The sequence below is a fragment of the Myiozetetes cayanensis genome, unplaced genomic scaffold (genome assembly GCF_022539395.1).
Source record: "Myiozetetes cayanensis isolate MyiCay16 unplaced genomic scaffold, myiCay2020 scf12, whole genome shotgun sequence".
NCBI classification, from domain to species: Eukaryota; Metazoa; Chordata; class Aves; order Passeriformes; family Tyrannidae; genus Myiozetetes; species Myiozetetes cayanensis.
Genome location: NW_026086826.1, coordinates 29,442,365 through 29,514,453, shown reverse-complemented (window position 1 = coordinate 29,514,453; position 72,089 = coordinate 29,442,365).

The following is a 72,089-nucleotide window of genomic DNA, read 5'->3' as shown; positions in this document are numbered from 1 at the left end:
AATTACACCAATAAATCCTACTTGCTTATTTAATTGGGGGTAATAACTTTTAATATATCCTAGTTGAAAAGTAATATTCTGAGTTTATTTGCTGGAATGCTATTTAAGTTCTCCCCTAGTGGGTGCTTTTATGTGTGACATGAACATCTCATCTGCAAAAAAGGTGGATCTACTGCAACTTGGAGCAGCTCATCATCCTGTTTATAAGATGCTGTTTCCTACAGAAAACCTTGTTTTCCCAAATTAGGCAGTTCCCTGAAAGTTTTCTTACAGGAATTAAAAATCTCGAACATGTTTTTAAAAGCTTTCCACAGCAAATTTTTCCTTTTACTGTGAATTCGACTGCAATGTGGAATTAGAAAGGAAACAATGTATTTTTTTATGCATATAGGCACTAAATGTTTCCTGCTTTCCTGGTTTTCCAGGAGAATAGAAATTCTGTTTAAAATTTGGACAGAGTGTAATAATCTTTTATTCATTCTATAAGCCAAGCAGTGATATTTCATACCAGTTTTATGAACTAACAAGCACGTGGGAGAGTGTAAAAAAAAACCCAAACCAACAAGTTGTATTGACAGGTCCTAAAATAACAATTAGTCACGGAGAACCATTCCCAATCCCTTTATAATGGCACAAGGTTTGGTGGGAGCTGAAAACTGCACTTCTTTCAGAAAAAAATATGTTTTATCCACTGATGGGTAACAGTTTGGATAGAAAAGCAATTCCAGCTTGCAGGTCACAGATATATAGAATTAGGGAAACGTGCTGGGGTAGAAAAAGACAAAGAAAACAAATGTGAGAGCATATTAAAATAAATTTGGGTTTAAGGCTACAATGGCTGTTTTCTGAGTTTTCATCGAAATTGCATTTATTTGTTTTTATTAAATGGTAATCCCTTGGATGTGACAATGTCTGGAGCTGCAATCTAGTAATGGGAAATTAAAATGTGCAGTTTCAGCTACAGGGGCTTATCTTCAATAATGGAACTACCCAAGCAAAACTTGCCTTTATTGAGAGTTTCACCAGCAGATGGGCTCTGGCCAGAATGGAAACCTACTGAAGTAAGAAACTTTTTGGCTCTTAATCAGCACAATTTTTTTTTTTCTATTCATGCCCCACCTTCAAGTCTCATTAAATTTCTGGAGGTGCTTTTTCCTCTCTGGTCACCATGAAAGACAATGAATATATAACACATTTTATGCCTGACCATATTTTATGCAACTTTTTTTCATGCTCTTTTCTTGGCTATTAAACAACTGTACAGGTTATACATAGATTCAAACTCAGGTTTAATCTGAGTGTTGATTTAAGACAATGTTTTCATGTGCTTAAATTAATGGGGCCATCAAATAAAACCTTCTGCTTGAAGGTGGTGACTTGGTCACAGTCACGGTGTGTTTGGAATAAAGTGTGACTGAGATTTTGGAAAGAATAATGATTTCCTGGCAAATTAGGGGGGAAAATTGCTCCTGTTACATGCATTTAACAGGAAAAGCTATGAACTCGATGCACCAGCGTTTGAAGGGCTGGAGAAACAGAGGAACACTGAGAAACACTGGAATGAAAATGGCATTTTTTTTTTAATTAAAAAAAAAGAGTGTTTTAATAAACAACATTGATGTGGAGTGAAATTCTCAGGGCTGATGAACTCCTGCAGTGTTGCCTTCAAGGTCCCTGTTGTTCGTGGCGGGCGCTGGAATCAAACCCAGCTCCTGCTTCCCTCAGATCCACGTGGAATGGGAGCAGAAGCTTCCAGTCACACCCACACACATCTTCATCCCCAGGGGAGCAGCACCAGGTCAAAGAAAAATCCTTCACATGCCATTTACTGTTAGGTTTTTTTTATTTTTTTTTCTTTCCTCAAAGAAATAGCATTTATTTACATGAACTTCATTTACTGTCGATGGAAATTTGGTGCCAGCACTCGAGGCTAAACAGTTGATCTGGAGCTTGCAATAAAACTTGGGAGTAAAACTGTGTAATTAAAGCTAAAGTGAGAGCATGAAACAAATGCATGCATAGATCTCCATGCATGTGATTAGACACCGTGGCCGTTGCTGCCTCGTGGCCGTGTGAGCTCCCAAAACGAAATGGAAATGGGATAGGAGTGAAACAGGAGCTCTGTCTCGCCCAATGAGGGAGAGAATTAAATCTTCGTAGCCAGGGTTTACTCGAGGAGCATTGAAATCAATCTCTTTAAAAGACATTTTTAAGGACATAAACAAGTGTTGTATATACCCACAGCAAAAATTAAATGTAAAAATAGTATTGCCTCTGAGGCAGAACAAAATAGTTCCTCGCAGTGAGCAATATTGCAGAGTCGCAGCATGGGCTTGGAATTCCATTTCACTGAAGAAGCTCTGAAAAAGAAAAACACATTAATAATAAGCTTCTGTCTGTGATAATGGAAGTTCTGAAATCCTTGATTTTAGAGTGCCATGTAAGTGAGGAAAATCTTTATGGGCTTTTTTTTTATTTTATTTTCCTTCTCCTTTATTTTTTTATTTCCCTTTGTAGACAGCAACAACAACAACAACAACAAAAAGATACAGGTTTGCTTATCAGGAAATGTTTCTCTCTTCCTCTCTTCTACTTTTTCTCATCCAACCCCTTATGCTGCAGCAGGAAATTTGGGACTTCACTGAATCAAATTGAGAGAGAGGAGCAGCAAATTCTTTTTAATATGAATCCCATATGGACAATCGGAGTCTGTGTCAGATGAAAGCACAATAAGCAACATGACAGCACAGAACTACAGCAGATTTCCATAAAACCTGGTCATCATTTGCCTTTTGGTTTATATTTGGGTGTATCTGCCTGGTGTAACCCTTTCCCCACCCGTGCTCTTCCATGGGAAGGGGTGAGCAGGTTCTCCCCCTCAGACTGGGCACGATCATCAGCACTGGGATCAACTGAAAGCCAGGATTTATTTTATTTATTTCCTAATGGCAGTTTTTCTGGTGTGCAAGGCAACGAAGAGGAGGAATTGGAAGGCAGAGAAGAAGGGACAAATGCACAGAATCATCCTGCAGCTTCACCCTGAGACAGATTATCTTTGTCTGTGCAGCAGATGTCCTATATTGACTTTAATATCTTGCAAACAGCATGGGTGCAGTGCTGTGCATTCTGGGGTGCCCAGAGGAAATCGCTGCCATTTTCCATAATTTCTGCATTTTTTTAAAATCTTGGAAGAGTCTCTTTTAAGAATATAAAAAATGGATGTTCTTGAGAATATCCATTTCTCCACCACTTCTCCATCACTTTGTCCTTTTTTTTTTTGGGTCACTGTAAGTCCTTATCCCCTGTTCTTCCACTGATGAAAACTTTGGACTTTTGGTCCTTATGGAGCCTTCTAGGATGGATCCAACAAGGAGAATAATAAATATTGTTTGACTAAGGTTGTTTTCCTCCCCCAAAAATAAATTGTCAATGACCTAATTTCCACTCTTTTTTGTATGTTTGTTCATTTATTTGGTTGGTTGGTTTTGTTGTTTGTTTTGTTTGTTTTTTGTTTTTTGTTTTTTTTTCTTTTACAAGTTCTCTTTTCCACAATTTGAGTCTTATTTTGTCCAACTTGGCTGGATGAAAAGCTTTTAATCCTCACACGCTCCTCCTGCTTGCTGTACACATTTCCCCCAGGAATACTAATATCTGCCAGTGGGAAATAAGTGCTGAACAGCAGCTGCCTTTGTGCTGAGCTAATTTAGGAAGGCATTCACCTTGCCCTCCACTGTGTTAAACCAACTAGTGGTTGGAGGTTTTGACCTTTCCTTTCTAAATATAAAAAATAAAAATGTCAATGCAGCCGTAGGGAACCGATTAGAAAATTGCCCTTCCTGGGAGACAGGAGAGAATGACAAAGACCAAGCAGAGAAGGTGCATGTTAATTGTCCCTTTTCTTCCTCTGTCCATCAATGGCTGGGCAGGGAGAATTATCCACTCATTGCATTGTCACAGAGAACAAGCAGTGGCTGACCAGGGGCACGCAAGGAATGATTTCCTGGGCTCAGCCTCAGAGATCACCGAAAAAATAATAGAGACTGTCAACATCTGCACTAAGATGAGCACTAATAATCTGTACATTTGCACCTTTTCTGTGTCCCAGTTTCGTTGCTGGGTTGTACAGGCAGACCCCTCAGGTTGGTGAGACTGACTTCAGTCCAATGCCAGATTAGGATGAATTTTACACAAAGTATTTGAAGCTCATCTTTTCATTACCACTCCTTTTTTTTTTTGTTTTGTTTTTTTTCCTAATATAGAAGATTCACATCTTCAGAACTGTGTTTTTAATTAGTGAATCCATTTGCTGCTTGGTGAAATCTTGGCTGGAGGCTCTTGGAGTGCAAGATGAACCAGCTGCACTCCAGAAGGACAAGATGTGATTTCTGACAGAGTGTGAAGGGTCTGTTTGCCCCACCAAAATCCTGCCACGCTTCATCCACGCTCTGCTCTCAAGGACCAGAAGGCCCCAGTGTTTTCCACCAGACAAAGAACCCCTGATCAGTTGGGTTCCTCATTTATTTGTGTGCTCCTCCTTGGACATCTGTAAAACAAGCAGGAGGCAGGAGCTTCATGGCATTTAATAATAAACTACTTGTATCCCAGAACAAAAACTACTTTACCAACTTTCTGCTGCCTCCTCATAAGTATTTTGCTCCACGAGTTCGGGTGGAAGTTCAGCTGTTCTCAGGGTTTGGTTTTTTTTTTTTTTTGAGCTTTCATTCATTGCCACTATAACAAAAACTTGCACAGTTCATTAGGCCTGTGTGATAAATTCAGGCAGGGAGTTCATTTGTCTAGGCAGGAATATCTGAAATAGATGAACCAGGGACCAGTTGGACCGTAGTTCATGAGACAAGGTCTGTACACACCAGAAAACACTCAATATTTAAAAAAAAAAAAAAAAGAAGAAATATTTTATGTTTACAAATCATTTAAAAAGGCTGCAGATTTGACAGCACATCAATAGATCACACCCATGCATGGCTGGGCTGGACAGGTATAGATTTTCCAGTTCAATACTTTGTCGTCCAACATGAGAAGTATTTTAAACACATTACAAGGTTTCCTCAATAAACCTGAAGCCATTCTCTGCATCAGCTTAAAAACTGAGTTGTTTTTTCCTCAAATTTATTAAAATAAAGCCTTGTTCCAAGTCATTGGGTTCACTTAGACTCTCAATATTCCTTCTGTGTAAAAGCCATGAGTCATGTGCTGGACTCTCACCCTTTGCAAGAACCTCTGACACTGCCAATGTAAACAAAACTCCCCCCAAAAGATCATCCTTTCTCATTCTGTGTGGGTTATGCTGTCTCTGCACCACTTCTTCAACCAAATCTTTCCCCACCCTTGTTCAAATTCAAGATTCAGAAAAAACCAACCTTGCTCCTTGCTCTTAGATTGGGAGTGGGGTTGTAGGATCCCAACAACACGCTGGAAAGTTATTATTGTGTGGGTAAGAATGTCCTTCAGGGTTGTAGCTATTTAATCTCATGGTTATTCCCAGATTGAGGCCATCCTGGAGACCAACCAAGGGCCTCAATCCACCCAAGAAAGGCAAGAATTGGTGCTTTCGGTTTTCCAAGTGGTCTCCAAATCCTAAAAGACTGAAAGTCCCAGGTAAATCCCTTCTATTCTCTCCAAGAGCAAAGAATATCCTGCTGAGGAGAGGCTGGCTGGGCAAGAAAAAGAAGGGAGATTTATTTCTGCATGTGCTGGGAAAGAAACATATAAGAGATAAATCCTCAAGTGAATCTGAGACAGGGATGCTTCTCCAGACAAGGAATTCTCTCATCTGCTGTGCCTGGCCAGGTAGATGTAAATCAGCATTCCCTAAATTATTAAATGGTTTATTAAAGTATTTCTTAGCAGAGGCATGAGATAAAAAAAAGGTTGAATTAGTGTGTAGCTGGTGTTGGTGTTTCACGAAGGAGGTGTTAATTTATACATTTATTTTAATTTTCACTTCATTTGGGGAGGAGGGGTAAAAAAAAAAAAAAATCCAGATATTAGTCCAAACTGTATTTAAAATATCAGCTATGTCCCACTCATATTTGCTGCTCCTGCATTTCCTCCTTGCTGCCAGCTAACATCCTGAAGCATAGATTTAGAAGTGCAGCTACACCAGTTATAATGTGCTATGGACAGAGGATTAATTAGACTGTTGATAAAAGACCTATTTGAAACCCACTGAGTTCTTAAAATTATTGCTCTTACAGACCTCAGTGGACTTAAAAAAAACTCTGACTTGCTGTCTGGGGAGAACAAAAACCCCCTCCCTGGTGTATGTGGTGTCTGTGATTAGGGCAGGGAGGAGCAGTTCTTTCTGGGCTTTCTCCCACTTCAGGTGGGAGCATTAACAGGAACTTCACCAAACACAGATACCAACCCTCCTTAATCTAAAGCCTTAATAAACATAAATCAAGGAATTGTCAGCCTGTGAAAAATTGTGTCTTCACAGGTCCTGTGAATAAAACCCTGTCAGTGTACCCTCAAAAATACAGGCTAATTTAAGCAGCAGGTCTGCAGAGAATGCCAATCCCAGGGCTGCAACATAATTTTATTAAAATAATGCTTTTTAGGCAGCAGACTAATATTCCTTAACTTCCAGGTTCATTAAGTTCTGATCTTTTGATAGAACTCCCTATTAAAATTCCAAAGAGGCAGTGAAAAATTGGAGAAAGGTGTGAAGAGCACAAAATAATACTTTGGAGTCACAGGATTCAAAACAGAGCATTCAGGAAGGATTTTTATAAAAAAACCAGAATTTTGCAGTGAGAAATTTTATTTTAATGATGTTGTTGTTCCAAATTTTGGGCTGGTGTTTCCTTTTTGGGGGTTGCACCAGGCACAAGATGAGTTTCTGCTTGTTAACAGGAGAGCTCCCAGCAGGACTGTGAGCTGTGCCACCCAAGGGCTGTGGTTCAGGCAGTGCCAGCTCCTGCATTATTCAGAGCTGGTGCCCTGCTCTCACTGCTGCCTCTCTCTGTTCACTGAAGTCCATCAAAAACTGGGTTACAAAGGGGAGCAAATCCTGGAGACAGTTTCCAGTTCTTTCAGTCTGGCACAGCAATTTCAGGTCATCCCAGCTGGCAGAGAAAGAAGGGTTTGGGAAGGGAATGGTGGGGAAACAGCTGGGTGGGACCAAAAGTGATGACTGAACTCAAGCTCCTGTTCAGAGCGGGATTTCTCTGTCTCTGCAGCTCCAGGCACATTTCCATCCTGATTGACTTCAGACCATGTTATTTGGAGGAGGTGTGAGTATGAACATTGGAGGGGAACACCAACATTCACTACAGGGATGGGTAAGGGAAGAAAAGGGGGGGGGGGGATTCTGCCCCTCTGCCCCCCCCAGGTGAGACCCCCCTGCAGAGCTGCCCCAGCCCTTGGAACAGCACAGCAAGGACAGGGAGCTGCTGCAGAGAGTCCAGAGGAGGCTCCAGGATGAGCAGAGGATGGAGCAGCTCTGCTGGGAGGAAAGGGGAGAGAGCTGGGATTGTTCAGCCTGGAGAGGAGAAGCTTTGGGGTGACCTCACTGTGGCCCTGCAGGACCTGAAGGGGATCCAAGAAATATGGAGAGAGACCATTGACAAGGGATGGAGGGACAGGACAAGGGAAATGGCTTCCCACTGAAAAATAGGTTTAGATGGGATAGTGGGAAGGAATTGTTGGCTGTGAGGGTGGGCAGGCCCTGGCACAGGGTGCCCAGAGAAGCTGTGGCTGCCCCTGGATCCCTGGAAGTGTCCCAGGCCAGGTTGGATGGGGCTTGGAGCAGCCTGGGGCAGTGGAAGTTGTCCCTGCCCAGGGCAGGGGGTGGCACTGGATGATCTTAAAGGTCCCTTCCAACTCCAACCATTCCACAATTAACTCTGTGATTCATTTTGTGATATGATGAAATCTTGATCAGTTTTGAAATTACTGGGGTTATTGCAGCTCTTTAAGGGGTCAAAAGGGCAGCAGTGAAAGAAAAGCCCTTTCCCCGTGCATGGAGGAATGGGGTGAGTGGAGCCAGGGAGGGCTCTGAAATTTATGTGCATTTTTACTGGAATGAGCTGGGTTTATAGCAGGATTTTGGAAGTCTAATGAGCAAGGCTATGGCTGTCAGATGATCAATAAAAGATGAGAAAGATTTTAGGATTAGCATCAGAAAACTCTTAAAAGGCAGCAGGAGAGAAAGGAAAAATATAACTTTCATATGAATGTAAAATGGACAAATACCCAGAGGAGCCATTGCTCAGCTGTTGCTTTGCCTTCACTTCCTTCATGTTCCCTCTCTGCATTGTTTTCCCCCTGCTCTAAACATTCCACATCAGATGAGTTCCCATTTCCTCACCAGTACCATTCCTTGTCCCGCCTTGCTGCAGGTGCTGGGTAATTCCATGGAGCTGAGCAACACTTGCCATGGAATTATTGTCCAAAAAAACCCCACAACAAAACATGGAGGAGAAGAGGAAAAGAACATTCTGACTGGGAACAAATTCCACCCAACTCCTCTTTGTGCCATCTAGAAAATATTCTGATTTTAAGAAGGCACTGAAAGCTATGAAATACATACAGTGTCACTGTTCAAGCCTTGAAGGTACCACTTAACTTTCCACTTAGCAAACTGTGTTGAACTACTGTGAAAAGGGGCTCAGAAAGCAGAACAAATTTGCTAAATAAATCCACCTACATGAATTTATTGTGAGTGTGATCTAGCTGGGGTTGTCCACACCGCAGTGCAGCAGGTTGAGGACACAGATTTCAACCCACGAGGAATAATAAATGATTAATGAATTCTGATATCAAGCCAGAACCTCTCAAGTCAAATAAATCTTCGTTGACTGATATGATCTTAGAATGCAGTTTGATTTGCACTGATGTAAATACAAATTAGCAGCACAGAAGTCTGTGTTTGCACTGAATACAATGCTTGAAATGGTTTTATTTGAATTGCTCTGTTTCTGTGAGGAAACAGAAACACAACATGCTGCACACAACATGCATCTTAAAAATAAAAAGAAGCCATCATCTGAAGAAAGAAAATAGTGTTTTGTTTGTTTTTAAAAGTGTTCCAAAATGTTATTGGCCTTTATTTTGTTGTTTGTTTGGTTTTTTGAGGGTGATGCAAATATTAAGGAAGTTGGGATAGTGCCTTTCAAGGATTTGAGTTTTCTTTCCTTTATTTTTCTTGTTTGTCTAGGATTTCATCAGGTATAATGAGTGTGAGTCCAAAATATCTGTCACCTCCAGCACTTCCCTGAGAGCTGATCCCAATGGTGAGAAAAAGCCAGGCTCCTGCTGCTGCTGGTCCTGTTCCATGGAGGATGCTCAGGAATAAATGAATTTAGCAATGGAAGTGAAGGAGAGTCTATTGAAGGAAAATGTAAAGCATCAATAAATGCTTTAGAGGGCATTAATTGGTATTTAATCCCCCAGGAGAGGCAGGAATTGCTGATCATCCCTGGGTTGGCTGGAGTGTTCGGTTCCCACCTCCTGGAATGGGTCTGGCTGAGATCATCCAGTTAAATATGAAATTAATATCAAAGTGAAGCTGCTCCCTTCTGGGGGTGAAAATGGAGCACTGATAATGTGGAAGCCCAGACCTCTCCAAAGCTCCAGTTCTTTGTGGGCTCCAGTTCTGGAACAAATGGCAATTTAAGGGTTAAATATCACCAGGAAGACCTTGCAGATGCCTCAGAACACCTGTGGGAGATGCTGCCCTTTGGACAAGTCAAATATGAAAGAAATGAAAGGTAAAACCACAGAAAATAAAGTTAATTGAGCTCCAGGGGTCAACCAGGAAACCTGGGAAGGTGACAGTGCAGTAAATACAGACCCAACAGATCTCTGAAACACTTCTATAAATTAAAATGTTTTCTTTTATACTTTGTTTTAATTAAGGCTGAGAATGATATCCAACAGCAAGAAACTGGGAATATTGATTGGTGGGAGGAAAAAAAATCCTTTGGTGTTCCCTGCTGATGCAGTTCCCTCTCTGATACTCATAATAAGGGAAGTGAAATAATCCATGGGAACTTTATAAATTGGTAAATCTCCTTACAGATGTACATCTATTTCCATGTCCTGCTGCCAGTATATCCTGTCATGGATTAAATGGGTTGTTGCACAGTGATTAAGAAACTTCTGCCTATTCTATTCTGATGCAGCCATAACATTATTTATTTGGGCAATGAGTTTCGTTTGTACTGCACATAATAACATTATACAAAAGCTAAATCTAACACTAGGGAAACACCCCATTGTTAATAATAATCATATCTAGGAATACCATCATGCTGTCTTCAGGAAGAAGATATGGAGTAATTCTCCTGTTGCTTTATTCATTTCCCTTACTTGTTTCATTATTTTAGATTTATTCTAACTGCTCTGGATCCTTCTCCTAAGCTCTGCTTTCTTTCCCTGCCACCTGTGTGTCTTTTAAACTTTCCTTTTCTAATAAAGAAATCTGAGTAAGCAGTTTGGTGAGCCTGATAACACAACAGCTTTCACAACCTGGAATATAAATCTGAAAGTGTCTTTGCCATCACTGGGGATGGAAAGGCAGAGTCTGTCAGAGGAGTGAAAGTCCTGAAGGTGTATATTTTATCTCATTTATATCACTTTATTCCTTTGCACACTTGGGATATTGCTCTTTAATTGTATTTCAGGTACCAAATGGAGGGTTAAGGCTTGGAGAAAATTGAATGGAAGGCAAATAAAATTCATGTTTCGACTGAAAAAGCGAGATGAGAAAGAGAGAGAAAACATTTTCTTCTCAGCAACACTTGGATGCTTGAAGGTCTTTCTCATCCTGCAGATGAAAACCTTTCAGAAAAAACTCTTTCAAAGCAGTCCTTTCTCCCTACCCCAGTGAGCTGGGAGCACAATATTCTGTGGTGGGTTGGGTTTGATGTTGTTGAGTCTGGAAGGTGGAAGAGGAGATGCCTTCCCATCCAAGCAGGGTGGGGGGTTGTTTGGAGCTGGGAAAAGAGAAGCAACTCTCCAAATGTATCAGTGTCTCTATATTTCATATATATATATATACACAGAGAGAAAGAGAGAGAGATATTTTTTTTTACCCCAAATGAACACTGTAGTGGTCTAAAACCTCAGAAAAATATTTTATTGGACTATGAATTATTCAGGTCAATTATTCAGCGAATATCTAACCAGACCCCTTTGTATTTATGAATTCTGGGAATGACCTCACCTTACATTGCTAGAACATTGCATGAAGTTGCTCTGTCATTAAATAAACATTTTTATTCATAACCTGCGGTCAGATATAAGGCGTGAAATCAATATAATGGAAAATATATATTTCAGAATTATCTGGATGAAATGTAATACTCTTAGAGTAAAACTGAGGGAGTTCTGTGAATGCTGCAGATGTCAGGGAGTGGAACATGCTGAACTCTTGGTGAATCATAAAGGTTGGAAAAGACCTCTCCTCCTGTCCCTGTTCCCTGGGAGCAGAGCCCAACCTGGCTCCCCCCTATTGTCAGGGATTGCAGAGCCAGAAGGTCCCCCCTGAGCCTCCTTTTCTCCAGGCTGAGCCCCCCCAGCTCCCTCAGCCCCTCCTGCTGCTCCAACCCCTTCCCAGAAAAATATTCATTTTCTTCTTCACTGAGATTTGTTCTTCATTATGAGTTACTTTTGTCAGAATGAAAGTGAAGGGAATGTCTGGAAAATAAATCAAAGTTTTCCAAGCGATAAGCTCTGGGCACCAGGTATAAAAATATTCCCTGCTTACATCTAACCAATGATGCCATTAGAAACAGATTTGCCTCGAGGATAAATCCATCAATAGAATAAATTTGCCCACTTTTAAAAAATGTGAGGATGAAGGAGATGGAAGGCCCAGCTGGAGATTTTTCTGGAAGGAGGGAATGTGAGCTGTGAGATCCAGGATCCAGCAGCACTAATGAGGAGGGAAGCATTGCAGAGTGTTCCGAGCCCTGCAACTTGAAAGGCTCTGAGTACGCAGCGAGTTTATTTGAGGCTCTGTTAAGTGAAGTCTCAGCCAAGGCTCTGACAGATCACTCGTGGGAAATAGCAGGGATATGCAGCCTTTTCAGGAATACAGGCATTTCAAAGAGATTTATTTGGGGAGCTCTCCAAAGGCTTGAAAAACTCCTCAGTCAGATGAAAGTTGGTAACAGGAGTAAAAAAAAAAAAAACAACTCTACAAACATTAGAAGAAATTCTTCTTTAACTTTCCTTTTCTTTTTCTTTTTTTTTTTTTTGTTTTCTTCTGTCCTTGCCCATTGCATGGGGATGCTCTGGCTGGGGTGAACAACTCAGCAGATCTGAACCAGCCTCTTGCTCCTGTCTATGGCGTGGGATTGACTCTGGAACCAGGAGAGCCTGAGAAATGGGGTTTGGGGGTAAACAAACGTTTGCTGTCATTTACTTGCTGAAGTAAAAGACTTATCCCTGGTAAAAGGGAATATTAGTGCTTTTTTTGGAAGGAATGAGAGCTGGCTGGAGAAGGATTTCAATTGGAATGAAATGTATGGTCTTGTCTTCCCTAGGGGATGGATTTCCTAGGTGGGGAGATATCGTGGCAAGGACACTGTATCCCCAACCCAATCCATTTTTATTGCTAAAGGAGCACTGCCACTTATCTCCATATACCCCAAGGAAGATTGATCTGTCCAAAGAAATCCTTGTTTGGAGCTGGTGGGGTTTCTCTGTCATGTAAAGAAAGTGGTTAAAGGTAAAGGAAGTGGTTAAAGTGAGTGCTGGTGAAATATTAACTCCCAGATTTCACTTCAAGCAGATCTTCTTTGTATCACTTTACATCAAACCTTAAATGCAGCACAACATTCTTTTAGTAAGCAGACCACAGTAATAAACTTTAGAAATTCAAATGAAAAATGAAAAAGAAAGGTTAACTCATAAAACTGCAGCTTTCCTAATTCTTTTCCTCCAGGAGCAGTTGGTGTGGAATGATCCTGAGCTGGAGGAAATGTGAGCTTTCTCTCCTGTTCCTCATAACAACCCTTGCTCATATCTTGCAAGCCCTTCAGTTAATTATCTCTGAGAAAACCTCATTTGAGGCTTGTCTTTATTTTTCTCGATCCTCTGGCTTTGTCAAAGAAGTGCATGTTGGCTAAATAACCCCCAGATGAAGCCTCCTTTATCAGGAACCAATATGATATATTCACACTTCACTACATTTTTTTTTAGCCTTGCTTTCTTTTGACTGAGAGATAAACAGGGTAACAAATTGCAGAACAAAAATAAATAAATATAAAACCCCGCTTATCTGCACTAGCCAATAATTATACACAAAAACCTTTCAAGTGGAATGAGAAATGAGCTGAAGTGAGAAATATTTTGATCTGGATGGAGTTTAAATAAACAGGGGGGAAAAAAAAGAGCAGTGCATATTGAGAATGTTTCCTCATCTATCACAGCCTAATGACAACATTTAAATGACAGAACTGGGTGAACTCCACTGCTACAGCAAGTTTTAGAAGCTGGAGCAGAGCTGAGATTGCAAGATTAGGTTATTTCTGAAGCAGTGTCCTGACAAGGAAACATTTTGAACTCAATTTATTTCTCACCTAGAACAGACTATTAAAACCACACCAATTTAATAGGACTCTCTGGTGTCTACAGGGATCTGCAGCCTTATTCTCTGGGAGAATAAACTGCCCACGAGCTGAAAAGGCCTGAAAACTTAAATTACACTGACTAAGAGATCAAAACCAGCCTGTTGTAATTGTGTGCCTGGCTAAGGACAACAGTTCTGAGGGGTTTTTATAGCCCCCACTTCCCAGCAATTCGTGTTTGCAGCCAGGTCAGGAAGCTCAGGGGGAAATCAGAAGGGAAAGGCATTTTGATTTTAAACAGAACTGGTTTCACTCACCAAAACAACCTCATGGTACAAGACCCAAGAGAACCAAAGAGCTGTGGGGGGAGGGATTTGGGATCAGGGCAGGTGCACAAGGGACAGGTGATGGTGGATGTAGAGTTATCACTCCATCTCTTCCCTCCTCCTTGAAAAAGTGTGTGTGTGGGGGTTTTGGATGTACCTTTTTGTATGGTTCAGGACAGGATGAGTTTTAAGGTCCCTTTCCACCCAAACCCTCCTGTTATTCTATGAATAAATATAACTATATCAATATGCATCTGTATTAATAAATATAGAAATAAAAAATTATTAATAAATATAGAAATAAATATACATTAATTAATATATCTATATGAACCTAAACCACACACACATATATATATATATATATAAAATCAAGATCCAATCAAGACATTTCTAGGCTTTCTATGAGAAAACCTATTTTGCCATCTTTCATTCAAATTGAACTGTTTTAACATGTATGTGTATGTATATAGTATATATGCATATATATATATGAGAGTTAATTTGGAAATGGCAGAGCTGTGCCATTGCAGCCAGAGGACACAGAACCAGCAAATAAAGAAGCACTATTTTATATTGTTTATTGCATTTTATATTGTGTCTGTGGACTGTGAGACGCTCCAGAGCCAAGGGGCAAAAGCAATCTGAAATAAAATGCCAAGGCAGCATCTTCTTGGATAAACAATGTCGTGGAGGTGACCAAGCAGCAACAAAAGCAAAGGGAATATCAGGAATTTTTATTCAAGGGTGCTGATTCAAGAGTGCTGTGAGGGAGGTCAGCACTGCTGGGCACCCCAGCCCTGCTCACCCACCCTGCCTGGCTGCTCAGCTGGGGGCACACGGACAGGTATTAAACCCTGAAATCTCCCTGACCCCAAAAAGTTGGTGTAGAAGCCCAGACTCCACAGCCAGGCTGGGTTTTGTCATTCCTTGCTTTCTGGCTTGACCTCTGCCATCACCTTAGAGAAGAGTTTTTGGGTGGGGTGGTTGTTCCTCTCCAGGTGTGTGGTCAAAGTCAGAGCAGGGAGTGGAAGTGATGACCTCCCCCTTTGTACCTGTTAGAAATTTTGGAGGCAAAGGAGATCCAGATATGGACATGAGGAAGCCTTTCTTTGCTGAGAGGGTAGGCAAAGCCTGGCACAGGCTCCCAGAGAGGTGGGCAGTGTTTACAGCCACTTGGGCAATGCCCTCAAGAACAGGTTTTGAATTTGGGTCACTCTGAGGTGCTGGGGAGGTTGGATAAGACGGTCATTGTAGCTCCCTTCCAACCAAGTTAAACAAACCCTTCCCTTCCCTATCCTTGGTTCTTTCCAGTTTGTGCCACAAGAGGAGCACAAACCCCGTGTGTTTGAGCACAGAGTTCCCCCATCCACGGAAGATGAACAGCCTGGGAAGTGCACACTGAGACATCAAGGACCAACCTGCCACCAGCATTTCCATTTGTTCTCATCTTTAACTGAAATCCGAGCTGCTGCAAGAGGGCTTCCTTTGATTTCTGACTTTCAGCAGCTCGAGGTGGTGTGACATGGTCTGTAGTCAGAGCCCAGCGAGGGAGAGTCCATCAAACTGCAAAGTTCTGGTTCCTTCCTCTTTGTCAGCCCGAGAGGACAAGAGAGAAACGCGATGAGCGCTCGTGTGCTGCTCCAACAGCAGCGGAGCAGGCGGCCACCCGTGAATTGGCTGTCCAAACACGTCACCATCACACAACACAAACACCAGGCTCCAATTCCCAGCCTCCCTGGCACAGGGAGAGGCGCTGGAGTGATAATGAAAAGTGATTTGTAAACAGGGGTTTGGGGGTGGGAAATGCATCAGCACGGAAGGCCCAGCCCACCGAGCTCTGCGAAATATTCCGGGACCTTTCTGTTATCCCTTTCATTCTCAGAGTTTGGTGGGGCTAAAATCCACAGGAACACAAAAGAATTCCGTTTTCGGCAGGAGGTCAACACAAAATGAAAAGTTAGACAATTATAGGATTAAAAAAAAAAAAAAAATCTCGAGCCTATCAAGAGTTTTCTGCAGGACAAATATTGATTGAGGCAGAAGATAAATATGCAGCCACGGGAAGAGCTCTGGAGAGTTCATTCGGGCTGGAAATTAGGACATTGATCATGTCCTGAGATCTTCTACCCCTTTTCTCCCTTCTACAAACACTTGTTGCAGCCATTCCTGAATTCTGAAGGATGGAGATGCATTTTCTTTTATCAGCTGGAGATTTTCCAGTGACATTCCCCTTGCAAAGCCCACACCTGGCTCCAGAGCCTCTGGAAACATCAGAGCTGTGTGATGGACGACTCTGCAGTTGTGAATATTCATATTTGAACTCATATACATATGAGAAAAGAAATAGTTTTTAAAAATAAAGTTGCATTAGAGCTCTAAAGCGAGAAGGGGGAAGGAACAGCTTTAGGTGCATTTAATAAAAGCTGCTCTGAACACAAAAGATGAGCCCATTTTCCCTCCAGTCCTTTGCCACAAAGCAGGAATGAAGTGCCTGGCCCAACACAGACACCACCAAAGTGCTGACAGGAGACCCCAGATGGCCCTGAAAATGCTTATTAGGTGGTTGCTCCACAAAAAAACATTAATTACCTAAATATATTAATAATAAATAAGCTCACATGGCTGCAGGAAAGAGCCAGTCATCAACAGGCTCCAAAGGCAGGAAAGGGAGCGAGGTGGGGACACCTGGAAAGGGAAATCCGAATTTTTTGACAGAATTTCTCATTTAGATCTGGAATTTCTTGAGCAGGGCTTTGTGTAACTAAACCTGAGGCAGGATTTGGGACTGAAAAAAAACAGGGTAAGGAAAATATTTATATTTAAGTCGGTTAAAAACTCAACCGTGAGTTGATAAACCAAAAGTGTTACCTTTGCCCCACACAAATACAGGATTTCTCCTAACGTTCATTCAGGAAAAGAAAATAAACAATATCATAAAAATGGGTGGAAAATATTTCAGTAAGTGGTTAGTTTGAAAGAGCAATTATTAGTTAGTTTGAAGCATTTGGTTAGTTTGAAGCATTTGGATATTAAAATAACTCTGGGATTTTTTTATTTGGGATGAATTGAGCAGCACTTTGTGTGACAATAATACTGTATATTGTGTATAATGTTATAATATCTAATATATAATAATAGACTTAATATTATGGAATATAATAATATTGTATATGATATTATAAACTCTACACAACCCCAGGCCATCACACCAATACAGAATTTCTCCTAAAGCTCATTCTGTAAAACCCCCCAATATTATAAAAATGAATGGAAAATATTTCAATAAAAATCAATTAAACAATACATACATATTGATTTGAAAAGTAAAGGTAAGTCTGAAACATTTGGATTTTAAAATAAGTTTGAGATTCATAGCAAAAATAATGTTTATTTTTATTTTTATTTGTAATGCGTTATTCATTATTTCATTATTTTAAATTTTTAATTAATGGACACGTGCCATTTAATAAATGGACACTTTTACAACCGTGTTTTTAAGACCCTTAAGGAATATTTCACTGTTTTATTCAGTGCCATTGTATTTATGAGGCAAAGATCAAGTGAGGAAACAGTTTCTCTGCAGCCGAATTTCGAGGTGGAATCTCAGAGCTATCCATTTCCAAGTGCATTTCGAGCTGTGTTTAAATCACTATTTTATGTCCCTGACAGAGAGCACGAGTGCAGTGCGCTGAAGGAGCTGGGGAAGATGAGATGGATCATGTCCAACACGGAAAAATCCGAATAAAAACCCTTCTGATGTGATCTGAGAGGCTTGCAAACGGTGCTGCTTCCTCACAAAGGCCATTTTTATTAGTTTTTATTATTCTTTATTATTCTTATCTCTTGTGCTTCTGCTGGTGCTCCTTCCCTCCTGATTTATGCTGGGGCTGCTGGTGAGGATCTGTTTAAGTTTATAACCGGATAACAAGAGACATCCATTGCCCCCAAGATAAACAGAGCAGGGGGAAAAGATGGCAGGTGATGTCATTACAGGAATTTCACTGCTACAAACAAACTCCCCAGGGAGAGGAAACGCCATTTATCAGAATAGGAGGGAATTTCTACAGCAAAAAAAAAATAAAAAAGAAATAATAAATGGGCTCAGAATGCTCAAACAGCTTTGATTTGCTCTCATCACCAGACTAGTGAATTTTTTTTTTAATAGGTAAGAAATGGGCTGAATATTATTGGTGTAAAAGTAGGAAATTTCCCAGGAGCTGAGTTTAGAAGATGGGAGTAAGATTATAATTATAAATGGTGATCATTGATACTGGGGGGTTGTAAAATAGTCATGAAATTTATTATCAAATAAAGAATTTCTTGGGTTTAGCTTGGCAATTCTTGTGTTCTTAATTGTTATTCATAGGCTCTGTGGGCTTTCTCAGATAAATCCCGAGAACAAAGAACAAAGCAGTTCCTGGCCTCAAATTTAGGTGGTTTTTCAGTTACTTGTTTTCTCCTTAATACATATTCTTTAACATATATTCATATTTTTCCCTTTTGCAGCCCTATTAAACATTTTAAGGCAGGTTTCCAAGTAATTTCTATGCAACCACAACATCTTCCAAACCAGAAATTCATCAATATTCTTCACTTTATTGGCAGAAGGAAGGCACAAAAATGTAATATTAACTGACATTTGGTCGTGTTTGTTTGTTTGGAGTTCTCCAGGACATCAGGGAATAAATGAAGAGTTTCTAATGGGAATTAAAAAAAATTTTTTTAAAGTGTGTTTTCTTTGGTGGCATCATTTTCTCTTCATAAACCAAGCAGCAGAACAGCATCAATTAGCAGTGAGCAATAAAAGGTTTAATTTAAAATTAAATCAGTGAAAACTGTTGAAGCTACAAATTCATCCTTTCTGAGGTTTACAAAAATCAGTGCATAATAAAAACAACAACTGTCAATACCCCCTCATTTCTGAAGCCCTTTTCACCTCTGTGCCTCAGAGGGCTTGATAAACCACAAATAATTACAGAGTAGGTGTCAATAAAAGGGCTTGGGAGGGAGGGGAGAAGTCAAAGAACCTCTCTGAGCTCTGATCTCTCCTTCACCACTGGAGGAGGTGTCAAGTCTAAGTTAAGTAACAATCCTAAAGTTCAAACTGACCCCCAAAATCCAACTCCAAAGCTCTTAAAAATATTCTTGATTCTCTTGTCTGTCTTCAGCCAAAGGAAATTAAAACTTGTCCAGAAGTTCCAGCTCTGAATCAAGGCAAAAGTCAGCAGGAATCCTCAGTGTCTGAAGGAATTTGATGGTGCCCAGGACTTTTGGGCAAAGTCTGGTGTGGAACCAGGCAAATATTTTATGGTAATTGCAGCTAATTTTGATGTGAAAAATAAGAAAAAGCCTGACATCTCTCTTTTGTTCTATTTTTTAAGCTGACTGTATAATTTACATTTTAAGTGCTCATTAAGGTGAAAAATGTCAGTACTGGGGAAAGAGCAAATAAATTACCTTCATGTCTTTTCTTCCTCCCCCCTTTCTTATTATTAATCTGGAGACCACCAAAAAAAAAAAAAAAATTCTCAATTAATCGACTGTATAATCTGTCAAATCACATGCTGGTGAAACACCATTACAGTTCATTTTAATTAGGCCTTTTCCAGCGCCTGCAGACAGGAGTATTTGTAGCAGACTTTAAAATACTGCCATTATATAGTTACCAGTGTTTAAAATCAATTAGATTTTATGGAATGTGATTGCTTGGAATTTTATTGCCCGTGTGGGAGACTCAGCGTCACCCAGAGCAGCCTTGCAGCCCTCGAGACCTCTGACTTCAGCCTTCCCAAAAGACATTCCAAAAGCTCTTTTAGCATGGTGTGGATTCACCATGGGTGGTTCAGAAACCCACGTTTTTATTCTGCAATAAAGTTTGAGAACCTTCATTTGTCAGCCAAGATGCGAAAGTTGTTTGTTCCAACGAATGAACGCGTGGATGAAGCTCCAAATCTTACAAACTCACCCCTTGCTGGTGGTGATTCCTTGTGTTCTTGTGCATGAATTACTGCACACATTTCCTGCTGCCCTAAACTCTTAAGTGGAGGGATCACATTTCTCACACAATTTTGTGCAAGCTTGAAAATGCAGAACTATCTCAAGTAAAGAAATCGGGCCTAATTCAACAATTTTCCCTGCAATTTGTGCTCACAGGGCTCCAAATGCACTTACCTTTGGATAACCCCACTTATAAATGTCTTGTTTGAATACAATGGTCGAAATTTACTCAGTAAATTTGTATCTGATTTAACTTGTTGAGAGGCTTTTACCTTTCTCCTGTGCTCTGCAGCTGGGTTCAGTTATTCAGAATAAATGCAGCTTCTCACCCAGCTGTCTGTGTTTTCTACATTTGTTATTATTTTAAATAAAAGAGGGTTTTATGTGAACGTGTAGATAATTATTTTAGAGAGTTTATGGAGGGGAAACTCATCAAGCATTAATTTCAATGAATTTGAGCTCTTATTTGGAATTTTTTTTCTTCATTTCCACACGATCTCTTTTCTACTTTCTAATGACCCTTTGCTGCAATAAGAAAGCCTGACATTACTGTTAATCACAGAGAGTATTTCACAGCTAATATGATGTTCAAGAAAGAAATGACCATAATTACATCTTCAGATTGGGAAACATGGCAATTAGTCTGGGTGCTGTTCCTGACTGAGGATGTTTCCCAGTTCCACAGAATAAATGGCTTTTCTTACACATAAATGTGTGATGACGTAGCAATAAAAAATACCCAGGGTGGGAACAAAGCAATGAATAAACTTGTGACACAAAGACAATGAAATTCTGCCTCTCTCTTCATTTACTTGTCAAAAATTACTATTTATTAAGCAGAGAACAAAGATGTTCAGCATGAAACTCATGATATTTGGCATTTCTTCCAGATAATGCTCTCTGAAATATTCCAAGAAGATATTTCCAAAGGAAACAGGTGTGTTGGGTTTTTTTTCTCTCAAACACTACTGTTAACTACTTTTTATTAAAATGAAAGGATTAAAAAAAAAAAGTCCAACCAGCTCTATTGCTTAATTAAAATTAAAAAAAATATATGGAGAAATTCAGTGTATTGCAGTAATTGATTGTGAAGCTTCTGAAGGAGTGATGCTGGAAAAGCCAAGGGTCTCATAGAGTTTGTGTTTTTTCAGCAGTGCTGAATCTCAACCCAAACTCTGGTGTGTGTGAAGTTAACACTGACAATAATTGTTCCTGTCACCCTGTTTGATACTGGAGCCTGTTTTTAAAGAAAATAACCCCGTCTGACTTCAGACTGAAATGCTGCTGGGAGGAGGGGAGATGTGATCATTTATTTATCAGCATTTACACCACTATCATTACACGGATATTTTAGGCAAAACAGAGCTAGAGAGAAATTATCCTTCATAACAGTTGCAAGACAAGTGGCATTTATGTGTTGTTTAAGCTTTAAGGCACCCCAGGAGGGGGTGAGGAAGCCCAATATTACAATTTTCATCATAACTGAAGGCACTCAGCTGTCAAGTTTTCTTCATTTCACTGCCAGCAGTTTATAAGACCTGGTAGGCAGGAAAATCCCACACCTGGTGGTGAGTGCAGTGGTGTCCCCACAGAACTCTGTGAAGAGCTGGGGAGGGAAAAGCCCTCAAGAAGAAACCTCCTGGCTGTTGGACACACCAGGGGAGGTGTGGGGGCCTGGGGAGGAAGGATGGAGTCAGTCTTTGGTCATCAGGGCTGGGCTGCAGAGAGTTAAATCCCTGGGAGGAGGGGGGGGCTGCAAATTCAAACTGATCCTTGGAGGAAATCCCTGTCTGGATCTGGAGGCATTGGAGGGGTGGAACTGGATAATCCTTAGGGTCCCTTAAAAATATTCCCCAGGGTGAAATGTGTCATGGCAAATTTACACGGAGGAAGAGACGATGTCATCCTTCCTTCTGTGTCCTGTGAACTTCCAAGGTCTGAAAATAGCTTTGGATAGAGCAGTGATTTTAATGGGTCAAAATAAGGATGGATGAGGGATTTTTGCTTCTCTCACCTCCTTTTTTTTTTTTTTTTAGTGAGTCTTGAATTATCAGGGGTAGAGGCTGTGATGTTGTATCCTATGTCTGCTGAGATTGTTTATAAGTAATAATAATTATATGATTTCTTCCATCTTATCAGGCTACCCAGAGAAGCTGTGGCTGCCTCTGGATCCCTGGAAGTGTCCCAGGTCAGGTTGGAGCAACCTGGGCCAGTGGAAGTTGTCCCTGCCCGTGATGAATGTGACCCTAACCCTAACCCAAAGCAGTCTGTGATTCCATGATTAACCACATTTTAAAGAACTTGCTAAAAAGCTGCTGGATGTTCAGATCTGTTCACGTCCAGACACAGCAGACCATTTTACATCGTTTGCAAAGCCCTCAAAGGAGGTTTGCAGGGGCTTATTTGGGAAGTTCTCCCCTCAGAACAGATCCCTGCTACTCACTTGGCTGTTGAAATAAACTCCTTTATGTTTATAAATCTTCCATACTGAAGATGAAGCTCTTTCTGGAGGCAAACTCTTCCATTCAGCCCTGTAAACTGATTTCAGATCCACACAGACACAGCAAAGCCCTGCACTAACAAACAACCACTAAAACAGATTGTGGGGCTGATGTAGCCACTGGCAGGACACAGCTGGAGTTTATTATTCCTGCATTCAGAAAGCAACTTTGCCCTCAAATCTTCCTGTTTTGATGTACTGCTGTCGTGTTCCGTGGTGTCAGCGCTGATTGAAGCTGATTGACTTCACTCCTGCTGCAGGACACAAAATGCAGATAAAAAAAGGGAAAACCTGTTTCTAGAGACGCTCAGGCTGGAACAGCACCAGGCACAGGGATTAATAAATGATGGGGTTTGGAACAGACCAACATATTTCTGAATTTCCCCTGTCTTGCCTGTGGAAGACACCAATCTCACACCTGAGAAGAAGCAAAGGAGAAACCACCAAACTAAGATATTCACGTGAAGAAAAGAGGCTTGAGGATTTCCTAAGAGTTTGCATGTTTGAACAGATGCTTCAGGAAGAGATTTTTGGGATAATGAAAACCTTTCTGAGCTGCGTGTGTTGTAAATGTGCTGCTTTTCATACTCAGGGAAGGCAGGTGCCAGGCCAGCTTCAAAAAAGTCTATTAGAGACTGACTGATAGAGAGCAGGTAAACAGTCTGGAAGGAGTTAGAAAAGTGCTCCCTGCCTTTTTAAGACAATAATTGAGGTTCAGAATGATCCCTCCAGGTAATGCCTTGGTGTGCACCAAGAGCCATGAGGTGAGAGCCATGAGGTGAGAGCTCTCCAGCTGAGGGATGCTCACTTGAAAACAGAATGTGAAGGGGAGCACAGGGGAAAAAAACAGATATTCAGCTGTTTACCCAAGTCATTACAGCCTAGAAAAGACCTGGAAAACCTGAAACCAGCTGTTTCTTGAAAGAATTCTTGTCCTCGAGGAGTGCAGCCGTGTGGTTCTTCCTGAGGGACAGGAGTGAAAGGAAGCAGGTGACAATCACCTGAATGGAAAGGCAGGGGGTGGAGGCTGAAAAAGGAACGGCAGGGAAACTACCTGGGGATCTGGGGATGAGGTTTTGCTGCCCTGCCAGAGAGACTGTGCAGAACACTCTCCAAAAAGGGACTGAAGGTTTGCTAAACGTGGGTTTAGTGCACATTTGGCTGTAGGACAGATTGTTTGCTTTATTTCAATATGATTTTCCTCCTTTCTTTTGCCTGCTAAGCTCACGTTTGTTGGAGTGGCAGCAATTTTTCTGTGCACAGTCCAGTGAAGAAAAAGCCCTTCATTGTACATGTGGTGGTGTTGAAATGACACAGCAGTGTCATGAAACTTGGGCTGAGTTTTTGTCGTTAGCTCTCGGCCCAAAAAGGTGGAGTTTGTCTCCTCAGGGAGGAAAGGAGGTTTGGGGTCACCTGCAAGGAGGTGAAGGGTCTGGAGGGGGTATAAAAGGAGTGGTTGAGGGTGCTTGGAATGTTCAGATGGAGAAGAGGAGGCTGAGGGCAGAGCTCCTCAGGCTGCCAGAGCCCAAGGAGCTCTCAGGGACAAGGAGAGGATTTTTGGGATATCTGTGCAGGGTCAGGGGTTGCACTGGATGGTCCTTGTGGGTCCCTTCCTACTCTGGACACTCTGTGATTCTGTGATTAATATCTCAGTGCCTGTGCTCAGTGACTCCACTGAACCAGGATCTAAAAAAACCATGTAACTTCTGTTAAAAAAAAAAAAAAAAACAAACCAGACAACCTTTCCCCAACCTCTGGAAAATGACAATAAAATCCATTAAAAAAAAAAAAGCTCCTGGCAGCAGATGATTTTGCAGAACCATCCATCAATGTAACACAGAGTGAAGGAGACCCTTAGGAGGGACAATGGGGTGTGAATAAACATCAGTGTCTCTGCTTGGCATCAGTTCTCTTCAGTCAGTCACAGATGTGATGCACCGCTCAGGAACTCTGCACAAGTGCACAGGACGGGTAATTTTTGGCTAGGAATGTCTGTGGGAGGGGGTAGGTGGCACTGGGGACATGTCCCTCAGCAGAGCTCCAAGTGGGTCACTCCTGGAAGTTCGGAAATCAGCCTGAACCTTTCTCTGCCATCCCACTCCTGGTGCCACCCAGAGGGAAAATATTCCCTCTGCTGTGGGAAACGAGGGCTGCCACCTAAAATATCTGAATAATCAGTGGTGTTCCCAGGGGATATTTGCTTTCCTTTGGAGCCTGCTCCAAGCAGTGCCTGACCGTGGCATTGAAGAGCCTTTGTCAGCTTTCCTGGGAAGGATTAAATTGAACCCGTGCCTGTGTTTCTGGAGGGACAATTTAGTGCACTCTTTTATTTGGGTATTATTGCCAGCTTCTCTACCAGAAAATGATATTCTCTCCCCTCACAATTCTGGGTTAGAATCACGAAATAGGAGAACGGTAAAAAGCTTTTCTTTTCGTCTGCAAGTGATAAAAAGCCAGGTAAAAATGTCAATACTCCTCTCTCCCCGGTTCAGGGGCTGTTTGCTTTGAAGCTCCATAAACTGGTGGAATAAGGATCAGTGGAGAACTCTTGGAAAAGGGAGGAGTGCATTAAACGGCAGAAACAGGAAGTTTGGGGTGTTTTATGGAGCAGTGACTCACGTTTCCAATCGGATCAGCAAACACAACAATCTCAAGATCTGCTCAGAAAAAAAACGGGATTCTAAAAAGAGACATAAAAGCTGTTTTAATGGAACAGTGTGGCAGCAAACTCTACCTGCTGAACTGGATGGGAGCCAAAAGAAAGAGAGCAAAACCTGGGAAGACATAAATCCACTGCCATCATTTTTGCAATAACTTCTGAAATTGTTTCTGCCATTGAATAGTCACACTTAAAAAGCCATCATACATCTTGAGTGTCAGTAATTAACTTTTTCTTTCTTTTTTTTTATGATTCCAGGAAGAGATGATTTAAGAGGTTTTGTCTCTGGCTGACAATGTTCACACCTGAGGAACAGGGGGGATGCATTAGAATTATAAAGCTGGCTTACTTTCCTGTGGAAAACTTTGGGCTTTAACACTGCAGACTTTGCTTGGGTTGTTTTGATGTCCCACTGAAATAGCTGATCATTCTGCACTGGCTCAGCTGAGCTGCCTGGTGTTTATACAAATCCAACAAGAGCAGTTATGTGATTTACTAATTTACTGTGCAATGAACTGAAACCAAAAAATTAGATAATTTCACAGAGTATGGGACGTTTTGCAGCTCAAAAAGTTACAGCTGCATTTTTTGGTTGGTTGTGTGGTTTCTTTGGTTTTCAAAGCAAGATTTCCAAACATTCACGGAATCATTAAGGTTGGAAAAGGTCTCCAAGGTCATCAAGTCCAACCTTCGACCCAATCCCACCTTGTCAAATATTGTGGATATTGAAGCAGTAACCTGGTCCCCGTCTGGAACTGAGCTGGGAAAGGAAAGGCAGGAGTATTTCCCACCTGTTTGGGGCACAAGTAATCACAGAGTGCCAGACTGCTTTGGGTTGGAGGGGACCTTAAGGATCATCCCATTCCACCCCCTGCCACGGGCAGTGACACCTTCCACCAGTCCAGGATGACAACAGTGGAATTAATGGGAAATCTTTGAAAGACCAGTGGGCTTGGATTTAATTAAGAAACTCCTGAACCACAGCAGTGTAGTGCACAGTGTGAAATATAATCATTAGTGGAAAGGTTAATGAGTTAATTAGCCACATTTAAATGTTTAATTCGAATAAATGTCCATCTATTCTCTGGGATTAGGGGCCATTTTGCCTCCTCTCTTTACACAGCCTGGGGTTTCCTATCCCCAGTATTCTCTAGGAAATCCAATATATGACAGGCTGGCTTTGGTTAAACAACAACAACAACCAAAAAAAGGAATTATGGCCTTGACTCTAAACCTCACCTTTTATTTCCATCTCTAATACAGTGGACTTGAGTGAGGTGTGAGACACATCCTGGAGCAAACCACAATAATTAATCTGCAGGACTGGATTTAGCACAAATCAGACACATTGCAGTTCTCCTCCTTGCTCCTGGCCAACCTGTGCCAGGGTCTCCCCACCCTCACAGCCAACAATTCCTTCCCAATATCCCATCTAAATCTGCCCTCTTTCAGTTTTAAGCTGTCCCCCCTCTTCTATCACTGTTTGCCCTTGAAAAGGTCCTCTCCCCTTTATTTTGTGAGCCCCTTTAGGCCCTGCAAGGGGCTCTCAGGTCTCCCTGGAGCCTTCCCTTCTCCAGGTGACCCCCCAAGCTCTCCCAGCCTGGTTCTAGAGCAGAGGGGCTCCAGCCTTGGAGCATCTCTGTGGCCTCCTCTGGACCTGCTCCAAAAGGTCCTTCTTGTGCAAAATCAAAGTCTGGCTTCCAGCTCTAAACCACAACCGAGTCCTACTGCCCTATGACTGCAGATCCCAGGAGCCACCTGATCCTGATTCTGCTTTGCCATCATCTTTGGGAGGTCTCTGCCCACCCCTTTGTCACCACTGGCATTGTGAGTCCATCTCTGATCTGTGCTGCTCTGCATGAACCCATCCCACCCTTCCCCAGTTCCATCCCATCAATTCCCAGCCCAGTCACACAAAGTGACTCCTGTTACTCCCTGAACACCAATATTCTCCTGCTGAGGGTGTGTGTGGGGGAACAAGTACTTGATTTCCCTTCAGAGCTGTCCTCTGCTCCTTGGCTCAAAGGGGAATCAAGCCACACATCCCTCTGAGCTGCTGCAGCTTCACAATAGGACTTTACACACTTAACAGGCCTTTGAGTCCCCTTTTTACTCCACTTTAAAGCAAACCAGCATCAAAGACACTGAGGGAAGATGACAGGAAACATCACTTGAATCTTTCATAACTCTGACATGACACGGCCAAGGACCAGCTGCTACTCAACCTTTCGGACAATAAGTGTGTAGATTTTGGAGGGAGGCTTTCCAAGCTGAAAGGTCTCTTTCTTTTTTCACCCTCCACCCTCTCTCCCTCCCTCCAGCAGCCCAAGTGCTCAGTGACTCAGTCCTGCTTGCTTTGGGGAATGTCTCACTCTGCCATTCCTTCAGTGACAAAAGTTTTGATCTTCCACCAGCCTTGTTCCCAAACTGCAACAGAGTGGATCCAGAACTCTGCCAGACCTTCACCTCCTGGAAACTTGGTTAGAAATTCAGATAAGCCTAAACTAGATTAAAAATTAGAGGAGTCAGACGTACTCTCCTGCAGTTTTCATTTCCTGAGTCGATCTTGTTCTAAGCAAATTCCTCCCCATTAATTGGTGAGATCAGATATCTGCCATCAGTGGTGAATGACATGCTTTGCATGAATAATGTTCCTGCAGAAGCTGTTCAATCTAAACAAGACTATTAACGTGCCATTCCCAAAGGATGAACGCCCCAGCACCAAATTACTCACTTATTACTCAAGATATTGCTTTCAGAGCACTGTATTAACTGAGGAGTGTGTGTGTATTAATGGAAACTCCCTTGGAACAGATTTCCTCTTGAACTGCAATGCATGTTTGATTTGAGTGGATTGCTGAGGTATTGGAAAGTGGACTGGGAAGCGACTGAATATTAAGGATTCATTTCCTTGGTGTTACAAGACAAAGATTGTTTTCTTCTTGCTGACAGCTCACCAGCAGAAAGCTCAGCTCACGTGCAGGCTTCCAGTTCCCAGGGTTTGGTTATGGAAGGAGGAGATATTACACAGCACAAGGGTGGGAGAGGGAAAATGTCTCTGAAGTTAAGAACACAATGAAAATTGGGAATATTTCTGGTTGGCCGATTCTGTACAAAAACCTGGGAGCAGCTGGTCATTTTTCACTCAAATTTGGCAGGAGGACAAACACCTCAGACACTGAAATTAATAAAAGGCTTATAAAATATATAGAGATGACTAAAAGAATAATTGTGTTAATATTTCTCCCTGAATCACCACTTCATAGCCTCGTTCCATGAGAGGCAGGATATGCCCAGGGAAGATTTTTGGAGTGTCTGCAGCTCAGGAACCACCTGCTTCTGCATTTTTGAGTCCTGTTCACCCAAAGTTAACCACATCACAACCTCAGAAGCCCTCAGACATTGCAAACCCACCTTTGCAGAGCTCTGTCCCTCCCCAGACACCCGAGAGAGGAGCAATAATTGCAGGAAGAGCGACTTGTTTGCACAACATCACATCTGGCAAGTTTTTGCCAGGAAACACTTTCGTGCCACCCGCCATCTATCCCTGCCAACTTTTTTTGTTGCTCCCTGTGACAGTTACATTTGCAGTTTGATTAATGACTTCATTGCAGTGCTTGGAGTATGTTTTATGCTCCCAGTTCCAGAAAAGAAAGGCAGGTAATTAGACAAATAGAGTGCAGTCGCTGAAAGGACTTTTTAAAGCTGTTAATGCAGTAATAAAATAACGTGAATAAATATGACAGAATGAGGGACCTCTAAAAATACCCCCTTTAAATTGAAGGTTTCTTTTGCTTTTTTTTTTTTTTTCATTTTGCATTTTTCCTGGAACAAGACAGCCAGGTCTTTGCTAAATGCACAAAGGGGCATGGTGGATGTTACTCTGCCCTAAATGATGGAGCAGGTCTTAAAAGTGAAACTTGGTGGTCACCTGCAGGCTGCTGCAAAGCCAGTTCAAACCTTTAATTATGACTCACAAACATTATTCTTGGTGCCAGGCTGATAATTGAGACAGTTCTTCTCCAGGATGTGCAGCAGCAGCAGCAGCTGTGGGCCCTAACCCAGAAAAGCCAGCTTTGAATTGCTCATTATTTTTCAGTAATTGCCTAATTTTGGCCTTAAACACCTGACTTTTGGTGGTATCCCAACAGCCTAAAAAAGTGGAGGCACATCCCTTCTGTCCATCCTACAACTCTATCCTTAGAGACTTCTTAAAAACTCTTCAAAAAGCCATATTTTAGCCTTTTGCCAAGACACAGGTTTGCATAACTAATGATTACCCTTATGTGACTTATGTATATTGAACTCGCACATGGGCTTGAAGAAGTCGGGAATTCTGTGTTTGACAGGACCTGAATTTGTTACAGAAATTGTTAAGTTGAGTAAAATGGCCAATCAAAAGTCCTGGCATATTCAGAAGACAGTCAGAACTATAGAGGACTATAAAGTTCATCCTTATTTTATACAGATCAGCTGATTTTATATCAGATCAGCTGGGAAACATATCTATGTGGCCCACAGAAAACTGACTGGACAAAATAACCCCAGAGAGTCCTGTATTAATGCAGTCCCAGTTCAGCCTGAAGTTTTAGCTGTATCCAGTCCCACTGCATTTTATCAGGAACAGCAACAAGGGAGTAAAAACCAAAAAAATCCCTTCCAGAAATTTTTCCTCGTGGTTATCTCAGAGTATTGAATAAAAGATTAAGATGACCATCTGGAAGTCATGGTTTTGTTATCACACCAGACTATAGCTGGAGTTTTGTGTCAGCACAATAAGGAGCAGACAAAGCAAGTCCTTGTTAATGTGGCCCTTATGGTTATTACTTATATGATTAAAAAAAAAACCCTACAGTTACTGCTCATCAATATTCAGCCTCCTGGGGGGGAACAAAGAAGAGGTGGATTAGGATCTCCAGGATGCCCAGAAGCTCCCCAAATACCCCATTAGTTCTCCCATAGAAGTTCACATTACCCACAATCTGTGCTGAGGGAGTCCTTGAGGAACAGGACTCTGCTTGGGAGCTCTTTCACTTGAGGGTGTTCCACATCCTCTCTCCAAACTCAGAATGGCTGATTTCCTTCCAATTAGCTTTGCCATCCTCTCTTAATTGAAAAATCCTGAACCCTCAGGGCTGTGTTTTCTCTCTGCCATTCTCACTGGGTCAAGTTTTTCCCTCAGCTTCCTCCTGCTTTTAGAAGTGAAGCTCTTCAGCATCTGCAGCTTAATGTGGAGGAAATTAGACATGTCCAAATATTTATTGATTAGAGATGTCCAGCTATATTTGTTTCCTCTTATTTTTTTCCCATCTAGAATACAGGGAACCAGTTACCTGACTTAAAAAAACCTGGCAATTGTTTTCACCATTAATTTTAAATTAATGAAACCCAGATTAATACCTGTAGCAGTGTATAACCTAAAGCAATTTAAACCCTTTACCAACACCAAGCAAACAGATTTCCACTCAGACCAGTTTTATTCTGGAGACATTTTGGCCTGTTGGGATGTACCAGAGTTTGCAGCTGATATATTGCCTTTTTTTCTTCTTTGAGGAACCCAAATATTCGATGGCCTCAGGTTTGGGCGGGGCACCAAAGTGTGCACAAACTTTGCTGGAATTCCTTCCCAGCCCTGCCTCTGGAGCTGCCTGTGTTATTTCCCATTCCCAAAAGTCGAGCCCAGAGCTGGAGAGGGGCAAATTTCAATGCAAAAGTTCCTAATGCAGTCTGGCTCTGACACGATTACAGCTGGGTTAAACGTATTAGTTCTCCACAGATTACACTAGAGGTCATACAACATCTAATTTATTTCCCTGCCTTTCACATTTCACACTCCCCTGAATGTAATTTCTTCCCATTTTCCCTGCTGTCAGTAATTGGGGAGCCACACATCCCTCTTCTCCAACAGAACTCCCTCTGATTGTCCTGGCACTGCATTCCGTGTATCCATTAACAACCAGGGATCAAACTTTCCCCCCGGGCCTGCTTTCCATTTCTCTCTCTCTCTCTCTCACTCATTCCTTTGTTAAGAGCATGGAGTCCTCCTAAATTTCCCATTTGCAAAGGTTAGTAGGTTCTTAAGAAGGAAAAAATAAAAAAAAAGAAACAACCCCGCAAAACCTGCCTTTCCAATTTCACTTTTTACCTTGGTTTCACCTCCCCTGTGATGTCTTGGAGTGTTTTCAGCAAGGATTTCACCTCATCTTGCCAAGTCCTTCAAGGACAGCGACGAGGAAATCCTAAAGTTTGGATTATGTTGCCAACTGTTGCGGGGCAAATGGAATATCAAAGGAGGGAAGAGCTCAGTTTTGCTTTCAGCTCTCACGGTTCTTGGTACTTTCATTACGTTCCTGCAAAGTCTCTCAGGGTCTGCACGTGGTTGTAGCAGCAGTTTTCCCACAGGGATTTCTCACAGCTGGTTTTGCAGAGAGAGTAGCTGATCTGTAATTGCTGGACAAACTCTTGTGGTAGTGGCTCTGTCACTGTTCCCCAGCTCCAAGTGCTGAGAATGACGTTCAGCCCCATGCTGTACAACCCTGCAGCAGCCCCTGAACACTCCAGTGTCTCCAGTGCCTGGCAGGGAGAACAACCCCTCATTCAAATTAACCTCCCTGGGTAATGAAATTTTGCTGCTTGTCATTATGTTGTGTGTTACAGGAGAGCCATAAATCAATCCCAGCCAGCCATTTGCTTAAAGGACAGGATTTTGGGCGTGACAGAGGGAAGTCACAACCCTCCCGATGGTTCAGCTTTCAAAAGCGGAAAACAAACAATTTTGTGAAATGGCAGCATTTTGGACCCTCAGAACTCTTCATTCTGTTTAGGAACCGATAGACAAGAGTTTTCCCCAATGTAGACCCTGTAATTTAATCACAACAAGGGGCTTGGTTTTGCCTGGCAGCTCCTGGAGGGAGCTGTGCCCGAGTGCCACCAAACCAGCTGTCACACTCTGTGCCCTTCTCCCGCTGTCCCCTGCACTTCCAGAACCTCCCAGCAATTTATTTGCACTTTACCAAGAACATTTCCAGGTTTTTCCCAGTTAAATATATTTCCAGGCTATTTTGATGCTCTGTGTCCTCTGGAATTGTTGCCTCAAAAAAGTTTTCAATGGATTGTTTTAAACGTTTCCAAATTAATTAATTGGGCCGTGTTGCTTCTCGGGCATTTGGCTTTCCTAACAATTGTTCTACATATATTTTGGTGTCAGAGGAAAGCTCTCAGTGAGATTGTTTTTATGTTTCCAGGCCAAGCCTTTTCAAGATGTTGTGGAGTAAAATAAAAAAAAAACAAACATAAAACCAACCAACCAACCAACCAAAACAAAACAAACAAACAAAACAAAACAAAAAAAAAAAAAAAAGAGAGAAAATGTAATTTTTTAGGGGAAGCCTGGTTTGTTTTTTTTTTTTTTGCAATTTGCTTTGTTCTTCCCACCTTTTTAAAGAGCACAATTGCAGAAAAGTGCAGCAATTGGGCCTGATTCACCATCATTTCCTCTGCTTTTATAGGGAGGGGTAAGGCTTGTTTTTAATGCCATTCCAAAGGCACAAAACTAAAATAAGGCGGTAGTGATCCAATTCCAACACACACACCAGGCACTAAAAACGTCTGTAGGGAAAGAGCTTTAAATATATGTAGATAAATAGATGCTTCAAGCACCCAGCCCCCAGAGGTTTATGACCATCCCTGATCCATGGCAGGGTCCCCATCCCCGTCCCTGGGAGTTGTGGATGTGTGAGTGGAGGGCACAGAGGGGGTTTTGTCTCCAGCATTTCTGTTTTTCTGCTTGATCTTCCTCCCCCACCGCTGGAGAAATCAGGTTTGCAAAGCAAGAAAGGCACAAAGAGCTTCAGTCCTCAGGTTGTTCCGTGATTCCAGGTATCCCAGTTGGTTCCTGGGGCAGCTCCCAGGGAAATTACACGTGGTGAATTTTGCCCGGGGTGTTTCAAAGCTGGAGGGGCCATTAATTTTTGCAAATTTTGGAGGCACTACCAAGATGAGAAGGAGAGAGGGGTTAGTGATGTGATTTGGGAGGCAATGGGTAAGGAAAGGATTTAATTAAGGGTAATGGGAAAGCATTAAGGCAAAGGAAATGTGCCAGGAGGTTGATTTAAAAACATATACAAATTCTCAGCGCTCTGATCAATTTACCACTTCAGTAACCATCAGAATAATGGGGGACTCCCACTGTTTGCAGCAACTTAATGCTTGTGTTTAAACAGCAAAACCACACAAACCAGAGCCAGAACGTGACCCAGGTCTGCTCCATCCCCAGGTGCCTCTGGAATTTTGTCCCAGCAGGATGGCAAGGCCTGGCAAAATACAATGATTAGCTGGGTTATTAACTTGTCATCTTCGATGCTTCATTTACTTGTTTTAAAGTTTGGTTACGACTGTTCTCACAAAAATACAGTTCAGTGGTAGTGCCAGGACACAGGGAAATGTAAATCCTCGTTTTTCTGTTCGTTGTTTGTTTAAATTAATTAAATACATTACTGAAATACTGAAGAAAGTAATCAAATTTCCCCAAGTTCTATATAAATTAGAGGGATAATCATCGATGCCAAAAAAAAAAATCCAAGCTCCCAAAGTGCATCATTGGATCAAACCCCTTTAGAAGCTCCACAGGTGAGTTTACAGCTGTTTATTTACATCCCCTTGCAGGAGTGTTTAATGCCATTGATTTCCCCATTCGGAAGCATCATTAAAGGACAAGGCAGGCACGTGGGCTCTGGAGAGGAATTATTGAGTGGGGAGTTAAAAAAAGTGGGAGATTGAAAGAGCTGCTAGGAAGAGGCAGGTACACAGATCTCCCCCAAGTGTTCCTGCCATCCCTCAGCTGTCCCACGGCAGCTCTGAGGTGACAAAACCGATAGCATTGCCCTCAGATCCATGACATCATTCACCGGGAATTCTCCTCCTGGTGTGTCATCACGCAGGGATTTACGGGCCGGGCCCAGCTTTGCTCAGAGCTTAAAGTGCTCTGAGCTTGTGAACACCCACTCAGGGTTTATTTGCCCTGCAGTTTGGGTTGTTTTTAGCGCCCTGGTTTAGCACATTCACCTCTGCAGTGCCTTCCTCGGGTGGGTCAGCGTGCCTTTGGAACCAAGACTTTCCCAACACACCTCAGTCCAAGCAAATTCATACTTTTCATCAATTTAATTCATTTCAATACTGAAAAAACTCACTTTGAATCTAGATGGTTTCGGATCTGTTTTTCCCTGATTATTTCCCGCTGCAAGAAGTGATTCTGAGGGTGTAAATTTGGCTTATTTTTCCATCCCCTCCTTTAAAAAAAATGGGATTTTGTGCTGGCTGCTGACCTGGCCAATGGGCATGTGAAAAGAAAATCCCCGAAGTATACATATGCTGAACAGGAATTTGAACTGAAATCAGATTAAACTGAAATGCAGCATCTTTAGATAGAGAAAAAACCCCACAATTCTTATTTGAATATGTGTTCTCTGCTGGTTTGAGAAGGGCATTGCTTGCAAGGGACATCAGGGAGAGTTAAAGATGTCAGTGGGATGAAAAATAGGAAGAGCCCAAATGAACAGTTGGGGTTTTCTTGAGAAGACTGCTCCCCATGTTGTGACCTTTTGAGCAGGACTCTGGGAGATGAGAGGAGACAGATGGGAGCACCAAGACCTCCTTATCTCAGATCTCATTATCTTTAAGGCTCGTGGTCCTGGGCCAGGGCAAGACAAAGCGACCCAAGAAATATCCCTGTGTGTGATTGTTCCTCCTGTTCACACTGAGCCTGATGCAGGGCCAGGGCACAGCACAGAAAATCCCCCTTTTTCACTGTTTCCAAGAGAAATGTGAGGCATTTTTTCACTTCCCTGCTCTTACCCAGCTCCTCACAACCCCTCTGGAACCACTTGATCTGGTCCCTTCCTCAGCCACCTTCCACCATTTCCTCCTGGCACAGACTTTGTCCACAGACTCCTCTACATCAGCAGTTTACACTCAGAGCAGCTTTAATAACACACCTACACCATGTATATCAAGGAACCTTTCTAAAATAATACAAAATAATACAAAATTTAAGCAAAGTATTTCAGCTGCAAATAAAGTAATAATTAAAAAAAAAACCCACATAAATCCTTTCAAGTTGCAGGTTCTTCTATAGCATGAGAAATACTTGCTCACATGTTCCCATCCATCTCCCTGGGCTTCTGTTTCACTTGCATCTTCAGTGCTGGATCTCATCTCCCAGTTTGGTGAAGAGCTGTCCCTACAGCTTCTGTTACATGGAATAACTTGCATCTCTTCATCTAAAGATACAAATTCTGACAATCCAGTTTTGAAATGTTTAATGTTCACCCACCATTATCCCGTTTCCCAGAGGAAGACATTCAGGTTTTTAGGGAGGTGATGTGTAAGGGAGTGGAGACACTTCTGGGCTGGGCACCTTTCAGAGAATCCCAGAGTGCTTTGGTTGGAGGAGACCTTGAAGATCATCCATTCCCACCCCTGCCTTGGGCCACCCCTGCAATGTCCCTTCTGTCCCTCCTCCCTCCCCTGCACCCCACGGGCCCCTCAATCAATCCACGTCCTTCCAGCTTGCCCTGTCCTTGGCCCAGAGGAAGCAGCGCTGCAAAACTTGCCAACACATCCAATAAAGCTCAAAAAAAAAAAAAAATAACATCATTCCACAGGGGCATTTCAGAGGATCTGCTCTGCCCTGGCAGGTCAGCTCATTTCATGAGTCACCTGCCACAATTTTATTTTATCTCAGGGAAGCCAGAAGGAACAGAAATGACAGGAACCTGCTTCAAATGTCAACCTCATTAGGCTTTTAAATAAATTACCTTAAATCAAAGTTACATATTTTTAGCAGAAAGCACATAAATTTTGTATTTGTTGCAAGTCATACACTGGTATCTGCTCCCAACAGTGAAATAAAGATGAGTAGATAAATGAGGATAATTTTTATTTCCTAATATGTTAACATTTGTGTTATTATCTGTTCTCTTTTATGGCTCATTTGGGTATGCTTTTAGAGGGAAAAAAAGAAAGAAAAAAAGTAACCCTGTCAACTCCCTGCACTTTTTAGCCTGTGTTTGAACCACAGAACCACCACCACAGCCCATAATTGTACCTCCACGAAGGTAACAATTACAGAATTTTTCATTCCACCCTGTGTTCTGCCTCCTGATTTCCTCCTTGCAATATTGCAATATTGATGGGGCAATTCCTGAGCTGCTCTGCAATGTTTTATTCCACGAAATGTAATCCACTGTTATTGCCTAATCCTTCTGGCAGCGCCGTGCCAATCCATCTGCACCTCGAGATGGTGCCCCAAGGAACAGCCCTGGAATGGTCCATGTTCTCCTCTACCCACTGAATAAAACACACAGCACATCATAAAACCACTAAAACACCCAGCCAGAGTCCCAGATATCAGCTCCAGGTTGAGTCTCTCAGGATTCCTGGGATCTGTGAGTACAAGAGGGAGCCAGCCAGTGCAAACTGCAACAAGAACAGGAGGAAGCACCAAGAAAAGAGGCTTTTGTGGGTGGAAATCGAGGCTGCTGAAGCTCAGGCGTCCCTGTCAGATGTTTGGCTTCCCAGGGAGGGAGGAAGTCATTCAGCCAGGGGGGAATTAGCAAAGAAAGTGCTTTCATAATTGCACTTTTAAATTGTTTCTCTTATCATCAAATTATAATCATGCATGGAGGAGACAGAGGGAAATCAGCTCAGAACACGAGGAGGCACGGGCAGGATGATGAGCATGTTTTCCCCGAGGTGTAGAACCAGCAAAAAAACCACCAAAAACCCACAGTGGAGTTTAAAGATTAGAGATAGAATTGTTGGGCACGGAAAGAATAAAGATTTGCAGTGTGAGACTTGTTTAAACCAAACCCATTAGGCATGTTTAGACTGACATGAAGTGTCAGGTTTTCTAAACAGACTTTTCTGAGTGCTGCTTGTTTGTCACAAAAGATCCAAATTGAAAGGAAGTTGCCCACAAGTGTTCCTTGATTTAGTTGATTTATAACATTTTGCAGCTACACGACTATAATTCAGCACTGTTTGCTTTTTTATTTTTATTTTTATTTTTCGTGGGGAAGGGCAAAGGGAATATTGCAAAGATAAATGGAAGAGGAAAATCAACAGAGGCGTGGCTGTGCCAGCAGTTCTGCTTCTTGTGTGTCTGCTGGGACTGATGCCTTAGAATTTTTAAGATTTGTAGCAAATACTGATTCAAGCTGAACCATTCTGGGATTCTGGGATTCTACAACCTTAATCCTTAATGAAGCATTACAAAAAATACTTTAAAAATTATATAAAACATTGTATAAAACACTAGCTACAGTATATAAAATAATTTTTTCCCTTTTGTCTCTGTATATGCCACTTGTTGGCCCCTCATTCCCCCAGGTTTTGCTTTAAATTACCATTCTGGAGTGAGTCAGAGCCGAGTTTTGGGCTCTGTGTTTGGGTTGCACACTTTGCCTGTCCCCAGGGCATGGGCAGACAGCAGAGCTGCCACTCCTGCTGCCACACAGCGCTTCATCTTTGGCAGCTTCCACAGAAACCTTCCACAGACTGCCACTTTTTGTGCTGAATTCCAGGGAGAGGCTCTGCTCTTGCTGCAAGAACACACCTTGCCCTACACCCACCTTCCCAACTTCTCTAGGTCTGTTCCCAAAAAGGAACATCCAGGCCCTCATCAGGGACATCAAGGACAGATGGTCCTTTGTGCATCTGTCTATGAAGGGAAGGTGATGGGTCCACAAGATACAATTTTCAGTTAAATTTGTCCAAAAGGGAGATTTTTGTCATTTTTTTCACTAGAAAACACTTTAGAAACGTGCAGGCAAATAAAAACCCCAAATCTGTTTACAAAAATCTCCGGCACCGTCGGTGTAACAATAAAAAGCTTTATGTTTTTTTTCTGTGCTTTAGTCTGAAACATTCCCTGTCACTGTTGCAGTTTGCAATTACAGTGAAGTGAGGCAGAAAATAGCACTTGGAGAAGGTATTAGAGTAATGAAGTTTGAACCATTATTTGAAAGGTTGTTGTTATTTTAATAAATATTTAATCTTCCCAGCTGCGTGGATCCCTAATTGATCTTTAACTGTTATTGTTCCTGGACGTTTCTCATCAACTTCTAATTGCTGTTTTAAGGCAATGGGGAATCAAGAGGATAATGTGTAGTGCGAGATTGTTCCACTGCACTATTCAAACATGCCTAATAAAGTATTTTCAAGAGCTCTTTGCCAGAAGGGGAAAACTGGAGTTCATGTCAGCCACTGTAATGTCTCCCTCACAGTTCCATGGTTGTATCCCAATAAACCATCACTAATGATTTGGAGTCATGCCCAGGGGAGATGAGTGTAGATTGATAAAAGCTTGTCATATTAACTAAGTGAAGACACCTCAAAAAAAAAAAAAATGCTTTCTGGTGTGTTATTGAGTAATGTCTTTCAGGATTCATGGAGATTTATTTTTATTTATTAATTAATTTATTTAATTTCCTGAATCTTAGCCTGACCAGAAAGCAACAGGCAAATTTCAGCACCTTCAGCACGACCGAATTTTAAATATTGTGCACAAAAAAAATCAACAATTTTATTCCATATTTTTATTTGTAATAAAAACAAGTCTGTGGGATAATATTACATACATACATAATGGGATTAGAATGGGAGGTTGGATCTGTTCTTAGTAGTGGTGCAGAAACAGGAGTGGGGATTGGAACTACTATGATCTTCAAGGTCCCTTCTAACCCAAAGAAGGGGAAGGTTGGAGGGTCTGCTGGGAGGATTCTATTATATTATCATATATGTCATATATCTATTATTAAATTTAGTTAATATTAGCATATTAACTACACATGATTCTATTTAGTTAACTTTGGTCTTGTGCTACACTAATAAACCCCTCACCAATGACCACTAGAGAATTCATCTATTATTGTATTTGTTCCACTGGTTTATATATATGTTGATTTATATCACTATTTATTGCAGGTTTTCCTTCAAAAATAATAGAGTCTGACCAGGTTTATTGCTACACAAGGACTTTGCTGGAGGATGACTCTGACTCCCACTTTGGTATTGAAACCAATATGGTTGTTGGAGGATTTCAAGCATAATTAACACTTTGCTAATTTATTCCAGGCTTCACGCTTTGATAGACAGGAAATCAGAACTGATTGAAGCGCTCTGAGAAACATATGCTCATTGTGATTTTTCTACTGATGCCACAACAAATTTCCAATTCATTCCCTGTGAAGAGCTGAGGAAATTAAATACTGTTTTCTGAACACAGGTCAGGCAACCGCCCATTGTGTTCCTGGGTCAGGAGCAGGCAATCTGCATCGGTTTGCATATTTACATCTGGGGAAGGGTGAGGGCTGCTGTTTAATTTCTTTTTAAATGCTTATCAGCGTCTGAGAAGAACTGTGCATTGGCATGTGATGCTGTTCAATATTTGTCAGGATTTGGGGCACGTGCAAATCACCCCTGGCTGATTGGGAGAGCTCAGCACTGCCCACACCATTTACACGTTCAAACAGGGATGTGTGTGTGTGTGGGGAGGGTGTGAGACAAGATTTCTGCTCCAAATTAATGCAGGTTGTTTGGAATGAGAAAAGCTGCAACTCTGTGAGAGAAAAAATGTCTTTGAAATGACAGGATGGAGGTGTGGGATCCTCAGGATGCTGGTGTGGGATGGGATCCCAGAAACGCCGCCGTGCCCTGGGCTGATCCCCCAGCGTGGGCAGCAGGGCAGGGGGGATTCTGCCCCTCTGCCCCTCCAGGTGAGACCCCCCTGCAGAGCTGCTCCAGCCCTGGGAACAGCACAGCAAGGACAGGGAGCTGCTGGAGAGAGTCCAGAGGAGGCTCCAAGAGGAGCAGAGGATGGAGCAGCTCTGCTGGGAGGAAAGGGGAGAGAGCTGGGATTGTTCAGCCTGGAGAGGAGAAGCTTTGGGGTGACCTCATTGTGGCCCTGCAGGACCTGAAGGGGATCCAGGAAAGATGGAGAGAGACCATTGACAAGGGATGGAGGGACAGGACACAGGGAAAGGCTTCCCACTGCCAGATGGCAGGGTTAGATGGGATAGTGGGAAGGAATTGCTGGCTGGGAGGGTGGGCAGGCCCTGGCACAGGTTACCCAGAGAAGCTGTGGCTGCCCCTGGATCCCTGGGAGTGTCCCAGGCCAGGTTGGACGGGGCTTGGAGCAGCCTGGGCTGGTGGGAGGTGTCCCTGCCCATGGCAGGGGGTGGGACTGGATGGGCTTTAGGGTCCCTTCCCACCCAAACCATTCTGGGATACTGTGAGTCTGTGCCATCCACAGCTGATAACTTTTATTCTTTTCCCCAAAAAAGCAAAAACTAACTCTAAGTCTTGAGTTAATTAAACAACTGTTTATTAATTTCCATCTCCTGTAGCATTATCAGGCACCAAGGGACACCCCAACCTGCAAAGAAATCTTGTCATTTTAGTCAAAACTGGCTTTTTTTTGAGGATTGTTCTATTTTGGTTGGAGCACATCCATGTGATTTTGTTGTTATTCTGGGAGACACCTGGTGATGAAGAATGTGGAAAGATGTCTTTGTGGCAGTTTGGTATAACAGGTATTTGGCAGGGGAAAGAAAGGAATTATTTTGATTTTCCTGGTTGCACCAACAGCAGAGCTGAGCATGCTTGTGCATGTAATGAGGAGGCATCGAGGGGAGTGATTTAAAGTGCCAGCTGAGAGTGGTAAATGCTCTGTGCATTAGAGTAAGTGGGAGAGGAATCATGAGATGCATCTGGTTTGGAACATTTGGGAAGTTGTAACCGAGCAGAAAATGAACTCGATGCTAAAATCAGTGCACTAATTAGATCTGAGCTTTATTCTGGAATTTCACCTCTTCTTCGTGACAATCAACTTAAAAAAGCGAGTGAGCAGGAGAGCTGAGCTCATTCTTCCTACTGTGTAGAGGAATTATCATTCTGAGACTAAGCCTGTGCTGAAACTGGTGCAAATAAAGCAGCAGGAATCTGAATTTAATCTTTTTGTCTGTGCATGTGCATGTGCCTGTATGTAGATGGGGTTATCTTAATGAAGTTTTATTGAAGGAGTTAAAAAAAATCCTGGAAAAAACAACTCCCCGCATTAAACTGTCAGATTGCAATTTTTAAAAGTAGAATATTTATTTCATTTGTTATTGGTATAAATGAGTATCTTTATGAGCCAAAGAGAGCCAATTTAGGCTGCTGAAGGAGCTACAGAAAATCATGTGAAAGGATTTATTGCCAGATATATAAGTCATCTAATTTTGTTGTTTCTGCAGCTTAATATTGGACTGTAAAACTTACCTGAGTTCAGGGTAAGGCGTTTTTATGGCTACTGCTGTAACTGAGCCAGGGATGTGGGAGCAGGGCACTGCTGGGAAGAGACAAGGACACGCTGCTGGCTCCCTCTGACCCCACAGTCTCCCAGGAATGACCTTTGGGGTTGTGACAGAGTCCCCTGTGTGACATGTCCCTGTTTAGACACCAGGAACAAGGTCTTACCAACCAGGAAAAAATGAATGATCCTTGGGGGTCCCTTCCAGCTCAGGAGATTCTGTGATGGCTTCACTTGATGTCCCCAAGACTTTGGCACTGTTTAACCTGATCCCTGTTCGCCCTTTTCCTGCCACGTAGGATTTTACAGACCTCTGCCGTGGCTCAAAAGTGGAATCTCCCAAAAAAGGGTTTTGTCTCAGGGTGAAAAGCTCACCGTGCTCTCCGGAGGAATCCGCAGTCCTGGTCAGCACCTTGGAGAGCAGCCTGGGAAATTCGGGGCTAAGAAATTACTCCTTGTTAAACCTTCGTGCCATTCTCCTGCAGATCAGGCAGGAAAGGGGCTTACAAAGCGTCTTCCTCAAGTGGTAAATACACGCCACGAAAGGAGTAATCCCTGCGGAATAGCCCTCAAAGTGTTAATTTAGGGACTGCTGAAAGATGTTTCGAATTTGCACCAGTTCAATTGTAGCTTCAGTAACTGATGGTGAGGAATCCTGATTTTTCTGATCAGCTTTTAATGAAAGAATGAGAGGCTTCAGTTACTGGACTATCATCTGCCTTTTTTTTTTTCTTTTCCCATAGCAGACAAACAATCGTCAACTTTTCTGTGGATAGAAAACACAATATTAAAGGAAAAGCCTCTGGAGTGCAAAGGACCTTAATGATTTTTTTTATATTATTATTATTACTATATTTCAGAGCAAGTCGATTGGAAATGTTTTGATTTAATTTTGAACTAATTAAAAAAAAAAAATCTTATTTTCTTGGCCGCAAAATTCCGAACCGTGGCCTTAATTGAGCGCAAATTTGCTCAGAATTCCTGGCACTAAAATTAGAATTCAGGCACCATGGTGCTGGATTTGCAATTTAATAGAAGACCTTTAGGAATCCTGACAGTTTGCTCCAGGGGATAAAATAACAGTTGCCACTTTAAGAGATGAATTCCTCTCCCATTATCATCGCAACATTTAGGCAGCTGTGACTAAGAGTGGCAGAATGGCTCTTTCCCGAAATAAATGACGTGGTCAACAACCTTTCCCTGGCAGATAAAAGCTTCGTGTCAAGTGATTTCAATGACCAAGCAGGAGGTAACCTGGCAACCTGCAATAAGGAAGGGGCCCTCACAGAACAGGTCAGGCACCAAGGAACTTTCTGCTCCTCCAAAAGTTCCTTCAGCAGAATTTGATGAACAGAAGAGATGCTGCCTTTGACATGTTCAACCTGCACTGCTTTAATGCCTGATGCCCATTAATTATTATATCAGAGACACATATAGAGAGAGGTACATATATAGGAAATAATGGAAACACAAGAAGTGTAAATGAAGCTGCATTATTAGTCATTGATGCCACTACTGATAAGAATATTCATGGCTTAAAACTGAGGAGATTATGAGGCAAGAGGAGAGTTCTGAAGGCAAAAGATCACAAAACAACACTCAGCTCTGAGTGATGTGACTCTGCTGCTCTAGGACACTGTCCTGCAGTTCGTCACAAGGACAGAGCACATTTCCAGGTGTAGGAAGGAGAAGGATCATTCACAAAGCCCAGGCTTAGGGTGGATTTAAAACACACACAAACCATCAAGAGTGGGACAGTCCCTCCTAAGGAATTAGGGAGTTGAGTGAACTTGTAATGTTAAAGGTCACAGAAGAGAATCCCAGAATCCCTGAGGTTGGAAAAGCCCTCCCAGCCCATGGATCCCCCTGTGCCCCATCCCAGAGCACTGAGTGCCACGGCCAGGCCTGCCTTGGACACCTCCAGGGCTGGGCACTCCAAACCTCCCTGGGCAGCCCCTGCCAGTGCCTGAGCACCCTTTCCATGAGAAATTCCTGCTGATGTCCCACCTGCCCCTCCCCTGGCACAGCTGGAGGCCGTTCCCTCTCCTCCTGTCCCTGTTCCCTGGGAGCAGAGCCCAAACCCCCTTGGATCCCCCCTCCTATCAGGGACTTGCAGAGCCAGAAGGTCCAAATGTTCAGTTTTCAGGAAGAAATGTCAACACCAAAGGTAAGCCAGAATTTTTCTTTTCTTTTTACTAATAGAGTTCCTTTTCTCTTTCCTTTCCTCGACAATTTTGGGCTTTATCAAATGTTGCAAATTGGAGTCTGCCTTGTTTTAAGACAGGTTTGCAAAAGTCCTCCCTCTCTCCCCGACTCGCTCAGGCAGGGTCGATTTTTTTGCCTGTATTCCAATTCCCACACTCCCATAGGGAACAAAGAAGGCTTTGTCAGAAGCCTGCAGAAGGAGACAAATGGTCTGTGCTCCAGCCTAATAACCTTCCTGAAGAAGACAAATGTGTGAATTGCAGAAGTTTCACCTGCAAAATCCCTACTGATATACTAATTAAGAACAGATCTCTTCAAGCACTGCAAAAAAAAAAAAGGAAGAGGGAAAAAGGTCCACTGAGAAAAAACTGGGAAAAAAATAAATTAATGGCTGAGAAGTGGCTCAACCTTGTCCCAGAATCCTTTGCTGAGGCAGGAATTTAAACCAGGCTCTGAGAGATTTATGGATATTTGGAGGAGCTGTAAACTGCAGGTAGTTCTCCACATGTAATCTCTCTGTCTCTGCCCTGTCTTCCTTTCTTACAGCTCTAATTTGCTAAACAAGACTCTCCATACATTGTTTTTTCTTTAGTTCTTCTTCTTTTTTTTTTTTCTGACTCCCTCAGTGAAATCTGTCCCAAAGGTGTTTTTCTCCAGGTAAAGCAGGGCTATGTGGAAAAGGTTATTCATATCTGCTACACTTTAAACTGCTCAGGTTAAACCACAGCAACTGCCACCTTTTATCCCGTGCTCCTCACCCCAAACCATCTGAACAACATCCTGGGATTTGTGGGGCTGATCAGAAAAAATATATGTTCAAAATATGAAAAGATAACAGGTGAAACTGTTAAACCAGTCACCACATCCCACCACAGTTTTCGAAAACAATCTTCACATTATCCTCAGGTTTGGTTTTTTAAAAAAAAAAAATATTTAAAACAAACTACTGTGTGGCAGGAGTTTCCATGATATTTTGCCCAGTAGCTGAGTTTTATTCTAACTCAGATAGTTCTGAAACACTTCAAAGTAACTCATTAATATCTCTAATGCTTTGGAAATTACTTCTTTATCAGCAGTAAACTCTTCAGGAAAATGCTCGATGTGACATGTGAGTATCCCAGCCTCGGTAAATGAGACTCATTAATTTTTACCTTGAGCAACACAACTTCCTGATTTTCAAAGACTTAATGGTATTTAGTTTTATTTTGGCTTCTAATTCTGAGTGCTTCATCCTGCCTTTTCCTTGTCTGTAAAATGTGTGGGATATCAAAACACTTCAAAGGTTTGTGGTGAGAATAAATAATTTCCAGATGATGAGATCTTCAAATCCTGCAGCAATGCAGACCTTGCCACGACCTGCTACAAATGGAGCACGTACTAAGTGTTTTCCCTTAATAATTCCATATTAATTTTAATAACTGAGCTGTTGCTTGTGTGTCTTCTTACAGAGAGAAAAAAACGGGCACAACATTTTGTTGCTCCAACCTGGCCCTGGACACTTCCAGGGATCCAGGGGCAGCCACAGCTTTTCCCTCTCCACTGACAGCCTGCTGCAGATTTGGGCAGTTCTTCACGTGTTCCCCACTTGCTTTGCTGCTTCTTGGATGCACCTCATGTAGGTTAAATATTCTCATGGAGAGAGGAGCTGGCTGGGCAGAGAAGTTGTTTACAGCAACAAGAAGGAGCCTGCACGACACATCTGCTCCAGGGCGCTCTCGGAGACTGCCCAAAGTTCAGGGCTCCCCACTGGGGGTGGGACACTCAGGCAGGATCCCTGCCCTTGGAAAACCTGAGGAGCTGTGCCTGCTCACCCCTGGGAGCCTGCTGGGAGCAACAGCCCGTTTCCTCCCTGCACCAGTGCCTCCTATAAATATATTTATCACCCTGGCGTGCCTGCCTTGCCAGGAATCTCAAGGGTTTGTCTGCTTCAGACAAAGCCATAATGGGAACTGTAAACTTTTATGCTTGCCCTCTTCTAGGAACTGTGTTGAAACTTTTATAATGGAGATTTTTCACCTTTTGCTTGTTTCTGCTGAAATCTTACTCACAAAGCAGCTCTATGAAGAATTTTAAATAGTGGGAGGTGAACCCAGCCAGGTTTATTGTCTGCACCTGCTACAGCTCCTTGTCTTGACACTTCACTACAAGAGCTCAGTTGTCACAGTCTGAGTGCTGTGCTCACTGTAATAACACTGATAAATGCTTTTTGTTCTTCTCCTAATTACTTTTGTGTCGAGCACAGTAGAATAGTGCTTAAGGAAATCATTTCTCTATGCAAGGGTGCCACACTTTCTTTCCAAATGTTCCAAAGAAAGGAGAAGGGAACAGATAAAACAGGAGTCATTTCCAGGTGTGGATGTTATTAATATTTTGCCAGGCTCGCTTCTGGTTTTAAGAACTGGAGCAATTATTATTGTCATGCAAACTTCTCTGCTTGGCTTTGTAAAACCACTGCTGGAAAGTTAAAATATTTCCTGAACACCGAAAAAGTGCCTGTAAAATGTGTGCTTCCCACTGAGCAAGAGGAGCTGAGATGCACAGCTAATAGACAGCTTGCAAAACCTTCTGTGACCTTACTGGGGGAGATACCAATTACCATGAGAAATGTTCATAATTGTCTATTTTCCAAGAGTTATCAAGTGATATCTAACTAGAGTTTTCTGCATGCACAGTAGATGCACTTTGTGTAATTGTTTCTGGCCAGGGGACACTTCCAGGGCTGTTTCACCTTGGAGCTCACACTGTTGGACAAGTGCAATCCTCCAGGGAAGGCATCATTAATGTTTATAAAGCCCATGCAAATCCTCCCTTGACAGCCAAGGCCATTCTGACACACAAAATATCATGGTCTTGCAACAGAAAAAAACCTCTTTTTTCCTCTCTCCCTAACAGAATCCTGCAAGCCTGCTTGTCTTCTCCTGCCTTTTGCTCCCTGAAGACCCCTGAGTGACCCAAAGCTGTTGCTGAGGCTCTGCTTGCAGTCCCAGAGGGTCTGTCATTCCAGGAGGGAGCCACAAGCCAGGTGACTCCAGTGACCACAACCCACTGCCTTGCAGAGCCCACAGGAGGAGAGTTGTTCACATGCAGAGCTGATGAATATACCTGTCACTGGAGGAAAAAGCTGAGCCAAGTCCTAATGGGGAAAGCAGGAAATACATGGTCTTTATTCCAGTCCTAAACCAGAATTATTTGCTCTTTAAATCCAACAGCCAAAGAGGAAACGAAAATGTGCAGCCTTATTAAAGTCTGCTTTAAGCTCCCTGATTCTGAGCTGAGTGTGGAAATGGTGCCCAGTGTGGTTTAGCCTTTCACACAGAGGGGAAACATCCCCTTCCCCTTGCCAAGGCAATCAGATCAAGGCAAAGGAAAGAAAAGGGTGTGTGTGTGGGATGACAAGGTTTGTGCCATGGCTTGTCCCATTCTGCCTGGAACGTGGATCATCATTACAAATGGGTCAGAGCATCTATTAACCACCCAAACCAAAGCAGAGATCAGTCTGGGGGGGTTTTATTCTTTTTCCCTCCCTCCATGTACCTCTTGTCTGTGGTAAATCACTTCATCCAGCACAGACATCCAGAGGCTCATGACAGGCTCCGTTTGGGTTTCCCTCCCCTGCCAGGGGGTGTAACGAGAGAATGAAATGTCCCTTTCCTCGCCCGTTAGGAATTACATCCCAGGCTGAGTATCTCCTCCTGTGATCAGCTTTCACTCCTAATAACCAGCTCACTCTGCTGTGCCAGAGAGAGAGCTTCTGACTCTGCTCAGGCACTTCAAACAGGGGAGCACACAAGCACTTCTAATTAGTGCCCAAAGTTCTGCCTGGCACTGGCTACAGCTCAGTGCAAACAGGGGCTGCAGAGGCTGCTCAGAACCAGAGGCACTCACTGGTCTGTTCAGTGTTTCTTTGCTGCCACAGCACGGGGTTGAGGGGTGCAGTTTGTGGCTTTCCCCTGTTTCAGCACATGATGTTGCCAAAGGCTCGTTGCTCAGAACGGTGCTCCAATGCAGGTCACCCTGGGCCTGCCACCTGGCCTTAGCTTTGCATTCTGCATCCGTGGGATTGACACCCTTGTTCTCCAGGTCCCTGCAGGTGCCCCCACTGGAGCTCCATTTGGAGGCACGGGGTGGGATTGTTGGCGTGTCCTGTGCAGACTCCACGACCCCCGTGGATCTTTCCCAACCCAGGGTATTCCAGGACTCCAGAGGAAGTTGAAATCCCCTTCCTCCTTTACCCACGTGCTCCAAAGTATTTTTATTTTAGTGGTAAAAGCCAGGGAAAGGTGCTGTATTCCTATGGAGGAAGTATGAGTTGCCCCTCTATGTGTAAAAGTGATATGCTTGTGTTTGCTTTTCTGCATTGCTGATCATTTCAGAGCAAAGGTTGCTCAGCCAGGCAAATAAAAGCTTTGTTGCCTGCAGTTTGCAATCACTGGTTTGTGTATCTTCATCCAGGCATTTTCACACATCCCTTCACTAAATTAAATAGGTCACATTGCACCGGGATTCGTAACCTGGAGAACCGCGGGGTTCCAAAGGCTACAAATCAAAGCCTGCCTTTGACCCAAGCATTCCCTGAAAAGCCAGACTTTGTCAGCTCCTCTTCTTTATTTCTGATGCATCCTTTTCAAGATGGGGTGATGAAACTAAGCTGTGGTTCAAGGTGAGCTCCCACACTGCTTTACAGAATGGCCTTCCAGCACTTTCCATTCTCTGCTTAGCACACAGGAACATCTTGTTTGGGTTTTAATCATCACTGAACACCAGGCAGGGATTTTCAGCGAGCTGTTCACAATGACAGCTGGGATTTTTTTCCCTGAGTACTTCCAGTTAATTTAGATCCCATCAATGTATCAATTGTTCCTTCCAGTGTGCCTTACCTCGCAGCTGTCACTGTGACTTTCATCCCCTATTGTGCTGCTGAGATACCAGGCTTTGTTAAGATCTCCTCTCCTTTGTAGATTAACCTGCTCTCAATAGCTGGGAGAAAATAGTTTCGTGGAAAATTGGCCAGTTCACAACTCTCATCTTTCCAGAGCAGGTACAAACGTTCAAAAGAGCCCCCCAAACCCTGCAATCTGCAGCGCAGAAAATGTCACAAATATTCATGCTTCGCTGTCAATACAGCTCTATTTGATAGCAGGTCCCTGAAATCCCAAGAGCAGTGTGTTTCTGATGGCTCTCTCAGCACGGTGATAACAGGTTAACGTTTGGCTTTCTCATTAGATTAAAGTAATAAGCTGTTGGCTTTGCCCCGAGCCTTGGGAGGAGCCAGAGGAGCTGTGGAGAGCTGTGAGCCCAGGGCAAAGCAGGGGCTCAGCTGCTGTGGCATTTTCTTGGCCCACACTCCTGGCACAGAAGGAGCTGAGTGACCAGGGCAGTGCATTTCTTTGCCTTTTTTGTTATGCTGATTGGTATTTTAGGAGCACTCTGCTTGGGAACAAGCGGCAGACACACCTCATCCTCTCTCCTTCATCTCCCACCGCTCCACAGGCATTTTCCAGGCTTTAAGGTGACCTTGCAGCTTATGAAGGGAAATAAAGGATTGGAGCTGGAGGGGTTATAAATGATTGACCTCCCTGGATGGCAGCTGATAACGGGCTGGAGGCTGCAAGGTTCAGATACTGAACTTCCCTCTGAGTGATGGACTCTGTAAAGTGCAGATAACTCATATTGCACCCTGACACTTCCAGCCAAATGGAATGAAAAATCAGGGCACTGTCCTGCAGGCAGAGGCACAGCGTGGCCCCAAACAGCAAGAAGGGGACACTTTTCTTGCAGCCTTAAGCTGATAAGAGCAGGATTTTAGGATGATGGAGTGAGTTCAAGAGCTCTTTGCTCTGCTCAGCCGGGCACAGGGAATGCAGTGGGAAAGGCCAGCTGGAATCACAGCAGCCTGTGCTCCAGAGCAGCCCTAATTTGGGGAGAGGGAACAAAGAGGATCAGGGATGTCAAAGAAGAGCTTATTAGATGAAGCATTTCTTGTGCCTGGCCACGAGGACACTTTGAAGACCAGCTCAGCCTGAAGAAGGGGGAGAAGAAGCTCATTTATTTCGTGCAGTCAGTGCTGCAGAACAGAGAGGAGCTGCTTCAGCTCAAAGTTAGAGCTGATTGAGACTTAAACAGAGAGCCTTAAAAATGTATTTAAATGCAGTTTTAGAAAGGTGCAATGGATCTGTCAGTGTAAAACCCTCCCTGGATGCAGTGGAGACACTGAAGTCTGTAGTTGTGACATAAATGAGGACCTGTAGATCAGATCTTTGGGCTGGACTGACCTCCCCTGTCCCACCCAATTGCTGAGCTCTTGCAGGAGTCTTTATGAATTTAGGAGTCTTCCATTTATTTATTTTTTTTTCAAAAAGGTTTCAAAAGCAATTTTTTTTTCCTACTCAAGAACTTAAACCACACTTAGGAAACCTCAAACTAACATTGTGGGGGAAAACACTGATTTGCTCCTGAGCTACTCAGAGGATGCTCAGGCCTTAAAACCACTGTGTAATTTCCATTCTCATTATTCAATGTTCTTTGGGGGTTTTTTTCCAAGATTTAAAACAGTCTTACCTTTGACTTCTTCTGCATTTCACATCACCTTCTACAGCACTTCTTATGCCCACACCAAGATTTTTGTACCCCTGTGTTGATTTTGCTTTTTCTCTGATGTCTGGATTTGGGATTTGGTGGTGTTTTTTTCCATCATCTCTATCCAAAGGAAGTCTCAGAAGGACCTCAGTTTTCTATCTACTCAGAGATCCTGGATAAAGCAACATATTGCCAGCCTTCATTTTGGAAAAGGCCAATTCCCTTGTCAACTCATGTGGAAATTCAAATAGCAAATATCAAACATTTTCCATGGAGTGAGGCACAGAAGTTCAAAAACAGTCCAGTGTTTTTGGATATAGCATGAAATAGGATGTCTGTGAAATCAGGGGGAAAAGGGGCTTTTCTATCACCTAATTTCTAAATTAATAGCTCTGTGTCCTTTAACCACATGCTCTGTATGGGAAACCTCGACCTGAAAACAAGAGGCATCATTTGACAGGAGTGCTCAAAACCTGGATCCTGCATGAAAAAAAACACCTTTCAGAGGGTTGAAAACCCTGGTAATGAGAAAGGACTCACAATTTGTGCTGCCCCATTGTGAAAATGTGTCCCTTAAATCCAAGTTACTCACCTGGGTCACCCTGTTCTGTGTCACCGGAGTTTCAGGCAAATTGTTCGTTCCTCTTGGAAATCTTTCCAGCAGCAAATGTTTCTGCAGATCCAAATGCAATTTCCATTATATTGAGCATTTATCTGAGAATTATTCCATCAATTCACACGGCAAAAATCGTGGAATTGAATCCCAGAATGTCCTGAGCTGGCAGGGACCCAAGAGGACCATCCAGTCCAACTCCTGGCCCTGCACAGACACCCCAAAATCCCACCCTGTTCCTGGGAGTGTTCTCCAAACACTCCTTGACCTCTGCCTATTGCCTGTTTCTCCCTCTCTCTCTCTCTCTCTTTTTTTTTTTTTTAATTATTTTTACATATAGAACCTTTTTATAGCTAATTTTAGCAGCCAAACACTGTCCTTTTCTTCTTTAAATGTTGTATATTTTTCTTCTTAATTCAGAAATAAAGGCCTGTTGAATGACATTCCAGACAGAGCTTCCACGTCTCAAAAAACCCAATACAGATAAATAACATACACAACTACAATATACAAAATTCCAGCTGTCATATCCTCTGGGGAACATCCTAATTCCTGCATTTTTGCCAGGTGAGTCCATGTTTGCAGCTCTGTTATATTTACACTGCAAACAGGCAGGAGGAGAGCAGAGAAACAACAATTTGCAGCTCCAGGTATTTCCACATATCATCCCTGTGAGGTGCCTGGGAACTACAGTTTTCTTGATACCAACCTGTGTTCCAGGTTCCTTTTCCCCAGGGAATCCTGCCTCAAGCAGAGGTCTCACAGAGGGTTTGTTTACTGCCAGTGTAACCTCTGGTGAGCACCTGAAAGTCAAAGCGGTTTTCCTGCTTCATTCATCACCTTCAAGAGAGTAAAAAATGGAGAGCTGCGAGCGGAAAGTTCTGCTGTTCCCAAAATAAACAGGAATAAATTTGTTCCTCTTTGGTTTTGCAGTGCCAGAGGCAAAAAAAAACCCCAAAAAACACACACAAGGATTGTCAGGGAGACCATCAGATGCTGCACAGCAGAAAATGGGCAAAGATCACAGGGAAAAGATAGAACAGGGCTGCAGAAAGATCAGTTTGGGATTCCTGTTCTCAAGCATCCTGTGTATCCTGAGGGAGGCTGCATTCCAGACATTTCAGACTGGGTTTGTTGGATTTACCCGGTGATTAAAGGAATAAAGGGAATGGTTGGGTTTGAAAGAAATCTCAGAGTCAAGGTCTGGTGCCCAAAGTTATTTCTGTCACCTGCTGGAATTCAGGGAGGGGAAGGTTTGGGAAGGGAAGGGAACTTTGCATTTCCTTCCCTGGGTCTAGAAATTCACCTTGTACGTGTAAATCTTGAACATTCCTTGTCATTTGCATCTTTCCCCCAACAATTCACACTCACGGCCCTACACCGCTAAGTGGAAATGGCAACACTTAATTTAATTTACAAAAGAGCTCATGCCTGGAAACACTTGGACATTTCTAGAGCTGGGAAACATGTTTTCAGCTGTCAGCTGGAGAGAGGCTTTGTTCTGCAGCAGGACTAATCCCCTCCTTGCACATCCTGCTGATGTGCAGCTCCCAATTATTTCTTATTTCTTCCTGTTTCCAATCCTACGTGGGATTGGAGTCAAGTACAACACAACACAAGCCACAAACAACTGGGGCTCACAACTATGTATTTAGATTACAATGCACCTGCCAAACAGCTCTCTAAACCACCTATTCATTGCTTTCAGCTGCTACTTCTCCACACTTCTACTTCATTTTTTCCCCCCCTTTATTAACAGTTGCCATTTTTAGTGGATGGCTGAGCTGAGCTGCACAAATCAGCTCTTGCAAGTGCATTTCACACCTTGTTATTAATGTTATTATTGTAAAGATAAGTATTATTAGGAAAACTTTCGTTTTCTGAACAGGAGGTTCCTTTCATTTATTTGTTTATGGAAACACAAATCAAATCCTCCAACCCAACAGAATCGTGGGATGGTTTAGGTGGGAAAGGATCTTAAAGACGATCTTGTTCCCACCTCTTTCCATGGGCAGGGACACCTTCCACTGACCAGGTTGCTCAAAATTCATAAGTCTAGAAAAAAACCAGAAGTATTTACATGGTAAATGATATTTTCAAGTGTATTTTACTCCCTGCCACTGCTCTGTTTGCCTGCAGACAATCTGTGCTACCCGTCCATGATCTGGTTCTGCCTTCAGACACCTCCCCAAAGTGACCAGGAGGTCCCTTTCCTCCAGACCTGCCCCTGAGGGCCTCAACTCGAGCATGGCCTACATCTGATCATTTTGGGAGATTCCAGTATGGGATCTTTGCAGTGCAACACCGTTAAACACCGTGCATCCTCCTCTCTAGTAACCTAAACAACCTGTTGCTGAAGCTGCTGATCTTGTAACCTGGGTGAAAAAGGTTTCAAAATTAGAAACACTAATTAAAACTTGTCCGTGATAATTTAAAAAAATTCCCATTTGGAATTAATTAGTTAAGATTAGATATCAGGAAACATTTCTTCCCAGAAAGGGTTGTCAGGCATTGACACATCTCTGGAAGTGCTCAAAAAACATGTGGATGTGGCCCTTGAGCCACGTGGATTAGTGGAGGAACAGGGGGGTGGGTTGATGGTTGGAGTTGATGATCTTGAAGGTCTTTTCCAGCCTTAATTCTTCCACTCTATGATTTGGCTTAACCTTTTGGGTTGGGAAGGTCAAGGCAACAGCTCAGCCTCTCCTTTGCTTCTTCCCTGTCCCTGGGGTGGTTTTGGGAGTGGATTTCTCCTCAGTGGCTGCCACAACCTCACAACACAAAGAGAAATGAACCTCCCGTTTCAGATCCTGGGTTTGGGCTCCTGTTAAAGTTTATTTAAGGGGTTTTATTGAAGGAGCAGCTCCTGCAGTTTAGCAACTTCCTCCAGCAAAACTGTTCAAGAGGGGGGTATTTGCTGAGAAATAGGTCAGATTAAACTAATCCAATTAGATGACTAGAAATTCATCCTTCTGAACTTTTCCCTGTCTAATCATTATTACATTATTTTTTTTTATTAATTTCTCAGTCTCTTCTTTGATTTTTATTTTAATTAACTAATGAACAGAAACATGTCCCATTTAGGATGACATTGCACTTCAAAGCCAGAGGATGACAGGCAAATCTCTTTGGCTGCTTTTTCACTGACACAACAAGAAGCCAAGGCATGTATCTTTTAAAGGTTTTTGAAGGCAATTTTGTATCTTGGTATAGAAAAACCTGAATTCATCTGCTCTAAAATAGACTGCTCTCTGCTTCCCTAAACTGAATCAGGGTTTTGTCCCAGGTTGGACGGGGCTTGGAGCAGCCTGGGCTGGTGGAAGGTGTCCCTGCCCAGGGCAGGGGTGGGAATGGGTGGTTTTTAAAGTCCCTTCCAACAGAGGAATTGGAGGGCATTTGGAGTTCAAAAAGTGGGTGGCAGCTCCTGCAGTCACTTGTTCAGGATCCAAACTGGAAGGGTTTTTTCTGCAGTGGAAGTTCACCATTTGGTGTTTCTGCTATTCTTGGAAGCCTTCTCTAGTTTGTAGTTTCTTAAGTATTTTAACACTAATTTAAAAACTAATTTAGCTCATTTAAGTTAATTTATTCACTCACTTGTCACTTCTTTCAGCTATAAGCAATTTCTCCTTTTTTCCCCCTTTCCTTTTATAAGAACATCCAAATTTTATATAATACCCAAATGGTGGTTAATTGATAATTATTGCCTCAGAGTTTAATTTGTTTATTATTGCTTGGCAGGCTCTGTGAGCTGTATCAAATAACACAAGTTCCTTTGTTTTCCAGTTGTTATTTAAATTTGTTTCAAGAGATTTTTGCCACCAAACTGAAAAGGGAAAAGCTCCAGGACATTCCTGTTATTGTATCCAGTTCCACGGGTACATTTTGATACTGAATAAAGCAAAAAGTCTAATTTATATTAAATATATACCACACACAACCAACCTGGCTTGGTGTTCTTCTTTTCTAACACATTTATTTTTGGACCAGAATTTTTCTGAAGGTCCCCAGATAAAATCTGGTGATTTGCCTACTTTTCTGTGTCAGGACAAACCAGCTTTCAAAATACATCATAAACAGCAGACACAGTGATTTATGCAGGCAAGAACATATGCTCCTGGGCCAATTTTAAACAAACCCAAACTGAATCTTCCAAATGCAAGGGCAGATTTTTCAGTCCCAACATTTAGTGCATTGCTGGATGCCAAAAGAAGGGATTGAAGTGCAACAGGACTTACTTTTTTCGAGAGCAAAAACCTTCTTTCTCCTGGCATTTTATAGCCCAATTTTTGCTTTAAAGTTTCCTGCTGGAATACTTAAAGTTGTCCCAAGAGAGATATTAATGTTCCCCATTTCCCTTTAAACAATGCCATTAATATCCCACCACATTTGTCCCTGGGAAGCAGCTGCCTGGCCTGATACTGGACCTGTAGGACCTTCACTTCATTGCTTTGCTGCTTCTTCATCTGACAGATGTTTGCAGCTGTGCCTGGGAGATATTTATTTTCTGATGGTATTTTCTTGCTGCACAAGCAACACAGAACTGAACACTGGGCAATTTTAGGCTTCAGTTCTCAGTAATGGCTTTGTCTGTTTGAGAGCATGACATGAAAAATTAATTTTCTTTTCTTTCTCTCTCTCTTTCTTTCTTTCTTTCTTTCTTTCTTTCTTTCTTTCTTTCTTTCTTTCTTTCTTTCTTTCTTTCTTTCTTTTTCTTTCTTTCTTTCTTCCTTCCTTTCTTTTCTTTCCTTCTTTCCTTCCTTCCTTTTTTAAGAGTATTTTTAATTATGTTGCATAGTTAAAGACCACCTAGAAAATGATTTCCTGTGTATCAGCCATTGGGCAAATCTAATATTCAAATTAGCATTAAAGTCACTTTTGTTGATTCCAGGCACTTCAAAAATGTATTTATAACCAGGACACTTGGATTCAGAGGAATTGGGAGACACAGATTTTAAGAGGTCTCCTTTAGTATATATTTGGACACTCCCAGGAAGGAGAACAGCATCAATTGTGTGACTCAGCTGCTGGTTTGTTTTTTTTTTTACCTCCTGCTGAAGCAAAACAAACATTTGGATACAGCCTAGCAGACCTTGTAAGCCCATCATATTTCCATTGAAACATGATTTACGGTATTGATTTTTTCCCTAACCTTGCAGCAGATCAGCTACAGAAATAGACATAATTTTTTTGAATAAACTACACCAATTATCTGGTTGTCCACAGCTGAGGAATTATTTATTTTTCCTCGGTGCAGGATGATGGCCAGAATAATATCAAACTGACTGGGACTATAATCAAAGGGTATTTCTGCAAATCACTCAATGACAATCTGGGGCAATTTTCAATTACTCTCAGGACAGATTTTTCCAATTGACTAGACAGAAAGTGGCAAGAAAGATTTAAGGAACGCCTTGTAAGTGCTGAGCTGAGAACTTAGTACCAAACATCATCAATCTGGATCCTTCTGAGACCAGAAGGTTTACAAAACAGGCTATTGAACTTACATAAGCATCCTGTTATAGAATCCTACACCTGATGGGTCAGTGCCCTGGGATTTTTAGTATGAAAGGGAACAGCTACAGACTCACACTCTGGCTGTTTGCAATTATGAAGTGCTCCATTAGATTAATGACTGACTGAACACTGACCCACTTTCCTTCTGAAGGTGCTCACTGAGCTGTGTCAGGGGGTTGCCAGCAATAACTCCTGCATTTACACGGGTTACATGTGAGCAGAACTCACCTGATGGCCTTGGAACAGCAAAAACTGATAGCCTAAGAAAGATTTTATGAGTGAAATCCTTCCTAAACCTGGTTATAGACAAGCTAGAAATGCACACCTATTTTTTTCAGGTTTTCAGTGGTCCTCATAATATCTCGAGATTGCAAGACCCAAACCACTCTGGTTTCTATCAACGTGGAGTTTGTGCTCTCTGAGATGTAACAAGTCCTTCCTGCGACCTCCAGGGTGATTCTTTAGAGGAAGAGCTCTCATCTACCCAATTAGGAGCTCTTCTGTTTATGTATCTCTTCTTCTGTGTCTAAAAGCACACAAACAGGCAAAATTCAGCACGGGAGATCCTGTAATATCTCAGCCCATCCCAGTGATCCTCTGTTTGGTTGTGAGAGAGAAAAAAACCCACTTCTGAAATTTAAATAAGAATGTATTAAATAGTGCAGTAAATTGCTCCCTTTTTTAATTTCTTTTGGGAGCAGCCCCACTCCAGTCAGACCACTGTGACTATTTCCTTTAGAGGAGGCATTTTAATAAGAAAGCTGCAGTTTGCTCCTAAGGCTGAATCCAAAAATAATTAATAAGTGTGTATTAAGATTCTGCACATGTGGGCATTTAGCTCAGAAGCAAATGAGTTGAGCAGCTCACAACACTCTGAGATGGAGAGCAGCCAAACTCACCAGAACCATCCCTCTCTTGTATCCCAAATATCCCCAGGGCCTCAGCCCCTGACCAAAAGTCCAAACAGGAACATTTTCTTTGTGTAATATCTTAAATCTCCATTCCTTTCTGTGCTGAAAGGCCAATTAAACTGGTAATTGTCATTCCTATCTCTTGCTATTATATTTGTATTCAAAATTGCAATAGATGCAATCTGTGTGTGTGTGGTTTTTTTTTTTTAATTCAAGTAGTTTAAAATTAATTTGAAGCCCTACAACAGCAATCAGCCTCTAATTAGGGAGATAATCAATTAATAAGCTCGTAACTAAGGGTTCTCATGTTGTAGATGGAGATGATTTTAACTGGGATGAAGTGCTATCTTTGTATTCAAAAAGAAAATAATCATGAAAAAGTGAATCTATCCCACAGCCAGGAGATAAAAGACCCATCTGGTGGTTTAAGAGGTATCATTTTAACCCCTGCCCAGTGACAGTGATTCATGGGGCTGGAACCACGAGAATTCCATTAAAATAACAGCTTGCTGTGCCCAAACCAGCAGGGCCATTCCCAAAGTGTTCCCACTTCCCCTCTCCAGTTAATACATGCAAAGTGCTGCCATAAAGCCATTAAAAGCCACGATATAATAAATGAGTTCAGGACAACTGGTTGTTTGTACAGGGCATTAATTGAGGGATGCAGGGAAGGAGTAGGGAGGAGGCTGAGATTAATAAACCCTGAAGTGCAGGCTTGTGGTGCCAAATGGCCTTTTCCCCTGCAACTGTAAACAAATTTGGGGTTGGAACAATTTTAGACCTCAAGGTCCTGCATTAGCAATAGCACAGGGCTCCTCAGGGAACAGCTCACAGTGCTCCAGAAAATCCAGGAGGGAAACCTGGGAATGTGTGATCCATGGAATGAACTAGAGAAGATATCTTTTTTTCTCTTTACCAGCTGGAATTAATATTTCTTTTCTGTTTCCATGACTCCAGTAACACTTCTGCAATGGGAAAAAAAAAACAAAACAACAAACCAATGCAAACAAACAAACCATCAACACAACAAATAGAAATAAAGTTATTAAAAATTCTACCGCAGCATATTCAGTGGATTAAACCCAAAATGATCACCCCAAAATTCGGGTTACAACACAAGTTTGAAAGCAGGGAAGAGTCCTTGCTGACAGGCCAAAAGGTTGGGTTTAAGCCTGAGATAAAACCACGCCGTGACTCAGCTTACCACCTGCTCTCTGCAGCGGTGACACAAACCAAAGTTACACTTTTCCTTTTGCCTTTTTTATTTCCATAATTAATTGTTTCAATACTGTGAAGATTATCCCGTGAGATATTCTAAGGGTTTTGCTCTACCACCATATAAATGAATAGTTTTTAATATTTCATTTAGTGTATTACTTCATGGGTCGACAGATGAAGGAATAAAATCCTTTATTGGAGCTCCTCTCTCTCCCATTATGACCTTCTCACCAAAATATTCCACATTTATTTCTCAGGATATTTCATGCTGTGAGCAAATAGGAGATTGCAATGATGGCTAAACTATCATTATTCACCCAGTGCTTATGAATACTCATTTTTCCAAATAAATTTACTATTCAAAAGACTCACCTCTGCATTTTCTGATTCCCTCTCCTTTCAGAAAATCCCAACACCAAGCATTATATTTACACGTAATTTCATTTAAAATTTAAATTATATATTTTAATCAGTGTTTACTGTGCTGGATATAGAACTTTGCCTTGGAATCTGCTGAATAAAAAGAAAACACTTGAAAAAAAATAAAAAATACGCCTTAAGAATTCTTCCCCTCTCTCACGTGGTTATGCTCTGACTGTGGAGCAAACTTGGGCAGTGGGTTATACAATTAAAAAATCCAAATGTAAGTGTTGATGCATTAGCAGAACTAAATTACTAACAAATCGAGTTATACAATTAGAAAGCCCAAATATAAGTGTCAATGCAGTAGAAGAAAAATAAAGAGTCATCATCAGAGGTGCTGATGAAAACAGAAATTTAAAAAATAATCAGGTTTATCATTACCTCCCGTTTTCCTGCTACATCTCTGTAGGTGGGCTCTGATTCCCAGGCACAGCCCCAGCCAAGGATTCTTCCTGGGGCACACAACGAGCTGCAAACAACAATTCAAACACATCCTTTGCTCCACAGATTGAGACGAGCCCAAATACACTTTCTAATTCGAGGATGTAATTAATGCAAATTAAGCGCTGTAATAAAAGCTTTTGGGAACCAGATCACGTGTTAGAACACAGCAACAGATAAAGATGTGTACAAATATAAAGATGTGTACAAAACAAATGGAAGTCTGGCTGAATAACCCTCTCCAGGAAGCTGGAGGATAGTGGGACATTTCGAGCTGAATTTCACGTCTCAAACGCATCCAGGGAAAAAAGCAAAGGAAAAAAAACCCAAATCATTTACCTCAAACAACAGCTCCAGTTCTTTGTGGTTTATATTTCTCATTGTCCTCTGAAAACATTCTCCAAGAGGTGATAGTTCTGGGGGTTTGATTTGCTTCCTTCTATCAAAAGAAGGTATTAGGGCATAATTAGGCTTTAATTCGCTTGGCAGTGGTGTATGTACATAAAAAGGGCTTTTATTAATTGTTGTATGGCAACATTTTTCCATCAAATGTCCACAGTTCATAAATATGCTTAAAAATTGGCCCTGGCTCTTACCCCAAAAACAAAATACCACCAGAAATGCAAATAGAAGATGAAGTGGCATGAAAAAAAAATTCATATTGGTCATTCTTCAACCAAGTTCAGTGGAAACAGAAATAAAATACTGAAATAAAAACTGAAGTAAAAGACATTTCTAAATATACTGAAAATTGTTGAACTGCTTTCAAGTACATAAAATCAGTGATATCACTAAGTGAAAAAATAAATAAAAATTAGGATTTCTCTGGCTTTATCAATTTGAGCTTTGAAAGACTGGAAATTATCCTTTCTCTTTGCAAGAGAATAACCAAAGTGGAAGCCTTTTAATTGTGTAGGAGAGGAGAGGAGAGGATGTGTTATAATAATGTTGTTGTTATTATATTATTATTATTATTATATTTCATATTCCAAAACCAGAAGGGATTTATTGTATTAGTATTAAATAATTAATGTTAAATATTGATATTAAAATAAACATTTATATTAAAATTTATTTAATTATAATAAATGAATTGTAAATAACATCTATATTATTATATATTATATAATATAAATAATCAATAAAATAATTTTATTAATTATTTATATTAAATAATTAGATATTACATTATTAATAGTAATATTGGATTAATAGTGGTCCTGCTGCAAGTACTTTTCTTGGTTGTTTACTCAAGTTCTGTCTGTGTATTGGTTGCAATATTTCATTAATATAATTAAATTAAATTAAACTCCTTACAGAGCAAAAGGAATTAATTCTTACAGGTTATGATAAATCTTATCTTTTATATGTCAAATACATCTCTGTCTCTCCTCTATGGTATTTTACAAGACATTACCCACTTGTAATTTGCAGGCACAAAAATCTGTTTTGTCATTGTAAGTCTGTAATATATAACTCAATTTAAACACAAATGCATATTTCTTTTCCAGAATATCCCTGGATTCTTTTCTTTCCATCAGTTATATTTTTCTTAAGAGAGAAATCTCCTTAATTACAAAACATTAATCAGAAGTACAAGAATATCAACAGGCTCTTTATTTTCCAGCACAATGTGCTGCCGGTGACAAACAATGGAAATTGTCATTATCACTGACAATGAATAGTTTCTGTATTAATAATAATACAGTTATATCTCATTAAAACACTAAGTAGTAATAAACAAGAAAAAAAATTAAGTGACTTCTTTGATTTATCATTCTGGGCTATCATTAACAGTGCAAGGCTGGATTTGCCCTTTTGAAGGGCAAACTCCATTAGGATTTTATTGCAGCCTTGAATAAATAAAGCAAACAAAATATGCAAATTCAAACCACATTAGTACTGATTTATCCAGTTTAATCTCAGTGTAGCCCGAATTTGTTTAACATTATTAGTTTAAGGATATTTGAGTGAGCACCAACCAAATGAGCCATGAGACAGGAGGTTCAGGGGGGACCTTCTGGGCTCTGCTCGCAGGGAACAGGGACAGGAGGAGAGGGAACGGCCTCAGCTGTGCCAGGGGAGGCTCAGGCTGGACAGCAGGAGGAATTTCTCATGGAAAGGGTGCTCAGGCACTGGCAGGGGCTGCCCAGGGAGGTTTGGAGTGCCCAGCCCTGGAGGTGTCCAAGGAAGGCCTGGACATGGCACTCAGTGCTCTGGGCTGGGGACAGGGTGGGGATGGGGCACAGGGGGGATCCATGGGCTGGAAAGGCTTTTCCAACTTCAGTGTTTCTGTGGCCTCCAATAAAAAAAATCTTTGAATTCCAAGGGAAATTTTTTTACTCTTACTCCCTGGCTCAGGTTCTGCTGCTGTGATTGGTGAATTAAAGAATCCACTACCTAGAAGATGTTAAACGCTTACAACCCCATATCTGAGCAATGAACAGCAACATTCCACTTACAGCACTGTGGGTCTTCCTGCAACACCCATTCACCAGCAGGAACACTTCAGTGAAGCCCATAAATAGTAACACAGTGTAGGGTGAGGGTTTGTGCCAAACTCCTCGGTGAAATCCTGGCTGTCAACCACGGAGTTCAGAGAAACCTCGAGGAAACAATGAAGATGTTTTCTAGAACACCAGAGCTGACCCAGCAGGAGCTGCCTGAAAATGCAGGAATTGTACCTGAGCTTTTTCCACTGGGGATGAGAGGGAGATTCAACATCTGCCTCCTCCTCCCCCAGCTGCTGGAGCCCCATGGATCTGCAGTTCCAAGAGGAAAAGCAGGCACCCTGTTGGGAGTGATCAACATGAGCTCCAGTAGCCTCACTCCAGCAGAAAAATGAATAAAATCAAGCCAAAGGAAAGCATTCTTATTTTTTTTTATTATTATTTTTGGGGGGTTTTTTTAGTAAAGAGACTTTTGGCAAAGGAAATTCAATGAAACAGCGCTCTGAGCATTCTTGGTGACGAAGTTTCTCAGTTTTGGATGCCAAGCCAAGGCAAAATTCTGTAGCAAGGACTGAGTTTTGGATGAATTCCGCACTAAGAACAGGTAGGAAACACTCCCAGCTCCAAAGTGTTTGCTGTCTAAACAGCCAAGAGAACAGTGAATGGATCTAAGAGGCCACAAAGACAGGAGGATTTAAGTTAGGGATGAAATTTCTCCATCAGCGTCAGTTCTAAGAATAAAACCCAGCTCTTTGTGAGCTCCCCCTCAGCATTCCCTCTGCCTGCCCACAACTCTTTCTCTTTTCAGTGGACTACATTTTTGTTTTCCAAGAAAATTAAATCAGAAGACACGGTTAAAACATTTTAGGGAGTATGAGCAGAAATCCCTGACAAGTTCAGGATGTAATTAATTTCACTGCAATTTTGCCCCTTATTAAGGAATTAACTGCTGGTAAAATACTGACTTTGTCCAAAGCACACACAAATTTTCCAACTAAACAGATTATCTTATACCTGGGAGTATAATGAAATAATAGAAATGAAAAGCAGAATATGTCCATAGGTAATGTCAGATCCTCTTCTAATCCCCTTAGGAAGAAAGTGGATCATTTATTGCTGAGTCTCTCAAACAAAATGCTCAAAGTTTAGAATTAGTTTTCATTTTCTAGGTTTCCCCTGACCTGTATTAGACATTGGTTTTTAATTAAAATTAACATTTTTAGCCTACTAGAAGTTAAAAGTCAGTAGAATAATCCCTGGGAGTATATTTGTGATATAGCACATTGTAGTTGATTCTGCTTTGTTGTTCCTGATTTACAGATTTCTAAAGAAATCTGAATATTCTGTAGGAATCACAAAGCACTTTTACCTCAGTTCTCCTCCAAAATTTTGCTGCAGACTCTGCAAGTAATATGCAAAATCACACTTAGAGGAGTCATCAACACGAGCAGATCTTGCTTGATTATAAAAATGCTCAATTAAAAAATAATTTAGGAAACTCCTGAGATAATTGATTTTTTTTTTAATCAGTAGGTAATAATAATCTTTGTACTCATAGTTCTGGAATTTTTCTGGGAAGCTTGGAGTGTCTTTAAGACCTTTACTACAAACCTTTAAACGTAGCAAGAATGGAGTTGGTCAAAAAGTTCTTTTAAGGGAATTAAACTGAGAATCTCTGTATCCTCCCAGATCCATGTCTTAAAATCCATGGTTTTAACCTGCTGAGCTGCCTGTGCCCCCTGGAATTTCAGGCAGAGTGGGGAGAGGGTGAAACCAGGAAAACTGTCATGGGAAAGGAACCTCACTCCGTTCAGCAACACAAGTTTGGTTACACTTGTGCTTTACAAAACACTCTCTTCCTGAAACATAACAATGTTTTCCTAAATAAATATTCTAAAAAACAAAACAAAACAAAACAAAACAAACAAACAAACAAAAGGATAGTACCTGTTAAAAAAGAAAGTCTACAGGGCTTATAGCAGAGCTTTAAAAAGTGGGTAAGATGGTAATAAAGCCCATTTTCCCAATTATTTGAGACACTCTAGCATATGGTGCAGCTCCAATCACTACAAGACAAAGTGTTCTGGAATGCACTGCAGAATTATTAATTAGTGCAGCATATTTACTTATAATTACTGGAAAAGCTGCCTGGCCTTGAAATAGCAAAATATTTGAAGATCTTGCGAGGTTATTTCCTCCAATGTTTAAAATGTTTTCCTCGAGATTTTTCATCCACTCTCTGATTTTTTTTTTAATACACAAAAATATTTCCAGCAGCATTTAAAGCTGGTGTTTCAGTAAGACACTTATTTAGCCTGTGTGAACTGAGGCTCAGAGGGGGATTACTTGCAGCACCAGAAAAAAAAACCTAAAACCCTCTCTTGGAGTTATTTTTCAGAGGGCCATAAAAAACCAAAGCCAGGGTGAATTCAGGTGGAGTTTTGAATCGCTCCATCCCCTCCCCAGCTGGGGAAGTGCAATGATGGCTTCGAGTTTCTGAGGGAAAAATAAGCAACTTCCTTGCAGTCCAAGCACCAGGACATGTTTCTCACTTGCAATATTACCAGACTGTCATCTCAACACTTCTGAAAAGGACTCATACCTGTACTAATTATTCAGAGTAACAGTATAATATTGTTTGGTTTTTTTTACTGAGTACCTTCAAAATCAGTGTTTTCATAATATGAGCAAAGAATTTGGCTCTGGGTAATGACATCTTAGGGCTAAGTTGCTTTTTTACAAAAAAAAATATCAACTGGGGAGAGATATTTCTGGTTAATTTCCAAGTAAACATTTACAAGTATTTACCATCTAATTTGACTTTCCCAGTCGTTTGTCATTACAGCTACAATACATCTCCTCGGGCTGCTTTAGTGCCATAATTGTGATTTATATTCTGACATCTCCCCCCTGTGTGGCTCCTGCCCACCGTCCCCCTGTGGGGTTTTCTTTCTCAGTTTTGCTGAAGTGAAGCTGTGACTCACTGGGAAGTTCTGCCAAAACCTGCTCCCTGCAGGAGGGACACCAAGCCAAGGACACGGAGCCCACTCTGCCACTTAACCTTGGCTCAGGCCTCTCAAAATGCTGAGCTGGGAAAAGGCTGCAGGAGGATGACAGAGAGGGGACACTGGCACAGCTGGCACAGCTGGCACGGGGAGTGCCAGGAGCTCAAGGATTGCAGGGGGAAATCATCTGACACGGGGAGGTGTTAAATGGTTGCTGGGGACAAGGCAGGGAGGGCAGTGGGGCCAGGTGGCAGCTCAGCAACACCAGGACCTGCCCAGGAGGTGCAGAGGGACAACCTGTCCCCTCCTGACCAGGCAACAGTCCCAGAGTCCTTGTCCTGTGCTTTGTGTGTGTCAGGCAGTAAAAAATGGGTTTATTTTCAAGTCCTGCATTTCCCTCTTGCAGAGTTTCTGTGTACCTGGTGCCCTAAAGAATGAACCCAAAAGAGGGGTGTTTTATACACAGTCACCTGCTGAAATTAGGAACAGAGTGTCCTGAGCTATGAAAGGACCCACAGGATCATCCAGTCCAACTCCTGGCTCTTCACAGACACCCCAACAATCCCCCCCTGTCCAAACCCTCCTGGAGCTCTGACAGCCTTGGGGCTGTGCCCACTGCCCTGGGGAGCCTGTTCAGTGCCAGCATCCTCTGCCAACCACCTTTTCCTACCATCCCACCCCCCTGACACAGCCCCAGCTGTTCCCTCAGGTCCAGCACTTTGACTGTTTTTGCTGCATTTCCAGGGAAAACAAGAATTTTTTTCCTCCAAACTAAACCCTGGTGAGAACACGATAACAAATCTTTTATGATGGAGAACTCAGTAGGTGTTTTCTCTCAGTCTTTAACAGGAAAAGGTTCTTTAGGCAGTCCCACAAAACTGTGTTGATTTTTACCAAACAGCACCTGAATGCAATTACCAATTAGAAGTTCAGGTGTTGACCAGGTGCTGGCCCTCAGCTGTGATAACCAGGCAGGGTGTGGGAAACTACTTGGTAGGGAAAGGGAAGCTGCTGAATGTGGAAAAGAAGCTTAACAAGGCAACAGAAAGATCCAGCAGAGCTGTGAGAGGGGATTGGATTTTTTGCCAGCCACAAAAAGGATGGTTACACGAGATGGCCAAGCTTCAGGGATAACTGAGAGGGGGCAGCTGGGGGCATTTTGGCCAGCGAAGTCCTGCAGGGCCAACAGCACCAAGGACTGCACCAGTAACACCAGTTAAGGCCATGATTATCTTGGCACTGGTACTAGAATTTCAATGTACAGACCGAGCAAAAATGAGGAGCAAAGGGGGAAGAGGTAATTGGGGGATTTCCCATCAGCTTATCCCCAAAGACTTTCCTAACACTCTATCCATCCTTCCATCAGATTGTCCCAAAAGATTTTCATAACATATTATCCATTCGTTCTGGAAGGCCCAAGAGGAAAAATGGAAAACGTTTTGGCTGTTTGTGGAGAGTGAAAAACAGGGGAGGGCAGAGAAATGCCTTTGTGTTTCCTACCCTTTCTCTGTGATTGACTGGGAAGATCAGGGGAAGGAGCATGTGTGAGAATGGAGCAATGGATAGACTAGGGAGAACAAAAAAAATATGTTAGAAAGAATAAAAACTTCCCCCAGCCCTGTCAACAAGCTGAGGAGCACAGACTTTGTTTCAGGTGCTCACAGGCACCAGCGTGCTGCTCATCCAGCTTTCACTAATGTTAGCGCTGGAAAAGCTCCTTGTTTTCCTGTGATATCTGCCTGTGCCACCTGACAAACCACTAATCAGGGAGTGACAGAGTTACGGGGCAAGAAATGTGGCAGCCCCGGTGTTTTCCTGGCTCTTTTGAAAGGTTTGGCAGGTGGAGAGGATGTGGAGCAGCGCAGCGATTAATGTGAACAAAAGTGGAGAGACTGTAAAAATAGAGGCATTTCATGATGCTTTCCTGAGAAGAGACGTGTCAGTTTTGAAATGGGAGGCAGGGAGTGCCTTTTAGAAAGGCAAAAGCTTTGAGAAAATTCATTCTGAATTTTTGGAGGGCTGGGTGTAAAAACAGCTCAGGCAAACCGGCATCTTTCTGGGGTTTCAGGGACACCTCAGCAAACACCTGAGGGAGCTGAGCAGCAAGGAGCCTCAGGGAATGCCAGGCTGGGTGAGGGAGTGGGATCAGAGCTTTTTATCCCAGTTCTGAAGTTTCACAACGCTGCTGAGATCCCCTAAAAGCACCCAAAGGGAGTTTCCACGAAGGACTTCACTGGTGAGGGTGTGGCAGTCAATAAACACCTCTCATTGCTTCTTTAGTCGTCATTCCTTAACTCCAGACCCACTTCTGGGGCTGTTGCTCCTAACTGGGTGGGCTCCTTGCTGGATATGACTTTCAGGACTGCAGATTTCTGGAGATAAGGGAGGGATGCCACTGATTGGCAGCAGGGCCCATTGCTCTTGTTATTTTGTGAGCAGGTTCATAACACATAGAACAAGATATCTATTTTTTTCATTATTTTTATCTCTTTTTATTCTGTTTGTTTGTTTGTTTCTTTTCTCTTCCCCTGCAGCACTGGTTTGGTGAGGAGTAGTTACAATTCTTTTTCTGTTCTCTGTTGGAAAACTTTTGAGAAGTTTTGATCTGATCTGACCTACCTGTCATAGTCCTTGTCCACAAACACATCCCCCTTCCATGCTGAGAGGACTCCTGATGTTTTCTGCTGGTACCTTGTGTCCTCACTGTAATCAAGCAGAAGAAACCTTTAGTTGTGTATGGACTCAGAGAAACACCCCAACTTCCTATTTTCTCAGAGAAAATAATATACCTGATCCGAAACACGAGGCTTTATTTCACCAGGAGCAAGGGGCAGGTACAGTTTGGTTCCTCCTTTACCTTTTTTGCTCCAAGCTCTGCTCCCTCCTGGGGAAATGGCCTTAAACTGCACCAGAGGAGGTTCAGGTCGGGTGTCAGGGAAGATTTTTTCACTGAAAGAGTGGTAAAGCATTGGAAGGGGCTGCCCAGGGCAGTGGTGGAGTCGCCATCCCTGGAAGAGTCCAAAGAGTCCAGAATGGACATGACACTCCATGGTACTGGTTCAGTGGGAATGGTGGGATTCAAAGGCTGAGCTTGACAATCTCAGAGATCTTTTCCAACCTTTGTGATTCTCTGGCTGTTTGTTTTCCCCCCATGAGGGATTGCTGATGGTCTGACAACGCTGAGAGCTCCCCCTTGCACATCACACCTCACCCCCAACCTGCGGCAACCCCTCGAGCATCTGGAAAGCAGCGGATGGGAAACGCCTGGAAAGGAGGGACAGGTGTCATTTGTCTGGGGTTTCAAAAAGTCCTCAGCAAAGTCCTTCCCAGAAGGTTTTGTGGGAGCTCAGCAGTCCTGGGGTGATGGGTAAAGGTCTGCTGCGGATTAGAAACCAGCCCTGAGAGGCAGAAAAACAAAGCGCAGAAATAAACGCTCGATTTTCAGCCCGGGGAAAGGTCAGCACTGAGGCTCAGTGAGTCCTGGAGACCCTTCAAGGACAACACTTACTGAACATGCAATTTACCAACAAACTGAAATAAGCAGCAGAGATTCTAACAGAGATGGCATTTGGCGAGTGGCCTTTTCCACACGGGCTTGGGCGCGCGGGTCGAGACCTCAATTTCCCTCCTCTCTGCTCCGAGGTTTGTAGGCACCAGACGTATCATTTCAGGCTCCCAAGTGACCTGCTGAGGCTGGAGCTTTTGGGAATACTCGAGGAAGGAGCAAAGACATCGCTCTCGAGCAGCAATCCCTAAATGAAGTCCGGAGGGGCTCTCATCTTTTATCGCACGCCGTTCGTTCGGTCGCACTCGCGGCGTGTGACCCTTTCGTAAGCGAGGCCTCTGCAGTTAATATAATCACTCTGAAACATAATAACTCTGCAATATAATAGCTCTGAAAGAAAGAGAAATGACAAAAAGCACCTGGAAAAAAACCACCAAAATTCTCTCAGCAACACATCTTAGAGAATGGTCAAAGAACAGATTTGAACATGAGTTTTCTTATTCCTAAATTGAAACCATCAATATCTTTCTTCTCCCCCCTGCCTCCTGAAATAAACCCTCATTCTTTGCAACATGTTAATTTAGGATTTAGGGTTAATTTAGATTTAATTTAGGATTTTGGTTATCTTAGTCCAAAGCAGCTACATTTGGATAGGTGGAAATTAAAGCATAATTAATCTGTATATTGTTATTTTTCTCTGCAATCCCTTCCTTGGCAAGACCACGGGTAGGAGTCTCATCGCAGAACAGTGACTAAAAGTGCTGCAAGCGCTGAACAAATGGACAAGCTTCTTTTAGCTGCACATTTTTCAGGGTGGAAGCAGGGTGCTCTGCTCTGCATTCTTTGCAAGCAGTTTCAGGGTAAAATATTGTCCATGAATACATTCATAGATGCTCTTGGAAAGAGGGGGGGCAGGCAGAGAATAAATGAGCTGCCAGGATCGTATCATGACACTTCCCCTGGAGAAATATTTTAGCCCTAAAAGTGATTCCCGCGACAAAAAGTCAAAGCACACTCATCTCCTGGAAAACTCTGCTTGTCACGGGAGTAATGGAGCACCTGAGCAAGGGAAGGTCAAACTCCTCTGTGCTTTCTGGGAGGCGTGTGGGTGTGAGAATAAAACGTGTCAAACTTCAAGGTTAACGCGTTCCACGTCTTCTTTTACTGGGAATAAATAAATAAATAAATAACTAGAAGGACGAAACATAACCCGAATGCAGAGGGCAGGGCTGGAACCCCTCTGCCTGCACGAGTTTTGCTGAACAAAAGGGCAGTGTTAGAAGCCAGTTTGTCTCTTGCTGAGGTGGGGAGGAGTTTTGTCCTTGGTTTTAGTGGAAAGTGGTGATGTAACTCATTTTGGTGCAACCACTGGGACCAACAGGGCAAGTCTGGAAATCACTGTGTACAAATCTGACTCTGAGCAAATTGAACATTAAAAAAAAAAAAAAAAAAGTGAAAAATCATTATTTATCAATCTGGCATCTTCAGATATTACCCAGTTGTGTTTTTATGGCAAGTGGATACTTGTTTACTCCTGAGCATTTGGAACATCCACCACCCAACCATTGTCAAACACTGGGGAAAGCCTCACTTGTTATTAAAGATGAAACTGGAGAATTTGATTTAGGGTCAAAATCCCCTGAATAGGCTGCATTCTGCTGGCAGAGAGCAGGTCAGCATTTGGGCACTGGCCAGGGTAGGGCAATGCCAGCACCAAAAAATGGGTTTTTTCTCTTAAATCTTTAAATAACCTCTGTTCCTTCTTCCTATAGATTGAGAGTTGCCTGAATTTTTGTTTGTTTGGGGTTTTTTTGTTTGTTTGGGTTTTTTTACTGTTTGATTTTTTTGTTGTTGTTGTTTTGGTTTTGGGTTTGTTTCTCTTTCAATTAAGGGAAGGGAATTTTAACAATTTGTAAAATGTGGGGAGTACTGCCATGGCAAGGTCCTCCCCTCAGGTGCCTTCCTTGCAGGATGGAGCTGTGAGAAAAAGGGTATTTCTCCACTTTCCTGGAAGAAGCAAACTAAAAAGAATGACTTTTTTTAAAAAACATGGGTTTGAATAGGTTACTGCAGCAGGTCTCTGATGGACAGAAACGACTGTACATTGATTTTTAATGAAAAAATACTCCTTTATCCTGGCTAGGCCATATTCTACAGAGGGCACTTGCCCTGCATGGTTATATTACATCTCATTAATTATATTACAGCTCATTAATTGTATTACAGCTCATTAATCTCTTTCTTTCATTTGGAATACAAACAACATAATATTTTAATGTACTGTGTTTGTCACATGTGTTTAATAAGGTTTTTTATCACTTTCTCAAGAATAAATATGCCATGACTTTTGCTTCTGAGATAGATAAATTAACCAAACTGTTTCCCCTATTTTTCCTTTTATTCTTCTAATTAAAACTGGAGGAGAAATACACCTGAGGTAAATATAATTCTGCTCTATTCTTAATACTAGGAAAGGATTTCATTGCTTCTAAACTCATTAAGCCAGTCCCTATTAAAATATGCAGGTTGCTCGTTATGTCATGGAAAATAACATTCTTATTTTATTACCAGTTTCATTTCCATGGGTAGCACAGGCAGACCTAATTACATTAGTTTTGTCCTAGCCTGCATTTTCATCTGACTCTGCTTGATACTTATTATTTTCAGCTTATTATAAACTCTGTCACAAGTGAGAGGAGTCCCAGCAGCTTGAAGTGATGGATGGTTCTAGAACCAGACACTGAGTGGGGCTTGCACTCCCCTAAAGTTTGGATTGTCACAGCAGAAATGTTTTGCTTTGAGTTAGAAGGTCCCATGTAGTGAAAACAATTTTGGAGCACCTGAGCATTAGGTGGAAAACGTGCAAAATCAACCAGGCAGAGACTTGCAAAGATCTTCTGTCTTGCCTGAAAAGCTTTGGAATCACTGACCAGTTACAGAGCTCCATCTTCTGAAGTATTTGGAGATGAGTTTGCTCTTCTTATCTTCTCATGAATGCGTTCCTGTATCCTTATGCCAAGGGAAACACCAGATAAGGAAGGATCCTGCTTAAAATCAAGACCAATCAGGCCACTGTGGCCCTGACTAAGAGTTTAACAGGCATCAAATATCTTCCCCAAACAGCAGGTCTCGTTTCTCTCTCAGTGGCACATCAAGAGGAGGACTGGACAAAAGTGAACACAGGAGTGATGGAAGATGAATGAGACACTTCATAGTGTTTATAGAGCCGTGGAAAGGACTGGGTTGGAAGGGACATTAAAATGCCAAATTATTCCAATCCCCTGCCACTGCCCCATCCAACCTGGCCTGGGACACTTCCAGGGATCCAGGGGCAGCCACAGCTTCTCTGGCAGGGCAGCCAGGGCCTCAGTACTCTCTGAGTAAAGAATTTCCTCCTGACATCTAACCTAAACCTCTCCTTTTCTAGCTCAAAACTGTTCCCCCTTGTCCTGTCACTGCAAACCAAAGGGTTCTTCTCTAATTAGAGTTGAGCAATGAACCATCTGAAGACACAGCTCAATTGACTCCAGCTAAACTAATAAATACCAATAATTCTATCAGTGGAAATGCTTTTTCCTTTTTTTAAATGCACAGTCTCCTAAATTGTTGGTAACTGCTGCAGTGGCTCCATCATTTCCCACAGATTTGTGAGACTTATTAGGAACTCTGTGGCTGCCCCTGGATCCCTGGAAGTGTCCCAGGCCAGGTTGGAAGGGGCTTGGAGCAGCCTGGGCTGGTGGAAGGTGTCCCTGCCCATGGCAGGGGGTGGAACTGGATGGACTTTAAGGTCCCTTCCAACCCAAACCATCCTGGGATTCTATAATTCTCCAAAGCAAAGGTTTCATCTGATGAAT